Source organism: Moschus berezovskii, chromosome 22 (assembly GCF_049115385.1).
Source record: "Moschus berezovskii isolate FMDL1 chromosome 22, NW_MosBer_1.0, whole genome shotgun sequence".
In the NCBI taxonomy this organism is placed as follows: Eukaryota; Metazoa; Chordata; class Mammalia; order Artiodactyla; family Moschidae; genus Moschus; species Moschus berezovskii.
In genome coordinates this window covers 15911450-15983538 of record NC_142481.1, presented here as the reverse complement: position 1 = coordinate 15983538, position 72089 = coordinate 15911450, and the positions used below count along the sequence as shown (strand labels likewise).

Sequence of the window (72089 nt, the reverse complement as noted above, 5' to 3'; positions counted from 1 at the left end):
CCTCTGGGTGCTACTCTCAGAGGGAAAAAAAAAAAGAACCATGAGATACTGGCCCTTTCTGAGGGTATTCTCTAAATTAGAACTCCCACCCCATTAATCTACCCTTCATTTAATACAGAGGAACACTTTCTGTATTAGAAAGAAGGGCCAAGATCGCAGCCAACTTGGGCTATAATCTGTTTCTGAATTCAAAGCTGTCTGTTGGAGACAAGAGTGCTGCAGTGGAGTGTACAGTTTCCCAAGTCTCTGATGGACTCTTCTAGCACACTCTCTGGAAGTATTTCCACTCCTGGAATTTCATTACATTTTCCAGTGACCTGTCTTGAAGGTGCCATCAGTTCTAAAATTCTCATCTCAAGATGCTTTAGAAATAACTAATATTCTTGAATCAGGAGTTCAAATTTCTTTTATTTATTCTTTCCTGTCACTTTTCCTGACTTATTCTTTCCTGTCACTTTTCTGCATTCAAAACCCTGAAGGTTATAAGGTGAGAGGGCACCAGCAAGCAGTAGGGAAGTTACATCTTAAATCCCACAGCAAACTAAGGATAAATATGAAAAATGAAGCACCACAGCCAATGTGTGAAAAGAGGGGAAATGAATTACTGTGATCAAAAGAGAAAGACGTCATCTCAGAGGACCACATGGGATTTTTTTTTTTTTATATTTATTTATTTGGCTGTTCCAGGTCTTAGTTGCAGCAAGAAGGATCTTTAGTTGCAGCATGTGGGATCTAATTCCCAAATCAGGGATGGAACCCAGGCCCCCTGGATCTGAAGCAGGGCATCTTAGCTATTGGATCACCAGGGAGGTACCCACATGGGATTCTTGATCCATAGGCAGACTCAGCCCCAGAATGAATCCAGAAATACCAAGATGCAATTTTACCTCTGTATCCAGCTAAACTTCCATAAGGTCACAGGTCATGAAACATACAAATGACTTACAGAGTCACACACAATCACATTTCCACAGTCTCACAGCCAGTCACAATCACCAAGTTAACGCTACACTGTCTGACCGCCTAGTCTGAAAATCCAATCCTACACCGAACACACACATCATACAAGCACACTGCTGGGGACACACACAGCCCAAAATAACCTTTCACAACACTTTTACTCTTTTCATAGTCATTCAATCATATAGTCAGAAAAACACAACCAAGTACCAGTTCAAGGAAACAAGCAATCACAAACATCGTGTTACAGAAACACGATCATAACACCTCAAAGTCACAGGCAAACCCCAGTAACACACACACAACCTCAAAGTAATACAAGCACTTCCAAACAGCCTGACACAACAACACTGTCGCACACCGCAGTCTTGAACAAACGGTCCACACACAATTATACTATCACATAAGCATATTTCCATTCAGGGAAGAACGCGCTGAGGAACACGGTCAAAGCATAACTACCACATCCTCAGAGTCACAAACAACTCACACTCATACAAACGCTTACACACAAAACCAAAGTAGTACACGCCCATTCGCCGATACGGTAACCAATACCAGGTTGCCTGACACACACACACACACACACCCTGGAGCTTCCTCGGAGCGTTTCCACCCTGGCGTTCCGGACATACCTCGACAGAGGGTGCAGTTCAGGGCCCAGGATCTGGTGCCCGAAATCCCTGCCCGGTTTCGGGTTCGCCCGCCCTGCGGGAGCCAGGCCAAACTCCTCCAGGGACGCAGCCCTCTCCCCACGCGACGTCCCCAAATCGCGCGAAAAAACGGAAATGAAGCCGCGTTCGGGACGCGGTGGCTCTGGGAAATGTAGTCCAACTCCGGGCAGGCTGTGGCTGGCCCGCCAGGACGCTAGGAGACCTAGTTCACTAACTCCCGGCGGGCTTCGTGGACCCCACTGCTGCTAGAACCAGTTAGCTCCAACTGCCGCGCCCCGGGGATTTCTGGGAGAGCCCGCCTGCGGTCGTTGCGCAGGCGTGGACACGCTTGACTCTAGCCTTTGGGGCAAAGACTGTGGCCGCTGTTGAGCGGTCTCGCGGGTCTTGGGCGGTCAGGAGAAAGTGGGACAGGCAGATAGGGCAGGGGCAGGGAATCAGCTTGAGCGTCAGATTAACACGAGACCCTGTGTGTCCGTTTGGTGCAGGTGAATATGTGCGAGACGTTGCGAGATATTTTCGGGTGAACTAGGAGTCCCTCAGTGACCGGGTGTAGGATTGTGTTTCTGCCTGTGTGTGATTCTGTGTGCTCCGGGTGTCAGGTGATTCGTACTAGAAGCTGCATAGTAATAGCATTTTATAACTGTGTGGGATTGTCTGAGAGATTAAGGGACCTCTGCTTTTGTAGTTTGTTTTGTGTCCATAATTGAGAATGGTTGTGTTGACTGGTGATGATTTGTCTTATATAAATGTACTTTTATCATGCCTAAATCTGAACGTCTGTAGGAGTGTGACTAGCAATATGTGATTGTGAAAAAAACGATGGATGGTCAAATTATTTCTTCCTTGAACACCAATTTGATAATCTGGGAAAGGTCATCAGTTCATTTGGCAAATAATTTAGGCCTGATTTTTCTACTGGATCAAATACATGTAATTATGGGGAAGAATGCAAAATCAACTTAGTCGGCTATTGTTTTTTTTTAAGAAGCATATTTTCAAAGGCAACCTTAGGGTAACTGCTTTTTCCTCTGCCACACCGCTTCAAAGTAGGCATTCATTCTTTTCTACTATTAAGGGGACTTTGTTGGGTAAGGTTGAGAGGCCATCCAGTTAATAAAACAATAAAATAACTTTATACATAAGAAGAGTAAATTTCAGTGGAGTCCAGTATTAGTCGGATTTCCTGAATTCTAAGTCAAACCCTGTTCCCCTTTTCTATGAGCATGTGTATGTTAGCTGCTTAGACGTGTTCAACTCTTTGCAACCCCATAGACCGCAGCCCACCAGGCCCCTCCATCCATGGGATTCTCCAGGCAACAACACTGGAGTGGATCGCCATTTACTTCTCCAAAAGAAACTATAGAAAGAAAGAAAGTGAAGTTACTCAGTCGTGTCTGACTGCAACCCCATGGACTGTAGCCTACCAGGTTCCTCCATCCATGGCATTTTTCAGGCAAGGGTACTGGAGTGGGTTGCCATTTCCTTCTCCATTCTATGAGCATAACCTTGACCTAAAGAGAGAAAAGAACTTAATGTAGGTCTGTTGATTAGCCTGGGCTTGTCTTCACTTAAAAAAAAAAATTATAAACTTGTGAACATCCAGCCCCAAAGAGATGGAGCTGCCGTTTCATCACTCCTTGGGGGACGGAAGAGCAAGAACTAATAAAGCTTATCTGATTTGTAGGACCATTTACCAAATACTTTGATTTCTTCCCAATTTTGTGGAGTAGCAAGTTTGGCGACCAAGATTGTTGAATGAATGAACCTGTGTGCTTGATCTAATATAGCTATGTGAAATAGAGATGGTCAAATTGTTCTGACTTAGAGTGGGTCAGAATGTCAGAGTGGACCAAAATTTTGTCAAGAGGAAACGTAGTTTGTTTGTTTTTTTTAAGAGGTGACACATTCTGGTTTCAAATTGGACAGACATGCATAGGTCTCAAGCCACATCTTGATTGTCTGTTGTCTCATTTGGCTTTTGAATAGTTGTGATGATTGCTTGCAAGGGAAAAGAGGTTATTGTTTAAAAAACAGGAATTACTAACCTGAGATGAATAGATTCCATGTAGATGGGTTTCTTAAATATTAAACTTATGACATTTTGTATGTGTATAAATGTGATTTTTCTTTTCCAGAGAAAGTAGAGGCACCTTTATCAGATTCACAGAGGTACTTTGACCACCCCCCATAACTAAAGACCTTTAGAAATAAAGGTCACAGGAGCTGAGGAGGACCTTTTTTCAGCATACTATATGATATATTTAATGTAAAAAATAGTACATATTTTTGGAAGGATATGCCCCTCTGTCAATAGTAACCTTTGAGGTGAGAAGCGAGGACTTACGGTAAAGGGGAAGAGTGTCAAAGAGGACTATATGTATTAATGATAATCTCTCTTTTTTCCTTATAAGGAAAACATATTACTCATGTATGTAAATTTTAATCTTAAAATTCAAAAGAAAATGGAGATGTTGAAGATTTTGGAGCAAGAAATGAATCAAGGAACCTAAATTCTGTGAAAGAAGATAAAATCCAGAAAAACCATGGAGAAAACTGCAAAGGGAAAAGAATACACAGGCGATAATTTTTCATAAGCCCTAAGTGCCCTGTTTATTAGCTGGCAGTTTCAGATTTACATTATGGCCCAGACCCTCAAGGATTAGTTATTGCTTGAGCCCAGCAACTAGAGCCCTGTGGTAGTGGTTGCCCATGAGCATTACTGGTAAGTATATTCTTTTTCCTGGCATCAGGTCATTTTCTTTAAGACTCTTTACTGATACTGGCAATAGATTAGGTTTATACCAGTACATGAGTCAGGCATTTTTTCAGTGATCTCAGGTTCTCAAGTATTTTTATAATTATTTTTCACTGTTTTTATTTTTTAAAAATTTAAGCTATAGGAAAAGCAAAAGAATATTGTAATGATGTACACTCTATGTCCTTTACCTAGATTCACCAGTTTTTAACATTTTGCACCATTCTCTTAATCTGTCTATGCTTATTTACATATTTTTGTTTGTTTTTTGCTCTATTTATAAGTGCAATATTATGAGTATTCAACACCATGAATATACATAAGAAATTTCACATTGATTCACAATATCATCTAATATATAATCTGCTTTTACATTGTCCCAGTTGTTCCCCAATACCCTATATGTGCATTTAAAAAATTGATACATACACCAAATCAAAGTCACACATTGCAGTGGACTGGCTTTTATGTCTCACAGTTCTGGAGGCTGGGAAGTCCAAGATTAAGATACAGGCAAATTTTGTTCCTTCTGAGAGCCCTTCCTGGATTACAGATGGCCACCATCTTGCTGTTTTCTCACATGGTGAAAAAAGGGCCTATCTTTTTCATGTAGAGCAGTATTCCCTTCCGGAGAAGGCAATGGCAACCCACTCCAGTACTCTTGCCTGGAGAATCCCAGGGACGGTGGAGCCTGGTGGGCTGCCATCTATGGGGTCGCACAAAGTTGGACACTACTGAAGCAACTTAACAGCAGCAGCAGCATTCCCTTCACTTGTTTTGTGTTTCACAGTGACATTTTAAAGAATTGAGGCTAGAACATTGAGCCTAACATTATGAATTTCCTTGTTTTCTCATGATTAGATTACATTTAAATATATTTGACAAGAATACTAGAGGCAGTGCTGTATGCATCCTGTATGCATCAGTTCAGTTCAGTTGCTTAGTCGTGTCCTACTCTTTGCAACCCCATGGACTGCAGCACACCAGGCTTCCCTGTCCATCGCCAACTTCTGGAGTTTACTCAAACTCATGTTCATTGAGTTGGGGATGCCATCCAACCATCTCATCCTCTGTCATCCCCTTCTCTGGCCTTCAATCTTGCCCAGCATGAGGGTCTTTTCCAATGAGTCAGTTCTTTGCACCAGGTGGACAAAGTATTGAGAGTTTCAGCTTCAGCATCAGTCCTTCCAATGAATGTTCAGGACTGATTTCCTTTAGGATGGACTGGTTGGATCTTCTTGCAGTCCAAGGGTCTCTCAAGGGTCTTCTCCAACAGCACAGTTCAAAAGCATCAATTATTTGGCGGTCAGCTTTCTTTATAGTCCAACTCTCACGTCTATACATGACCACTGGAAAAACCATGTGTGTGTGTTAGTCACTCAGTCGTGTCCGACTCTCTGTGACCCCACGGACTGCAGCCCACCAGGCTCCTCTGTCCATGGAATTCTCCAGGCAAGAATACTAGAGTGGGTTGCCATTTCCTTCCCCAGGAAAAACCATAGCTTTGACTAAATGGACCTTTGTTGGCAAAGTAATGTCTCTGCTTTTTAATATGCTGTCTAGGTTGGTCATAGCTTTTCTTCCAAGAAACAAGCATCTTTTAATTTCATGGCTGCAGTCACCATCTGCAGTGATTTTGGAGCCCCAAACAATAAAGTCTGTCAGAGTTTCCACTGTTTCCCCATCTATTTGCCATGAAGTGATGGGACCGGATGCCATGATCTTAGTTTTCTGAATGTTGAGTTTTAAGCCAACTTTTTCACTCTCCTCTTTAACTTTCATCAAGAGGCTTTTTAGTTCCTCTTCACTTTCTGCCATAAGGGTGGTGTCATCTGCATATCTGAGGTTATTGATATTTCTCCTGGCAATCTTGATTCCAGCTTGTGCTTTATCCAGCCCGGCATTTTGCATGATGTACTCCTCATATAAGTTAAATAAGCAGGGTGACAATATAGAGCTTTGACATACTTCTTCCCTGATTTGGAACCAGTCTGTTGTTCCATGTCCTGTTCTAACTGTTGTTTCCTGACCTGCATACAGATTTCTCAAGAGGCAGGTCAGGTGGTCTGGTAGTCCCATCTCTTTCAGAATTTTCCAGTTTGTTGTGATCCACACAGTCAAAGGCTTTGGCATAGTCAATAAAGCAGAAGTAGATGTTTTTCTGGAACTCTTGCTTTTTTGATGATCCAATGGATGTTGGCAATTTGATATCTCTCTGGTTCCTCTGCCTTTTCTAAATCCAGCTTGAACATGTGGAAGTTCTCGATTTACGTACTGTTGAAGCCTGGCTTGGAAAATTTTGAGCATTACTTTACTAGCATGTGAGATGAGTGCAATTGTTTGGTAGACTCCAAGGCAAATTTGGCCTTGGAGTACAGAATGAAGCAGGGCACAGGCTAATAGAGTTCTCCCAAGAGAATGTACTGGTCATACCAAACACCCTCTTCCAACAACACAAGAGAATCCTCTACACATGGACATCACCAGATGGTCAACACCGAAATCAGACTGATTATATTCTTTGCAGCCAAAGATGGAGAGGTTTTATACAGTCAGCAAAAACAAGACCAGGAGCTGACTGTGGCACAGACCATGAACTCCTTATTGCTAAATTCAGACTTAAATTGAAGAAAGTAGGGAAAACCACTAGACCATTCAGATATAACCTAAATCAAATCCCTTACAATTATACAGTGGATGTGACAAATAGATTCAAGGGATTAGATCTGATAGAGTGCCTGAAGAACTAAGGACGGAGGTTCGTGACATTGTACAGGAGGCAGGGATCAAGACCATCCCCAAGAAAAAGAAATGCAAAAAGGCAAAATGGTTGTCTGAGGAGGCCTTAAAAAATATCTGAAAAGAAGAGAAGCGAAAAGCAAAGGAGAAAAGGAAAGATATACACACTTGAATGCAGACTTCCAAAGAATAGCAAGGAGAGATAAGTAAGCGTACCTCAGTGATCAGTGCAAAGAAATAGAGGAAAACAATAGAATGGGAAAGACTAGAGATCTCTTCAAGAAAATTAGAGATACCAAGGGAACATTTCATGCAAAGATGAGCACAATAAAGGACAACTGCTGAGCCCATGTGCAGCAGTTAATGAAGCCTGTGTACCCTAGAGCCTGTGCTCCACAAAAGAAGGCACTCCATGAGAAGCCTGTGCACCGCAGCTGGAGAGCAGCCCCTGCTCACCACAACTAGAGAAAAACCTGCACAGCAATGAAGACCCAGCACAATCAAAAATAAATAAAAATTATATGTATAAAAATGAATGAGTGTAACTGTGTTCCAGTAAAACTTTATTTACAGAAACAGGCAGTGGCAGGATTTAGCTGGGGGGAGGGGGGTGGTGGCTATAGTTTGCCAGCCTTTGTCCTAGGATGTATATTATGAATGTTGTATCACTGAACATGGGGTATTTGGAACATGCAAATATTATCACCTTTACTAGACAATGCAGTATTTTCCAAAGGAGACTTCTCAACTTTTATTCCTTAGTAACATTTGAAATTGTCAGAATTTTAAGTTTAGGTCAATCTGGTAGATGCATATGAGACGAAGTCTCATTTTGGTTTTACCTTGCATTTCTCTAATTAAGGTTAAGGTTTTATTTGGAAATATTTACTAGCCATTTGTCTAACATGAAATGCATATTAAAGTTACATGCTCATTTTTTTCTTAAATTGTCTTATAGAATTTTATTAAAAATATTCTGGATGATTATCTTGTGTTAGTCATATGTGTTGAAAGCTTGTCTTTTCATTCTCTAGGGCATCTTTCACTAAGTAGATCTCTAATGTCAGATTTATTAAAAAATTTTTTTAAGACTTGTTCTTTTTTTGTGTTTTAAGAAATCAATATCTTACACCAAGGTCTTAAATTTAGTCTCCTGCGTTATCTTCTTAAAGGTTTATAGTTTTGCCTTCCACATTTTTGGTTGTTATAAAATCTTTTGGAATCAATCTGTTTCTGCAAGATAAAAGAGTATAATTTATGTGTGTGTGTGTGTGTGTACATCAATTGTTCCAGACATGAAAAGGCCATCATTCCCCTTCTTATTGACAGTCATAAATTAGATTAACATATATGTATGGCACTGATGGGGAGGGTCTTTATTCAATCTGTTGATTAACTTATTATTTCCTGTAATATGTACATGATCTTGATTGTTGTTGTTCAGTCACTCTGTTGTGTCCAACTCTTTGTGACTTCACGGACTGCAGTACGCCAGTCTTCCATGTCCTTCAGCATCTCCTGGAGTTCGCTCAAACTCATGTCCATTGAGTCAGTGATGCCATCCAACCATCTCATCCTCTGTCGTCCCCTTCCCCTCCCACCTTCAATCTTTCCCAGCATCAGGGTCTTTTCTAATGAGTCAGTTCTTCCCATCAGGTGGCCAAAGTATTGGAGCTTCAGCTTCAGCATCAGTCCTTCTAATGAATATTCAGGACTGATTTCTTGATTAATATAGTTTTTGGTATATGATAACGCAAAGACCTATTTGGAACCTTGTTAATCTTCTCCAGTATATAGGTTTATTTTTTATTCTTATCTTTATTATTCCCTTGTTTGTACTTTCTTTTGGTTTATTGCCATTTCCCCCACACACATTTTAAGTTGGATAATTAGGCAATTAATTTTTATGCTTTTTAAAAAGTTTTAAGTATAGTTGATTTAAAATATTGTGTTGATTTCTGCTGTACAATAGTGATTCAGTTATATGTATCTTTTTTCTTTCTTGTTAGTTGCTCAATGGTGCCCAACTCTGTGTGACCCCATGAACTATAGCCTGCTAGGATCCTCTATCCATGGGATATCCCAGACTATACTGGAGTGGGTTGCCATTCCCTTCTCCAGGGAATACTCCTGACCCAGGGATCGAACACGGGTCTCCTGCATCACAGGCAGATTCTTTACCATGTGAGCCACCAGGGAAGCTCTAATTATATGTCTACATATATTCTTTCTCATATTCTTTTCCATTATGGCTTATTACTGGATATTGTTATTTTTTTGGCAGCACCATGCAGCTTGCCAGATCTTAGTTCCATGACCAGGACTCAAACCTGTGCCCCTGCAGCAGAAGCATGGAATCCTAACCACTGGAGAGCTGGATAATTCCCTTTTACAGGATATTGAATATAGTTCCCTTTGCTATACGGAAGGACCATTTTGTTTATCCACTCTATATATAATAGTTTGCATATGCTAATCCCAAACTCCCACTCCATCCTCCTATCCCGCTCCCCCTTGGTAACCACAAATCTGTTCTCTCTGAGTCTATTTGGTTTGTATATCATTTGTATCATATTTTAGATTCTACATACAAGAGATATCACACAGTATTTGTCTATCTCTTTCTGACCTACTTATTATAATTTTTGGGTCCATCAATGTTGCTACAAATGGCATTGTCATCTCTCTTTATGGCTGAGTTGTATTCCATTGGATACATGTACCACCTCTTCTTTATGTATTCATCTGTCAGTGAACACTTAGGTTGCTTCCATGTCTTGGTTATTGTAAACATTTCTGCTATTAACATTGGGGTGCATGTATCTTTTTGAATTAGAGCTTTCTTGGGATATATGCCCAGGAATAGGATTGCTGGATCATATGGTAGCTCTATTTTTAGTTCTTTTTAACAAACCACCATACTGTTCTCTCTACTGGCTGCACCAGTTTACATCCCACCAATAGTATCGGAGGGTTCCCTTTTCCCACAATTTCTCCATCTAGTGACAGATGTTAACTAGACTTATTTTGGTGATCATTTTGAAATATATGCAAGTATTGAATAAACATGTTATACACCTGAAACTAAAATAGCACTTATGTCAATTATATCTAAAAAGAAAATAAAGAGTTCCTGCTAAGTCACTTCAGTCATGCACGACCCTGTGCTACCCCATAGACGGCAGCCCACCAGGCTCCCCTGTCCACAGGATTCTCTAGGCAAGAATACTGGAGTGGATTGCCATAAATAAAGAGTTCCTATCTCAAGGAAAAAACCCTCAAATTTCATGATGAAAAAAATTTTGAAATCATTTAACAAAATCTATCAAAAAAAAGAAAAAATTTCTCAGATTTTTTGTATACCAGAATTGTTTTTAATTATGTGCATTTGTCTTAAGCCAAGTATTAAGCATTCAATCAAATGTGGTTTCAATGAACTTCTCCAAGAAACAGTATTATTTGAAATATTAATTTTTTTTTGTACTGGAAATAACATGTAAAATGTATTTCTTTATTTGGGTCACCCTCAAAGAAGCTTGGAAAACATATCATATTCCAAAACCACACATTAAGATAATGAAAATGACTTGAGGCTGTGTCAAGTCAATTTTCCATCATAAACATTTCTTGGAAAGATAATTCCTAAATCTAGGAAAGTTAAATCTTAGACATTCTGGAAAGTGGTATTCCTTTATATTCTTTTAATTGTATGTTAGATGTTATTTATATTTTACCTAGAATATTTATTATCATTTACAGCAAAAGTCTATTATTACCTGCTCCTGTTTGACTTTGAAACTAGGTCTATGCTACCAGACTCACAGAATGAACTTCAAAAATTTTATTAGGCTAGTGGTGTTGAAAAATTTCAAGTGTAGAACTAATTGTACTAAATTTCTCAAAACACACAAACTACTAAGGAAGAGGTCTACTGGCTAGGATTTGGTGCTTTCACTGCCATGGCCTAGATTCAATTGCCGGTTAGGAAACAGATCCTGCAGGGAAAAAAACAAAAACAAACAAACAAAAACATCCCAAACAAAGACAAAAACCCACAGGCTACTAAATCTCAACTAAAATGAAAGTTATCCCAAATAACCATTAAAGAAATTGAATTTGTATCGTAAAGCTCCCCCAAAAGAAATCCTTGGACCCAGGTGTCTCCACTGGAATTTTTTCAAAAACATCTGAAGAATGAACACAAATTTTACACAGCTTCTTCCAGAAAATATAAGGAACACTTCCCAACTCATTTTATGAGGCCATTATTACACTGATTCCCAAATGAAACAAAGACTAGGGGGAAAAACTCATAATTGTTGACACAAAAATCATCAACAAAATGTTAGCAAATCAAATACAGTAAGGAAGTTATACAACATGACTAAGTAGGATTTATTATAGGTATACAAGGCAGGTTTGGCATTTTAAAAAATCAATATAATCCACCATATTAACAGGCTGAAGAGGAAAAATACTATGATTAATTGCCTCAGAAAAAGTTCAATTGCTGCAGCAAAAGCATTTGATAATATCCAACATCCAATCATGATTAAAATAAACATAATACTTCTATTTAAAAAAGAGCACTTACACAAAACCTATAGCTAACATAATACTTAATGGTGAAAGATTGAATGTTTCCTCCTATGCTTGCAACACTTTTTACTCAACACAGTACTGGAAGTCAGTTCAGTTCAGTTCAGTCGCTCAGTCGTGTCCGACTCTCCGCGACCCCATGAATCACAGCACGCCAGGCCTCCCTATCCATCACCAACTCCCGGAGTTCACTCAAACTCATGTCTACAGAGTCGGTGATGCCACCTAGCCATCTCATTCTCGGTCGTCCCCTTCTTCTCCCGCCCCCAACCTTTCCCAGCATCAGAGTCTTTTCCAGTGAGTCAACTCGTTGCATGAGGTGGCCAAAGTATTGCAGTTTCAGCTTTAGCAATAGCCACCAAAATAAGGCAAGAAAAGAAAAAAGGCATATAGACTAGAAGAAAAAAAAATGTCCCTGCTTATAGCCAACATGATTTGTCTATGTAGAAAATTCCAAGGAATGTACTAAAAAAACAAGCTTTTAAGAACTAATTAATGAGTTCTGCAGCAAGATCAGAGGTTACAAGATCAATATACATATTATTTGTAATCCATATACAAATTTTATTGATATTATAATCTATGACTTTGCTGTAGAACTAATTATATTAATAATTTGTATATTGACTTGTATATATGTATATGTACACACAATTTGTATGTACTAGCGATGAATAGCTAAAAACAAAAGCACCATTTATAACTTTTCCAAGTGTATAAGTGTTTCATTTTCTTTGGAAAAGTTATAAATGGTATCAAGATTGCTGGGAGAAATATCAATAACCTCAGATATGCAGATGACACTACCCTTATGGCAGAAAGTGAAGAAGAACTCAAAAGCCTCTTGATGAAAGTGAAAGAGGAGAGTGAAAAGGTTGGCTTGAAGCTCAACATTCAGAAAACAAAGATCATGGCATCTGGTCCCATCACTTCATGGGAAATAGATGGAAAAACAGTGGAAACAGGGTCAGACTTTATTTTTTGAGCTCCAAAATCACTGCGGATGCTGATTGCAGCCATGAAATTAAAAGACGCTTGCTCCTTGGAAGGAAAGTTATGACCAACCTTGATAGTATATTAAAAAGCAGAGACATTACTTTGCCAACCAAGGTCCGTCTAGTCAAGGCTATGGTTTTTCCCCTGGTCATGTATGGATGTGAGAGTTGGACTGTGAAGAAAGCTGATCGCTGAAGAATCGATACTTTTGAACTGTGGTGTTGGAGAAGACTCTTGAGAGTCCCTTATACTGCAAGGAGATCCAACCAGTCCATTCTAAGGGAGATCAATCCTGGGTGTTCATTGGAAGGACTGATGCTAAAGCTGAAACTGCAATACTTTGGCCACCTCATGCGACGAGTTGACTCACTGGAAAAGACTCTGATGCTGGGAAAGGTTGGGGGCGGGAGGAGAAGGGGACGACGGAGAATGAGATGGCTGGATGGCATCACCGACTCTGTGGACATGAGTTTGAGTGAACTCCGGGAGATGGTGATGGACAGGGAGGCCTGGCGTGCTGTGATTCATGGGGTCGCGGAGTCGGACACGACTGAGTGACTGAACTGATACACTGATAAATCATGTATGAGATGTGTATGCCCAAAATTGCAAATCCTAATAAGAGATATCAATGACTATATTAGTTTTCAAGGGCTCTATAACAAATTATCACAAATTTAGTTTAAAACAACTAAACTTTATTTTCGCACAGTCTTAAAATCAAGGTATTGGCAGGGCCATGCTTTCTCTAAAGACCCTGGGGGATGATTCTTTCTTGTCCCTTCCATCTTCTGATAAATCCAAGGTCTTCCCTGGCTTATAGATGCATCATTCCGAACTTGCCTTTCATTCCACATGGCTTTCCCTATGTGTTTGTGGTCACACTTCCCTTTTATAAGGATACTGGTCATTAAAGTTGTGCCTACTCTAATACAATCGCAGCTTAATTTGATTGTATCTGCAAAGTCTCTATTTCCAAATAAGGTTGCATTCACTGGTACTGAGAGTTAAGATTTGAATATTTTGGGGAACACAAACCCACAATAAAGACCTAAAAATGGAGAGACACGTTCATGGATTGGAAGACTCAGATAGTAATGACATCAATTATCCCCAGATTGAAATTCTATTAAAACTCAGCAAGCTTTTTTTTTTTTGGTAGATATAGGTTAGTTTATTCTAGAAATTATATTAAAAGACTTAGAATAGTTAAATCAATTTTAAAAAGGTAAAGTGGGATGAGGACGAGTCACTCTTCCCAATATTGACATCCTATATAATGACAATAAACAAGACACGGTGGTATTGGCAGAGGGATTGGCACATAGATCAAGAGAAAGGAATAGACAATCCAGAAGTAGACATAAAGCAAATTTAAAGGCACAAAATCAATTCAATAAAGATAGCTTTTATATAACAAATAGTACTAGAACAACTGTGTAGTCCTAATGGTCCAGGAGCAAACGATGAGAATGAAGACAGAACATGAACTCTGGTGCAATGGGTCAGGGTACCAGCAGCCTCTATTAGACTGAGGTGCAGAGTCCACTCTGAGTCCAGCTTTTATTCCTAATGGCAGACTACAAGACTTTCTCAGATCTTATCTTTCTCAAGACACATGCTGTGTTAATCACGTACTCCTAAATATCATACTATCATATGATAGTATCAAATATTATACTATACTGACATAGTCCAGATCTCCTTGTGTTTACCCCAGCCTGTTCCCTTCTGGGCTAGTCTTAGGAACAATTAGCAAGTGCATAGGCAGCGTTCACGCCTGGCGCTGAGCTGGTGTTCCAAGGTCCATGCTTTCATGAACCCAGTCATACTTCCTGCTGGGTCTGGCCTTGAGGTTTATAACAAGGTGATTATTCTTAAAACATGAAAGATAATCATTAACACAGTTTCTAACACACTGTGTTTCCAGGTGCTGTTTATGTGAAATTTCTCAAGGCTGTGAAAGTACATTATTAGGAATTCCCACTACATCTCTCCCTTTTTGTTTTTGCAGGAGTAGATACACCATCCAAGCAACTTCTTTCCATCAATTCTCGGATGGTTTCTCTCATGCATCTGAGGACTAGATACAAAACAGTTAAAAATATACATCCTGATATTATAGTACCAAGCAATCCTCCTCCTAAAGTTTTAATCCACATCATGGTGTTAAGTTTATGTAAGCTTTCCTCAATTTCTTCAAATAAGTCAGTTTCTGGGAGTAATTATAAGTGAGCAATCTGCATATTAGAAATAGTAGCCTGTAATTGGGAAATATATAAGGATAGATTATTACGAACGGGTCCTCTCAAATGTTTAGATAATTGATACCAAGTATATGCACTTTGATTATACTTATGAGGTGTGACACAAAATGAAGAGATATTCCAATCACACTTAAGATGAATTTGTAATTTTAAATTTTGTACTTCATCCCCTAGTAGGAGAACTGCATTTTCTAAATCAATCAATCGTTCATTAATTTCTTGGTCTATGTGGGTTTGATTTCCCCAGGCAGAACTTGCATTTTGGTGTCACTGCTGTACAAATGTAGTCATTTGTATAGTGTCATGCAGTGCCATCCCAGCTACTGCGGTGGTCATGGCTATAGCAATAATTCCCACAATAGCTGCTATAAAAAGTCCAATAAACCTTTTAGAACATTGTAGTACTTTCTTTATAACCTTTAAAAGAGCGTGTGTTTCAGGGGAGTCTTCCCAAGGTCTGGTTTGATTTACTGGAAGCCATATTCCCAATCTCCTTCTTAATATAACAAATGAGTGATTAGACTGATAAAGTGAAGAATTCAAGCAAGTATATACTTTGCAATCCTGGCAAGAAAGTTCTTGTACACTTGCATTTATAGAAATTGTTTCTTTCAAGAGTACATAAGGATCTCTCAAGCAAACCTGAATATAAAATGTCCAGTTTGTACTGGTATTAAATGTCAATGAATAGTTTTATTGGAATAATGTCCATCCCAAATTTGGAATTTTTTAAGACTTAAAGCCAATTTCCAAATCTCTCCTTGCCCTCTTCCTTGATCCAATTGTGGGAAGGAAGGTGATGTGCCATTATCATGCCATATAATAGGATGATCTGAATCAGTGGTAGTATTAGTATGGTCAAAGACTCTATGCACCTGCCAACATAGCCTTTTGTGAGGATTGCAGAACTGATTTTGATGAGAGCAATTAGAGACTGCATACCCCTTAGGGGTATTAAAAAGCAGAGATATTACTTTGCCAACAAAGGTTTGTCTAGTCAAGGCTATGGTTTTTCCAGTAGTCATGTATGGATGTGAGAGTTGGACTATAAAGAAAGCTGAGTGCCGAGGAATTGATGCTTTTGAACTGTGGTGTTGGAGAAGACTCTTGAGAGTCCCTTGGTCTGCAAGGAGATCCAACCAGTCCATCCTAAATGAGATCAGTCCTGAGTTTCATTGGAAGGACTGATGTTGAAGCTGAAACGCCAATACTTTGGCCAGTTGATGTGAAGAACTGACTCATTGGAAAAGACCCTGATGCTGGGAAAGACTGAAGGCAGGAGGAGAGGGGACAACAGAGGATGAGATGGTTGGATGGCATCACTGACTTGATGGACACAAGTTTGGGTAAACTCTGGGAGTTTGTGATGGACAGGGAGGCCTGGCATGCTGCAGTCTATGGGGTCTCAAAGAGTTGGACACGACTGAGTGACTGAACTGACTGAGTCACTGACTCCTTAATGGACCAGTCCCATACAATTCCATAGGAACCCTTAATCAAAATTACTCCCTCAGTCCTGTGGCAATTATCCCACTTAATACAATCTTGTTTTTCAGTCCACAGCTTGTGATGCTTGCATAAAGGTCTGTCTGATTTGGTGTCATTATTGGGTTCTGAGTTGTTATAGGCAAAACTCAGACCAGAGATAAGATGTAACTGAACCTTAGTATGCTGCTGCTGCAGATAAGTCACGTCAGTCGTGTCCTACTCTGTGCGACCCCATAGACAGCAGCCCACCAGGCTCCTCTGTCCCTGGGATTCTCCAAGCAAGAACACTGGAGTGGGTTGCCATTGTCTTCTCCGGAACCTTAGTATAGTTGCTATTTAAAGAATTAGTGGACAGCCAGGCTTGCATAGATAATTTAAGACATCCTATAGCTGGTCCTACACAAATTGGCCAGGATTCATACCTATAAGTAACATTGACGGGAGTCCCTTCCTCTTGTTTGAAAAGAGGAAGGTGTGCATCTTCAGGTCCTGGTATCCAGGAAGAATCATTAATATAAATGGGGATCATAGAATCCCCCCAACCAATGGGTTTGAGTAATGGGGGGTTAGGTAGTTATGCCCAATAAGTATAATTTTTAGATTCAGCTGTTGCTAAGGGTATACTCACTGTGGTGGTGATAAGAGCAGACATGGCAACAGCCAGATTGTTAGGAGTGACAGCTTTCCCTTTATTTTCTAAGATCTCCTCTGATTTCTGTGTCAATCTTTTAATTTGTCCCCAAGTGGGAATCTTGTTCCAATTTGTCGATGGGAGGGGAATCATTACGTTTGTTTCAGACTCAGACCCTTGAAACTCATTCCTGGGGGGCTCTACGTCCTATGTGAAGCATCTCTTCTGTGGGAGTTCACACATGATATGGTTTCAGATGATGCAAGGGAATCCAAACAGGTGTTTCTGAATCACCTGGCGAAACACAAGTGAAACCCCTTCCCCAGGTTATCAGATTCCCCTATGCCATGAGTGCATTACTGGATCATACCACCAAACAAGTGTTTGGGGGCGAATTTCTTTTTGTTCTTTTGTAAAATGTTATTCTGCTGCAGTGAAATCATTATCTTGAAGCAAAAAATTTAGAGTGAATAATGCTTTATATAACTTTTGCTGTGGGGGAAGTGACATTCCATCTCCCCCTTTTTGTTTTTGTAACATTTCTTTAAGAGATATTATAGCTTATTCTACAATAGCTTGTCTTTGGGGATTATAGGGGATTCCTGTATGATATTTTATAGACCAAACCTTTAAAAAATTCCCCAAAGCAGAACTAGTGTAAGCCAGGCCATTGTTTGTTTTTATATTTTGTGGGAGACCCATAGTAGCAAAGTAGCTACACAAATGTGAAATAACATGTCTTGTAGATTCTCCAGAGCAAGCAGTTGCCCAGATATATTTCGAGTTAGTATCAACCATGACATGCACATAAGCAAGCTTTCCAGAGGATGGAATGTGAGTTACGTTCATTGCCAGATCTGATTTGGCTTCAGGCCACAGGGATTAACTCCCCTGGCTTCGGTTGGAGAGGTGCTTATCACAACAATCTGACACGTAGGACAAGTCTGCACAATGTTAAGCTTGAGCCAAAGTCATATGAAACTTGGTTTTTAAACATTTTGAATTACAATTTGTCAGGTCATAAAAGGCTGATGCCTCTGTAAAGGCTGGAAGTAAAAGGGCATTGGCTTGAGCATTTCTTTCTGTTAAAGGCCCTGGTAAATTAGTGCTAGCCCAAATATAAGTAATGTAGAATGGAAACTGTCAGTGTCTAATCACCTGTTGTAAATTTGTAAAAAGTGTATACAATGTGGATGGGATAGTATCCTTAATAGTTGCTGTTTCTATATGTTTAGTGACATGTACAGAATATTGAGAATCGGATATTAACTGCTAGGGGAATATTTTGTAATGCATGTGTAAAAGCCAGAATTTTTGCTTGTTGTGCAGAATATTCAGGTGTTTCAATAACTAGCATAAATGCGCCTGTATATCCTGCTTTTCCTCGGCTAGTGCCATCTGTAAAAATGAGAGGAGTGGATGGTGGAACAGGGTTGACACTAGTAATTCTAGGCAAAATCCATCATTTGTTTTAAAAACCGTAAGATAGGCAAATCAGGATAGTGGTTGTCAATTTGTCCAACATAGTCAGCTAAAGCTAGTTGCCAAGATAATGAATTTTGAAGAGAATGTTTTAATTCTTTGGAGGGTTCAGTTCAGTTCAGTTCAGTCGCTCAGTCGTGTCCGACTCTTTGCGACCCCATGAATCACAGCACGCCAGGCCTCCCTGTCCATCACCAACTCCTGGAGTTCACTCAAACTCATGTCCACAGAGTCGGTGATGCCATCCAGCCATCTCATTCTCTGTCGTCCCCTTCTCCTCCCACCCCCAACCTTTCCCAGCATCAGTCTTTTCCAGTGAGTCAACTCGTTGCATGAGGTGGCCAAAGTATTGCAATTTCAGCTTCAGCATCAGTCCTTCCAATGAACACCCAGGACTGATCTCCTTTAGAATGGACTGGTTGGATCTCCTTGCAGTCCAAGGGACTCTCAAGAGTCTTCTCCAGCACCACAGTTCAAAAGCATCAATTCTTCGGCGATCAGCTTTCTTCACAGTCCAACTCTCACATCCATACATGACCACGGGAAAAACCATAGCCTTGACTAGACGGACCTTTGTTGGCAAAGTAATGTCTCTGCTTTTTAATGTACTATCTAGGTTGGTCATAATTTTCCTTCCAAGGAGTAAGTGTCTTTTAATTTCATGGCTGCGATCAGCATCTTCAGTGATTTTGGAGCCCAAAAAAATAAAGTCTGACACTGTTTCCACGGTTTTTCCATCTTATTCCCATGAAGTGATGGGACCAGATGCCATGATCTTTGTTTTCTGAATGTTGAGCTTCAAGCCAACCTTTTTACTCTCCTCTTTCACTTTCATCAAGAGGCTTTTGAGTTCCTCTTCACTTTCTGCCATAAGGGTGGTGTCATCTGCATATCTGAGGTTATTGATATTTCTCCCAGCAATCTTGATTCCAGCTTGTGCTTCTTCCTTAGTGCAAATAAGGCAGGGATCATGTCCAGTAAGGTGCTGAACACACTCTCTTCCTTTTAGAATTATAGTGGCTATCATATCTAAATAAGGGGTAACAGATTTTGTTTGTGAATTAGCTAAGAATATCCCTTCAAGTATTAAAGGAGTTTGCATAATCAACCCAGTAGGGGGATGAGGGGTAAGACAAACAACTGGAAAGACTCTAAAGTGTCTATTCTGTCTATTTGGCAGTTTTGTACAGCTTGTTCTATAACTGTTAGTTCTTTCTCAGTCTCAGGAGTTAGCTGTCAGGAGCTATTAAGCTCTGGATTTCCTCTTAATAGCGAGAATAAATGGGATAAAGAATAAGTTGGAATCCCTAAGTTAGGTCAAATCCAGTTAATATCTCCTAGTAATTTCTGTAAGTCATTTAGAGGTTTAATTGAGTCTCTGCATACTTGCACCTTTTGTGGTTTGATTGTAGTACAGGTGACTATATTTCTTAAGTATTGAAAAGGTTCACTGTATTGTAATTTATCAGGAGCTATATACAAGCCAGCACATTCCAAGCATTCCTTTAGCTTTAAAAACAATTCCTTCAGGTTATCAATTTCAGGTAAGGCACATAGTATATCATCCATATAATGAATGATATATGCATGAGGGAATTGCTGTGGCACTGGGTATAAAGCCTTGGCTACAAAATTTTGATAAATAGTGGGACTGTTAAGCATACTTTGAGGGAAATCTTTTATGTGGCTCTTTTAAATTAATGGAACAGAAAAGGCAAATCTAGATTGATCATCAGGGTATAAAGGAACAGTGAAAAAACAATCTGTGAGGTCAATAACAAATGCCAATTTTTTGGAATCGTACTAGGATTAGGTAGGCCAGGCTGTAAAGCACCCATTGGAACAATGACAGTATTAGCATAACAGTTCTCAGATCTCCATTTACTAGATTTCTTTTGTATAATGAACACTGGAGAATTCCAAAGGATAAAGAATAATATGTCCCTTGTTAAGTTGTTCATTAACTAATTCATGTAAAGTCTCCAATTTTTCTTGTTTTAGGGGCCACTGGAGAAGGCAATGGCACGCCACTCCAGTACTCTTGCCTGGAAAATCCCATGGATGGAGGAGCCTGGTGGGCTGCAGTCCGTGGGGTCGCTAAGGGTTAGACATGACTGAGCGACTTCACTTTCACTTTTCACTTTCACACATTGGAGAAGGAAATGGCAACCCACTCCAGTGTTCTTGCCTGGAGAATCCCAGGGAAGGGGTAGCCTGGTGGGCTTCCGTCTATGGGGTCACACAGAGTCGGACACGACTGAAGTGACTTAGCAGCAGCAGCAGCAGCAGCTCTATCCACACAGGTTGATCAGTTTTCCAACTAAGAGATATGGGTGTAGGTGGAGGAAGATTAATATGAGCAGTGGCCACTAGTGAAAAGGGGGCAGCTTAAAATCTTGAGCAGCCAAAGGGTAAATTCTTCCCTGTTGTTTTGCCCAGTCCCAACCCTGGTATATCGGAGAAGGCAATGGCAACCCACTCCAGTGTTCTTGCCTGGAGAATCCCAGGGACGGGGGAGCCTGGTGGGCTCTCATCTCTTGGGTCACACGGAGTCAGACACAACTGAAGCGACTTAGCAGCAGCAATCCTGGTATATAACCTTGACTGAACATAATCTGGCGACTGACCTCGCTATATTGATTTGGAGGAATATGTATCTCAGCATGCCATTGTTCCAAGAAATCACAACCCCATAGATTGATAGGCATATCAGCAATATAAGGTTAGAGAGTAGCTGGTTGTTTATCAGGCCCTGAATAAGACAATACCATAGTGCTTTTAGTCCTTGTGCCTGTCTCAGACCTACAATAGATACTGGAGCAGGTCTAGTTGGCCATGCTTTAGGCCAGTGTTGAGAGCGGATGATAGAAACGTATGCTCCAGTATCTATTAAACCTTGAAAGCTTTTGTCACTTATATTGACTTGACAAGTGGGCCTGGATTCAAAAATCTTTTCAGTGAGAAAAATAACAGCCTAGCCTGTGCTTCCAAATCCCCCAGAGCCCCGCTTTTTGTTTGAATGTCCTATACCCACATAAGGTAGAATTAAAAGCTGAGCAATTCTATCCCCTTTAGAAACCTTCCAGGGAAGAGTGATAGAGACGATAACCTTCAATTCTCCTTCATAATCATTGTCTATAAGTCCAGTATGAATTTGAACTCCCTGGGAAGTCAGTCCCGATCTTCCTAACAATAATCCAACTGTCCCCTGTGGAAGTGGTCCAAATATTCCTGTTGAAATAATAGTTGGTTTCTCTCCAGGAGTAACAATAAAATCCTGACTACTACTTGTATCAAGGGCTGTGTTTCCTTGGGTTGCTGGGGATAATTCTATGACATGGTATGGTAATTCTGACTTGTTGCTGGCAGGAGTAGTTGGGAGACATTTGTGGAGTCTGAACAGAATAGGCTCCCTTTTATGTCAGAGCTGGGGCATTTCCTGAAAGTGGGAAGCCATCCTTATGAAATTTAGAATGCCATTGATTTGCCCAATGATTTCCTTTTTTACATTCTGGGCAGAGGCCAGGGACATTCCCCTTTTGTGAATTACCTTTTTGAAAGTTCCCTTTTTGAACTTACATTCAACTCTTGTATGTCCAGGTTTCCCACAATTAAAACAAGTGCTGGGGGAATTTAGAAAGTCATAATCCAGTGATAGCCTGAGCTAATAAATCAGCTTTAAAGGATTCGGTTCCCCCTCCCTGGTACAGATTAACATAATCATTCAAACTAGCAATTCCTTTAAAAGGGTTCATTACTCTCTTGCAATCAGTGTTAGCATTATCATAAGCCAACAATTGCAATATGACATCTGCCACCTCGGCATTTGTAACTTGCCATTGGATTGCCTCTTGTAATCAGGAAATAAATTCAGCATAGGGCTCCTTAGTCCCCTGGAGAATTTTTTGAAAAGAAACAGAAGTCTGGCTTTTTTATTCTATTTTTTTCCCAGGCTCTCAAGCAACACCTTCACAATTGTTCTATGAGTTGATCATTCATAAGTATTTGATCTTGCATTCTCCCCTGTGGGCCTATCCCCATAAGTTGTTCCAACGAAATAGGGATACCATGAGTCTGATTATGTGTAACCAGAGTCTCAGCATGATCCTGCCACCAAGTTCTAAATTGAAGAAATTCCCCTGCGGCTAACACTATTTTTGCTAATGTCGACCAATCTGCTGGAATGAGGCGATTGCCCTCTGCCACACCCTGAACTATTCCCACCATGAATGGAGAATTTACACCATAATTTTGCACTGCTTGTTTTAATTCCTTTAGGATTTTAAAAGGAAAAAGTTCATGAATAACCTCATAGACTCCATTAGGGTATTAGGATCAACACCAGGAGCTCCGTGAATAGTCACGGGAAAGGCAATATTCAGTTCAGTTCAGTTCAGTTCAGTCACTCAGTCGTGTCCGACTCTCCATGACCCCATGAATCACAGCACGCCAGGCCTCCCTGTCCATCACCAACTCCCGGAGTTCATTCAAACTCATGTCCACAGAGTCGGTGATGCCATCCAGCCATCTAATTCTCGGTCATCCCCTTCTCCTCCCGCCCCCAACCCTTCCCAGCATCAGTCTTTTCCAGTGAGTCAACTCATCGCATGAGGTGGCCAAAGTATTGCAGTTTCAGCTAAGCCTTCAAATCTCCTTCCCGTTGTGCTGGCAAAATTCCTTTCTGTATGGATGAAAGATGAGGAGTGGGCATAGACTCTGGACTGAAGATGTTCCCTGCAAAAGCAGGTGGGTGGTGGAGGACAAGGGGAAGGAGGCGGAGGAAAAAAATCCCTCATCATCCTCCTCGGGAGCCGAGGGAGCAAGGTTTTGCAGATGACTTGGCATTTCCCTCAGGCTCCACATATTCTGGACTTTAAGGTTTTTCAAGAGTCATCATCACCTTCATCAAAAGAATCAGAAGTCTGCAAAGGTTCCATTAATTAACACCCACATACTCCAAATAGAAACAGGGAGCGGAGTTCCTTTTGCATGTTCTTTAACTTGGCTCCAACCTTTTCCCAGACTTTCAAATCTAAGGTCCCTATTGATGGGAACCAGCAGCAACATTTATCCACTGCTTGCAACAATTCTAATAATCACCCTTCACTAATAGAAGCTCCTTCCGCTTTCAAGAGCTGTCTTAATAAATAAATATACGGGTGACAGTGTTCTGCACTCTCAACATTTCCCATTTTAACCCTGATTAAATGCCTGAAGGACTTACCAGTGGGGATTTGCAGAGGCCTCTCAACCATCCCAGGTTCTGCATCACTGTAATTTGTTTCTCTGGAAGCAGTCTTTCACTCCAGCCCCATGTTGGGTGCCAATTGTTGCCCTAATGGTCCCGGAGTGAGTGATGAGAATGAAGACAGAACACGAAATCTGGTGCAAGGGGTCAGGGGACCTGCAGCGTCTATTGCACTGAGGTGCAGAGTCCACTCTGAGTCCAGTTTTATTCCTAATTGCAGACTAAAAGACTTTCTCAGATCTTATCTTTCTCAAGACACACACTGTGTTAATCACATACTCCTAAATGTCATGGACTACAGTGACATAGTCCAGATCTTGTTTTTACCCCAGGCCATGATGCTAAAGCTGAAACTCCAATACTTTGGCCACCTCATGCAACGAGTTGACTCACTGGAAAAGACTCTGATGCTGGGAAGGATTGGGGGCGGGAGGAGAAGGGGACGACAGAGAATGAGATGGCTGGATGGCATCACCGACTTGATGGACATGAGTTTGAGTGAACTCCGGGAGTTGGTGATGGACAGGAAGGCCTGGTATGCTGTGATTCATGGGGTCGCAAAGAGTCGGACATGACTGAGTGACTGAACTGAACTAAACTGAACTGAATTCCCTTCTGGGCTAGTCTTGGGAACAATTGGCAAGTGCTTAGGCAGCAATCATGCCTGATGCCAACAAAGTGTTCCAAGGTCCATGTTTTCATGATCCCGGTCATACTCCCTTCTGGGTCTGACCTTGGATTTGTAACAAGGCAATTATTCTTAAGAAAACCAGGAAAGATAATCATTAACACAGTTTCTTAATATATGCTGTGTTTCCAGGTGCTTTTTCTGTGATTTCTCAAGGTTGTGATTTCTCAAATTTCTCAAGGCTGTGAAAGTACATTATTAGGAATTCCCACTACACAACTGGACACCCATAAGCCAAAACAAACAAGAACATGAAGCTAAAGTTTATAATATATGCAAATATTAACTCAAAATGGATCACTTAACTACAAAACATAAACCATGAAAACTTTAGGAAAACATAAAAGAAGATCTCTGAGATCTGGAGCTAGACAAGGAGTCCTTAGATTTGACACAAAAACCAAGATCCCTAAAAGTAAAAAGTAATAAGCCAGACCTTAGAAAAATTAAAAACTTTTGCTCTTCAAACGACCTTGCTAAAAGGATGAAAAGATAAGGTATACACTGGGAAAATTTTTGCAAACTACATATCCAACAAAGGACTAGTATCATCTAGAATAAATAAAGCATGCTCACAATCCCAACAGTTTTTTTAAAAACTATTCAACTAAAAAATGAAGGAGCAAAAGACAAAGTCATATCACCACAATGAGTAGAGATGGCAAAAAAGCACATCATCATGAGCCACCAGAGAAATGGAAATTACAGCCACAAAGAGATTATCACTACACACCTATCAGAATGACTAAGATAAAAAGTGGTGAAAAAGTCAAATGCTGGTAGAGCTACAGAGAAAAACTGGGTCACTCATGTTCCTGGTGGAAATATAAAATGGAAAAGCCACTTTGGAAAATGATTTGTCCATTTCTTGTAAGAGAAGCATTCATTTAAAACTACTCTCTTAAATGTTTATACCAGAGAAAAGGAAATTTATGTTCATGCAAAAACTTATATAAAAATGTTCAAAAGCAGTTTTATTTTTAAAAGCAAAATATTTTTCTCCCTTTAGGGTTCCCTTTTAGTAAGAATTTTGATTCAGAACAAAGTATAATTGCACATTAATTATACTAGACTGTTTTGTTCCAAAATGATTTATCTGACACTTAGTAAAAGTGATGAAAGATTTACCTTGTGTACTGTATTTGTCTCTGGTGGCCCTGATGGTAAAGAATCTGCCTGCAATGCGGGAGATCTGGGTTTGATCCCTGGGGTTGGGAAGATCCCCCAGAGAAGGGAATGGCAACCCACTCCAGTATTCACACCTGGAGAATTCCATGGACAGAGGAGCCTGAAAAGCTATCGTCCATGGGGTTGGTTGCAAAGAGTCAGACACGACTGAATAACACTTCACTCTCACTGTATTTGTAAAGTCTCTTTCTCTTTTGAATTCTGTAATATGATTAAAACACAAAATAAAAGTAATCTTTACAATAAAAGGTAACATTTACTAAGCATTAACTATGTAGTACACAATTCTATAGGCTTTATATGTATTTACTCCTTTAAACTGCAGAAAACCATGATGAAATCTGATATATCAATGTATTATTAAGGAGGAAACTAAAACAAACAGGGGTTAAGTAACTTTCCCAAAGAAACACCCAGACAGTAAATGGTAGTGCTCAAATGATGCTGAACAAGAGAACCCTGCCTTTTAGGGTTGAGCTCTCATATGAATCACTGTCTAGCAAAGATTGAAATATGATGGAAAGTAATGCTGCACTTATATTAATCTAGCCTTTTTAAACTATGAATTCTCTGAAGGTGAGTTAATCATGAGTTTAAATAAAAAAGGATACTCATATTCATAATTTGAATTTTCTGATATTCCAAAGTCAAATGTTATGGATAAACATGGAAAGGATTTACTAAGTTAATTTTTCACTCTTTCTCCATTATGAGGTTTCTGATGTTGAGTAAGGTGTGAATGCCATCTAAAGTCCTTACAATATGCATTACATTTATAAGGCTTCCCACCAGAATGAATTCTCTGATGTTAAGTTGTGATCACAATTAAAGGCCTTCCCACATTAGTTACATTTGTATGTTTCTCACCAGTATGAACTCTCTGATAGTAAGTTAGCTGTGAGCTATAAACAAAAGTCTTACCACATTTCTTACATTCATATGGTTCCCAGTATGAAAATCTGATGTAGCTTAAGTTGAGGCACAAAATAAAGATCTTCCCACACTGCTTACATTCCTAGGGATTCTCACCTGTATGAATTTTCTGATGTCGAGACAGTTGTGAGCCATAAGCAAAGGCCTTTCCACATTCTTTACATACATACAGCTTTTCACCAGTATGAATTCTCTGATGCTGAGTAAGATATGAGCTACGAATAAAGGCTTTCCCACATTCCTTACATTCAAAGGGTTTTTCACCAGTGTGAGTTCTTTGATATTCAGGTGTGAACCACAAATAAATGATTTCCCACATTCTTCACATTCATACGGTTTCTCACCAGTATGAGTCCTCTGATGTTGAATAAGCTGAGCCACAGTTAAAGAATTTTCCACACTGCTTACATTCATGTGGTTTTTTACCTGTATGGATCCTTTAATATTCAGTAAGTTGTGAGCCAAGGATAAAGAACATCTTACAATCTTTACCTTTATAAGGCTTTTCACCAGTATGAAATCTATAATGTGGAGAAAGCTGTGAACCATAACAAAAGACTTTTCCACATTCATTACATACATAGGGTTTCTCACCAGTATGAATTCTCTGATGTCTGATAAGTTGAAAGCCATGAATAAAGGACTTTCCACATTCATCACATACGTAGGGTTTCTCACCAGTGTGACGTCTCTGATGTTGAGAAAGATGTGAACTCTGTGTAAAGGCCATTCTACATTCTTTACATACATACGGCTTTTCACCAGTATGAATTCTCTGATGGTGAGTAAGCTGTGAACCACGAATAAAGGACTTTCCACATTCCTTACACTCATAGGGTTTCTTACCAGTGTGAATTCTCTCATGTTGAGTAAGTTCTGAGTCACAAATAAAAGTCTTTCCACCTTCTTTACATTCAAAGGGTTTTTCACCAATGTGAGTTTTTTGATGTCGAGTAAAGAGGGAGTGACGATTAAAGGCTTTTCCACATTCCTTTCTCACCAGTATGAACTGTCTGATGCTAAGTAAGTTGCGAGCCACAAAAGAAGGCCTTCCCACATTCATTACATTCATAGGGTCTTTCACCAGTGAGATTTCTTTGATGATAAATAAGCTGCGAGGCACAAATAAAGGTTTTTCCACACTCTTTACATTCATAAAGTTTCTCTCCAGTATGAATTCTTTGATGATAAGTAAGTTGCGAAGCACAAATGAAGGCTTTTCCACATTCCTTAATTTCATAGTTTCTTAGAAACATGAACTCTCTGATGGTAAGTTGTGAGTCCTTAATAAAAGGACATTCCACATTCTTTACATTCATAGAATTTTTCATCAGAATGATTTTTCTGATGTTCAGTCTGTTGAAAGCCAAGGATAAAATACTTTCTGCACGCTTTACATTCATAGAATTTTTCAGATGAATGAATTCTCTGTTGTAATGTAAGTGATGCAGTCTGACTAAAGTTAGGCATTTCTTCATAGATTGCTAGTTGTCTAGAAACCTCTTTATTTCCTAGTTGGCTTTCAAATTGGTCTCCACATTCCCTATCATTTTGAAAACTTTTACACTCATACTTATGGCTTGTAAGTTGTTCTATTATTTCCCACTGAGGTGCTTCTAGTTCATAAATTTCTCTTTTTGATGGTAGCTTCTTGATTTCACACTTGGATTCCCAGTCTATAAGATAACAAGTAAACAAATGTTATTTTCAGATTCCTGGAAAAATGAAATTTTTATGGTTATAAATAGCAGACTCAAACTGAGTATCATAAAATGTCAATGGAACCAATGGAATAGACAAGAAAAATCCAGAAATAGACACAATTATAAGTGTAAATTTAGCCTACAATAAAGGTAGCAGCTAAAATCAGTTGGGAAAAGATGGACTCTTTCTTAATAAATGAAAGCAATAAACATAAGGATAAACATAGGCGACACTGATCTGAGAAAGATCCCCAGGGTTCTCCTTGTGCATGCTCAATCATTTCTGACTATTTACAGCCCCATAGACTGTAGCCCACCAAGCTCCTCTGTCCACAGAATTTTTCAGGCAAGAACACTGGAGTGGGCTGCCATATCCTACTCCAAGGAATCTTCCCAACCCAGGCACTGAACCCTGTGTCTCTTGCATCTCCTGCACTGGCAGGCAGATTCCTGACCACGGTGCTACCTGGGAAGCCCAGGGTTCTTACTTGCTGCAAAGAATTAAACTTTCCTTCTCCCTTAAAACAAAAACGACAAAAAAAAAGCCCACAACACAGCATAAGGATAAACATTAAAAAAAAAAAGTTGAAACTGCATCAGTACCTTAGACATTATGTAGGTATATTCCAAATAGAACAGATATCCTTACAAAAATGAAAACATACAAACAACTAGAATAAAACTTAGGAGACTTTTCTATAACTGAGGAATGGGGAAATTTTTCCAAACCATAACTTGATAAAAAAAAAAAAGACAACATTAGAGTTAAAAAAGAAAGGTTAGCATGTCAAAAACACATTAAGGAAAGTAAAATGACAAGCTGGGAAAAAATAGATAAGTAAAGATATCTATACTTATGTTAAATCTATCTCAAAATTGTACTATCTGGACTTCTTTGGCAGTCCAGTGATTATGACTGTGCTTTTGCTGCAGGGGGCACAGGTTCAAACCCTGGTCAGGGGACCAAGATCCTGCATGCTGCATAGCATGGCCAAAAAAACAAAAAAATAATTTAAAAAAAATTTTTTAATTGCACTAACAAAAGAACTCTGATGCATAAAGTCTTTATTGAAGCATAATTTGTTACAGAAAAAGAGTAAAATAGCCCAATTGTCCATCACTAGGTGGCTGGTTGAAATAATTCATGGTATAGCCACATCATGGAATACTAAGAAGCAGTTAAAAAGGAATATTTCTTCATATTAATATGGAGCGCCAATTCAAATACACTGTTAGTTGTAAAAGAAATGTCAACAAAAGTATGTATAGTTATGTGCTTTGTGTTTTTTTAGCTATGGTCTTTTTATCTTAGGAAGGAGAGAAAGTGGAAGAAGTATAAATGTAAACTACACATTTGCTTATTTTAAAAAGGGGGGAGGAGTAAACCCCATAGTTACAGGATGGGAAATGTCAAGAAGCCAGGGAAAGAAGTCAGATTTCTTTGAATATAATCTGTTTTGGACATTTGACTTTGGTAGTGCATAATTATATTGCATAATTATAAAAAAAAATTAAATTACAAGAAAGCATAGCTTAAAAATTGAAAACAGCAACAAAAAATAAAACCCATATTTACAATTGGTAGCATAACCATCACTTTTCAGTTTCACACATTGGAGAAGGAAATGGCAACCCACTCCAGTGTTCTTGCCTAGAGAATCCCAGGGACAGGGGAGCCTGGCGGGCTGCCGTCTATGGGGTCGCACAGAGTCAGACATGACTGAAGTGACTTAGAAGCAGCACCAGCAGCATAACCATACAAGGAAATTACTTCACAAAGCTTTCAAACATAGCAATTTGACTGTGAGATATACCCTATGAAGGGAATAGAAAACGGGCAAAACAATTATCTCAAATTGTTTTGGATAATCATATTATTACTGTAGATCTTATTTAGAGGATTATGTAATGTAGATCTTATTTTAGAGGATTCCTGTATAATGTGGGATAGAGTAGGTAATCATGTGATATTCTAATCCCACTATTCTTAGTGTCCATGATAACTGGGACTCTTGGCATGAAAAGAAAATAGATGTAGCTGTAAGATTTTAAAAAGGGTTAAATAAAAAGCCTATAATTTAGATTAGAATTGAATTGGTATGAACTCATGCTATAGTTTATCTTTTGTTTTTAAATTAAGACTTTATTTCTTAGAGTAGTTTTAGGCTTACAGAAAAACCGAACAAAACCCAGAGAGTTCCCACATACCCCCTTTCTTTGCCCCTCCAGGTTCCCTTATTACTAATAACTTAATATTTTGTATTGGTTAAACTGATGAATCTATATTGATATATTACTTTATTTCTGTTCTCCCTAACTCACCTTAGCCACACTTGTTTATCTGTTGATCCTCAAAAGCATCAAACTCATTCCTACCTCTGACTTCCTCTACTATTGCTAGTCTCTCTGCCTTAAACTAGTTTTCTTGGGAATTCCATGGCAGTCCAGAGGTTAGGACTCTGCACTTTCACTGCCAGGGGCCTGTTTTCAGATCTTGGGGAACCAAGATCCCACAAGTCTCAAGGTATGGCCAGAAAACAAACAAAACCCAGAAAACTAAACAAAATAAAAGACTGTTGTTATCCTAGAATTTGCATGGCTTACTTTACTCATATCTCCCCTCAAATGTGAGCACCTCAGAGAGTCATCCTTAACCACTCTCTATAAAAGAACAACCACCCCATTACTTTATGATTTTCTCTGCTTTTTGTTTCGCTTCATAAAAATCTGCATTCTTCGTATGTTTTTATTTGCTCCTATTATATTTCTTCTGCTATATCAATGGGGATAGAGAATTATTTTGTTTATTGTTAAATTCTCAATATTTAGAACACAGAGGGCATTTAAAAATATTTACTGGATAGACTCTTATACAGGTGTCACTGGATCAGAAATATAAAATAGTAAAATGATTACCATTGGAAAAGGAAGGCAATCTCCTGTTTGAAAATACAGAAGAAAATGAAAGAAAATCAGGAAAGTGGTAAATGGAGCAAAACTGGGAAGGGGGCATGTGGTAACTCTCGGGCTTTGTTCAGTTTTTCTGTGAGCCTAAAATTACCTTAGGGTATTCCTTAGGTAAACAGTTTGGTCCTCCAGGGCTCAGGACTTTTACCCCACAGGCCTAGGAGAAAAAGGCATTAGTTGGGTCTTTGAGGACTTCCAACCTAATAACTCGAAGATGTGGCCAATTAAGCAACTGGCCCAAAAAGTTAAAATTAAGCAATTTTAACAATGGCCTCCCTTTGCCTGATCATCAGCTACTCACCTGGGCTCAGATCTCTTGTCATATCCTGTACAACTTTCCAAGGCTCTTTCCCTTGCTCCTTAATAAGCAGAGCCCGCCTGACTTAGAAATGGAAACTCCTGTTTATAAGTGGAAATGGATATGGTTACACTCTGCTTAAAATGGAGCACGTTGTTCAGCAAGTAACAAGGTCAATTATAGAAAGATTAAGATGAAGGATCTATGAAGAATACAGGAGATACAGGTGCCCAGTGGAGCTGTCCATTTCTAAGTCTATAAAGCACAAAAAATTTATTTGGGACTAGAGGTCTGAAACTCAGCTAGGCACTCGGAAACTTCTCTAAATTTCACAAAGACAGGTTGAATTATTAGGAGCAGACAAGCTTACCCAATGAGACCAGGTTGTTGTAGTTCTCCAGGATCACATCTCTGTACAGATCCTTCTGTTCCAAGTCCAGGCATCCCCATTCCTTTTGTGAGAAGTCTGTGGCCACATCCTTGAACAACACTAACCTCTGAGATGACAAACCCAATGTTAATGGTAAAACAAAAAAATGTTTTCTAGAAGTAATAAGAGAAGGAAAGTATTACATAAAGTGGCCAAAAAAAGTTTGCAATAGGGTTAAGTAGAACTAACACCCAAAAAAGATGTCCTTTTCATTACAGGGAACTGGAATGCAAAAGTAGGAAGTCAAGAAACACCTGGAGTAACAGGCAAATTTGGCCTTGGAGCACGGAATGAAGCAGGGCAAAGGCTAATAGAGTCTTGCCAAGAGTATGCACTGGTCATAGCAAACACCCTCTTCCAACAACATAAGAGAAGACTCTACACATGGACATCACCAGATGGTCAACACCGAAATCAGATTGATTATATTCTTTGCAGCCAAAGATGGAGAAGCTGTATACAGTTAGCAAAAACAAGACCAGGAGCTGACTGTGGCTCAGATCATGAACTCCTTATTGCCAAATTCAGACTTAAATTGAAGAAAGTAGGGAAAACCACTAGACCATTCAGATGTGACCTAAATCAAATCCCTTATGATTATACAGTGGAAGTGAGAAATAGATTTAAGGGACTAGATCTGACAGATAGAGTGCCTGATGAACTATGGACGGAGGTTCATGACATTGTACAGGAGACAGGGACCAAGACCATCCCCATGGAAAAGAAATGCAAAAAAGTAAAATGGCTGTCTGAGGAGGCCTTACAAATAGCTGTGAATAGAAGAGAAGCGAAAAGCAAAGGAGAAAAGGAAAGATATAAGCATCTGAATGCAGAGTTCCAAAGAATAGCAAGGAGAGATTAGAAAGCCTTCCTCAGTGATCAAAGCAAAGAAATAGAGGAAAACAACAGAATAGGAAAAACAAGAGATCTCTTCAAGAAAATGAGAGATTCCAAGGGAACATTTCATGCAAAGATGGGCTCGATAAAGGACAGAAATGGTATGGACCTAACAGAAGCAGAAGATATTAAGAAGAGGTGGCAAGAATACACAGAAGAACTGTACAAAAAAGATCTTCACGACCAAGATAATCACGATAACGTGATCACTGACCTAGAGCCAGACATCTTGGAATGTGAAGTCAAGTGGGCCTTAGAAAGCATCACTACGAACAAAGCTAGCAGAGGTGATGGAATTCCAGTAGAGCTATTTCAAATCTTGAAAGATGATGCTGTGAAAGTGCTGCACTCAATAGGCCAGCAAATTTGGAAAACTCAGCAGTGGCCACAGGACTGGAAAAGATCAGTCTTCATTCCAATCCCAAAGAAAGGCAATGCCAAAGAATGCTCAAACTACCGCACAATTGCACTCATCTCACATGCTAGTAAATTCATGCTCAAAATTCTCCAAGCCAGGCTTCAGCAATATGTGAACTGTGAACTCCCAGATGTTCAAGCAGGTTTTAGAAAAGGCAGAGGCACCAGAGATCAAATTGCCAACATCTGCTGAATCATGGAGAAAGCAAGAGAGTTCCAGAAAACCATCTATTTCTGCTTCATTGACTATGCCAAAGCCTTTGACTGTGTCGATCACAATAAACCGTGGAACATTCTGAAAGAGATGGGAATACCAGACCACCTGACCTGCCTCTTGAGAAACCTGTATGCAGGTCAGGAAGCAACAGTCAGAACTGTACATGGAACAACGGACTGGTTCCAAATAGGAAAAGGAGTACGTCAAGGTTGTATATTGTCACCTTGCTTATTTAACTTATATGCAGAGTACATCATGAGGAACGCTGGGCTGGAAGAAGCACAAGCTGGAATCAAGACTGCCGGGAGAAATATCAATAACCTCAGTTATGCAGATGACACCACCCTTATGGCAGAAAGTGAAGAGGAACTCAAAAGCCTCTTGATGAAAGTGAAAGAGGAGAGTGAAAAGACTTGAAGCTCAACGTTCAGAAAACAAAGATCATGGCATCTGGTCCCATCACTTCATGGGAAATAGATGGGGAAACAGTGGAAACAGTGTCAGACTTTATTTTTTTGGGCTCCAAAATACTGCGGATGCTGATTGCAGCCATGAAATTAAAAGACACTTACTCCTTGGAAGGAAAGTGATGACCAACCTAGATAGTATATTAAAAAGCAGAGACATTACTTTGCCAACAAAGGTCCATCTAGTCAAGGCTATGGTTTTTCCAGTGGTCACGTATGGATGCGAGAGTTGGACTGTGAAGAAAGCTGATCACCGAAGAACTGATGCTTTTGAACTGTGGTGCTGGAGAAGACTCTTGAGAGTTCCTTGGACTGCAAGGAGATCCAACCAGTCCATTCTACAGGAGATCAATCCTGGGTGTTCATTGGAAGGACTGATGCTAAAGCTGAAACTCCAATACTTTGGCTACCTCACGCGACGAGTTGACTCACTGGAAAAGACTGATGCTGGGAAGGATTGGGGTTGGGAGGAGAAGGGGATGACAGAGAATGAGATGGCTGGATAGCATCACCGACTCGATGGACATGAGTTTGAGTGAACTCCAGGAGTTGGTGATGGACAGGGAGGCCTGGCGTGCTGTGATTCATGGGATTGCAAAGAGTCGGACATGACTGAGCGACTGATCTGAACTGAACTGAATGGAAAGGAAATTATGTGATAAATGTATAGCACCTACATAGTTTCTAAACATTTCTATTACTCTGTTATAGCTTCTCATGAACAGTTACAGGAATGAACAAAAGTCAGGTGAGTAGAGTTCTCTGATTAAATGAAATACTCTGTGCAAGCCCATGCATGAGTGCTCAGTCGCTTCAGTCATATCCAACTCACTACAACCCTATGTACTGTAGCCCACTGGGCTCCTCTGTCCATGGGATTCTCCAGGCAAGAGTACTGGAGTGGGTTGCCATGCTCTCCTCCAGGGGGTTTTCCCAACCCAGGGCTCGAACCTGCATCTCTTATGTCTCCTGCATTTGTTAGGCGGGTTCTTTACCACAAGCACTACCTGAAAAGCCTGTGTAAGCACATAACAAATGCAAATTCTCAAATAAGTTGCAAGTTCCTTCCTCCCCTCTTCCCTTTAAAGAACTGAAAATAAGTAAAAGAAAGGATGGAAGTGAAGGAAGAAGGAGAGGATGGAAGAAATAAGGAAGGAGGAGAAAAGAAAACAAACCTGATGGGCCCATTCCAAATATCTTTAAAAATATTTATCCTAGAAAATAAGATTTCTATATAATTTAAGGGTTTATTTCCAACTTAAGTCTCAGAATAAGTTAGCAATAATTTTCTCCCTTATCCTGGCAAATCCTTTCATAGACATCATTTTTATAAGGTATCAGTTCAGTTCAGTCACTCAGTTATGTCCGACTCTTTGCGACCCCATGAATCACAGCACGCCAGGCCTCCCTGTCCATCACCAACTCCCAGGGTTCACTCAAACTCATGTCCATCGAGTCGGTGATGCCATCCAGCCATCTCATTTTCTGTCATCCCCTTCTCCTCCCAACCCCAATCCTTCCCAGCATCAGAGTCTTTTATATATCATATTATGATTGTAACCATTTTCTGTCCTTTTTTTGGCTACACTGGACTTTTGTTGCTGCACTCAGGCTTTCTCTAGTTGTGGAGAATGGGAGCTACTCTTCCTTGTGGTGTGTGGGGTTCTCATTGTGGTGGCTTCTCTTGTTGTGGAGTACAGGCTCTAGTCAGGTGGGCTTCAGTAGTTCCCAAACATGGGCTCAGTAGTTGCGGCTCACGGGTTCCAGAGATTAGGCTTAGAAGCTGTGATGCATGGGCTTAATTGCCCCGTGGTATGTGGGATCTTCCCAGACCAGGGCTTGAAACTGTATTCCCTGTATTGCAAGGTGGCTTCCCAACCACTGGACTACAATGGAAGCCCTGTAATCATTTTCTTTTCCTTCCTTTCCCTCCTCTCACCCCATGCAATGTACAGCTAATGGGATCTTAGTGCCCTACCAGAGACTGAACCCCAGCCCTCGGCAGTGAAAGTGCAGAGTTCTAACCACTGGACCACCAGGGAATTCCCTACAATCATTTTCTTATTTTTTGGTATTTAGTTTGTATTCCTTCTCTAATGTCAGCTCCGTTTCTAAAATTCTCAACTACCTAATTCTCTGGCTCTGTTACCACTCATCATTGCTCACTGTACACATAGCTTATTCTGAGCAACAGAAAGCCAATGAAAGATGACCTAAACTCACATAGACATGGTCCTTGACTTACACATGTTATTCAGATTCAAAATGGACCTTGTCACTGGTATTCACCTCTGAGATATTCACCAACATGATACTCTTTGTTCTCAGTCCTGCATTTGATCATATTTCAATCTTAAAAGCCTTATAGACCAAAGATCTCACCACATTCTGAGATAAACAGTAATTTCTACTCTAATCATCCAGAAAAGAGAGTCAATGACAAAGACTGAATTTTGCATATGTAGTCCCATCTCATCAAACCACAATGACAGGAGAGGTTCTACTCTTTCCTTAATATGTTTCCTGATTTGCAGAATGGATCCCAAATATGGCTACAGAAGAGAGGGCCAGGGCTTAGTAAGGCAGAAAATCTGGAGGTAAGAATATTGAGCATTCACATCCTAGAAAACAAGACTATTTGATGAAGGGAAGAAAAAACATCAACTCACATGGGGCATGGCTTAGAAAGGCAAATTATTAGTCCTCCTCTGGCTTCTTCTTATGGAAAAGTGCAGAGTCCTGAGAAGAGAGAGTCAAGGAAGTAAAAGGAACCATGAGAACAGGCTTGCTTCTAAATGACTAAGTTAAATATTTCCTTCCCTTTTCATGGCACCTGGTCCCTTCCATGCCCCAATACACATACTGAGATTTGCAGAAATCTAAAAAATCAAATGCCTTCCTCAATACCAAAAAACACAGATATAGAATTAATTTATGCTAAAGCAGTACCCCGGAGAAGGCAATGGCAAGCTACTCCAGTACTCTTGCCTAGAAAATCCCATGGATGGAGGAGCCTGGTAGGCTGCAGTCCGTGGGGTCGCTAAGGGTCGGACATGACTGAGCGACTTCACTTTCACTTTTCACTTTCACACATTGGAGAAGGAAATGGCAACCCATTCTAGTGTTCTTGCCTGGAGAATCCCAGGGACAGGGCAGCCTGGTGGGCTTCCATCTGTGGGGTCACACAGAGTCAGACATGACTGAAGTGACTTAGCAGCAGCAGCAGCAGCAGCAAAGCAGTACCCAATTCCTATGATGTTGTTAGGGTTCTCTGACCTGTCCTGAGTGGCTCACCTTTTCAGACTAGGGGGCTCTGATCCAAAATGTACTCAAGTCATGACTGCTTCAAGGATACTGATGGGGCCCTCAGGCCTAGAAGTGGACTATGTCCATATAGGCCAAATCCCTGAACAAACACTTCATACAACTAAGATCAGTGTTTTTTCCCCAGGTCCAACACACTACATACCACAGAGTGACTCCCTGACTTGTTCTCATGTTCCAGGTGCAAGAAGTTATTTTGAGTCCAAAGTTTCATCCAGGCCACATGAAGTCACACTAGACTCATCCAGTAACCAAGGAAGCAGCCTTTTGTTTTTAATTTTATTTCTTTAATTCATTTTTAACTGGAGGATAATTGCTTTACAATGTTGTGTTGGTTTCTGCCATATAACAATGTGAGTCAACCATAAGTATACATATATCCCCTCCATCTTGATCTTTATTTTTAATTGTATTTATTTATTTTGGTCATGCGGCTTGTAGGATCTTAGGTCCCCAACTAGGGACTGAAACCCAGGCCCTAGGGTGTGGAAGCAGGGAACATCCTTTAACAGAAAACTGCCTGGGGACTTTCCTAGTGATGCAGTGGTTAAGACTTTGTGCTTCCACCATAGGAGGAACAGATTCAATCCCTGGTGGGGGAGCCAAGATCAGGCACGCCACATGACTTGGCCAAAGAAAAAAAACAAACTGGATATTTGTCTTTTTATTGTTGAGTTGTAATAATTCCTCACACACTCTAAAAAATCCAATTCCTTCTTGAACATGTAATTTTCAAACTTTGGATCCTACTTTGTAGGCTATACACCTGGGGCTTCCCAGGTGGCACTAATGGTAAAGAACCTGCCTGCCAATGCAGGAGACATAAGAGACGTGGGTTGGATCCCTGGGTCAGGAAGATCCCCTGCAGAAGGGAATAGCAACCCACTCTAGTATTCTTGCCTGGAGAGTCCCATGAACAGAGCAGCCTGGCAGGGTTGCAAAGAGTCGAATACGACTGTAGTGACCTAGTGTACATGCATTGTGGGCTATATTTTCTCTTTGTTTCCTTTGAAACTGGTAAGTTTTTAATTTTGAGGAAGTCCAATTTATGTATTTTTTTCCCTTTGGCTGCTTATACTCTTTCATTTAGGTTGATGGTACATTTTGAATAAATTTTTGTGTGTGGCATGAGGTACGATGAGCCTGTGATAAATATTTCACAAGTGCTATCTTGACTCAACACTGATGTTATGGCTAAAAACTTTCAATTCATCTTCACAGGAAGTTGGTTAAACTTCCCCCTTATATACTTCTTATATACTTATATAAGTATAAGTATACTTATATACTTCTCTTATCAAGGTCTAACACAATATAGCTTTGCTGGGCTACCCACAGATACCTCAGTAGCCTTGCCACTGTACTCTTAACTACATCCACCTTCTTCCACAAGCACAGGTATGACATTATATGGATGACCTCCTCCTCCATAAATGGAGATTCATTTAACATGCTCATTAAGGATGTAAAAATACTCACAAAAGAGCTTACCAAAAAAGTCATAGACCATTGCCTCATGCGTAATGTAAAGCCCTGACATTGTGGTGAAATTCCTGAAAAGTATTGGTAAAACTGGACAGCTCTATCCCAGACACTGTCCATAAACTGCTGTGAAATCTCTCAGGGCCCATAAAGTCAAGTCTTATTCGGGTCTGGAAGCAAGGTATCTCCTTACTGACAAATTTTAATCTCACTGATGCTGTTACTTACAAACCATCCCCCGTGAAAAGGAACTCATCCAACAAAAGGCTCCACAATCTCTTCAAATTAAAATCAGCAGTCACTTCTTGTTAGTAGCCTCAGAGACTGCCTCTTTGTAGAGGCCGCAGCAACCTCTCAGGCGTCTGGACCAACTATGATGTCCACCTACAGGCTAATGATGCAAGAAACTGCCCCCTTTGGCCCTATGCTGTACATCATTAGAGTGACAACTGCTGGCTAGATGCTAAGATCTCTTGGAAATAAAGGCTTTCAAAGACCCTAAACCTGGGAATCTCTGAACCCAGATGCCCATTATGCCTTGGATCATGGAAGCGGCACTCTCACAAGCTCAGCACAAGTACTGAGGCCTCCTTGATACATCCTATAGGTGTAGCCAAATTCTAGCCCTCTAGAATATTCCATCTACAGGAGGGACTGGTCTTCCCTATCCTTAGTCCCTTGCTGGATGTGATGGTGCTAGAGGAAGTCACCCCTCCCCCAGAGTCCTTAACTAGGAATCCGCCTGGGATTAACCGAGTAGACAACAATGGGAGCTCACAGACTTTCTGGACAGCACCGCCACCATCACAAGTGATGGAGGTCAGTGGAACGTTGCTGTTTTCCATCCCTTAGCTAGGATGTTCCCCATAAAGGACAGGACCCAAGGGGCAGAACAAGTGGCCAAACTTTAGGAAGTCATCTTTGCACAAATGTCCTGACCAACAAATGGTTCTATCTGCATATTTTTACAAACTCTTGGGCCACTGCTTAAGAGTTTTCCCTTTAAGTGTAAAGAAATCTGGGAATCTCTTGTCTTATAGATACTGAAACATAAATCAAAGTCACACATCTCTGCATGTACAATGCCCTTCTAGGACAATCCTGATTCCCTTCAGAGTTCCAGACATTACTAAGGCAAGTGACCAAGGCACACATTTCACTTCTCATAATACACAATGCTAGGCCCCTGGGAAAGACATTCAATGGAACTTTCATTTACCAATAGGTCCCAGGCAGTTGGTTTAAAAGACAGACATAATGGTCTCTTTAAACAGCTCCCTTTTAAATGGCAGTGTGTAAAAGGACCCCCTACATGTGTCTCTTTCTTACCCCAAGCCTTAATCTCTCCTAATTTAAGGCCCATTGGCTGACTCACAATTCAAAGAAATTTTAGGAAACTTCCTTATCACTATTTTCTATATTTAGAGGGGAATATGTCTCACCCTCCACACACATGAAGACATCACATATGAGCTCTTTTAATAATAATGTCTCCCTTTATCTTTATGGATTTTTCAATACTGCTGTCATTTCATCAGGGCTGGAAGTCAGATAGAGGGCACATACTCTCTTCAGACTCGTTAACTGTCCCATGGGAGAAGCATCTGCCCACCTAGGATGTGATCCATTTGAGCCTAACTTTCCCTCCCCAGGAAACCTTCCCTCCCCAGGAAACCTTCGCTCCCCAGGAAACCTTCCCCAATATTTGGATTATAAAGGGTTGAAAATTAATCTGAGCTCTCTTTCTGATCCGTTCCAGGAAATTCAAATTAGTGCTCCTAGGTTAAGCCTCCTAATCTACAGGAAATACAGAAAAACATGTTAATGATACAGTGGGAAACTATATGGAACAAATTACCCAGTTTCTTCAACAAATACATTGCAAGTAGAGAGAGACAAAGAAGTAGAATAAGAAACCATGGTCTCTAAAGCAGACTTTATTAGGAGAGTTATAAATGAATCACAAAACATGGGTCTTATCTGAACCCAGATTCAAAGAAAACTCAAAATTTTTAAAAGCTATTTGCAAAAAAAGAAAGTTATTTGCACTGTTCAGTTCAGTCGCTCAGTCATGTCCGACTCTTAGGGACCCCATAGACTACAGCATGACAGGCCTCCCTGTCCATCACCAACTCCCAGAGTCCACCCAAACCCATGTCCATTGAGTCGGTGATGCCATCCAACCATCTCATCTTCTCTCATCCCCTTCTCCTCCTGCCCTTAATTTTTCCTAGCATCAGGGTCTTTGCAAATGAGTCAGCTCTTCACAACAGGTGGCCAAAGTATTGGAGCTTCAGCTTCAATATCAGTCCTTCTAATGAATATTCAGGACTGATCTCCTTTAGGATGGACTGGTTGGATCTCCTCACAGTCCAAGGGACTCTCAAGAGTCTTATCCAACACCACAGTTCAAAAGCATCCATTCTTTGGCACTCAGCTTTCTTTATAGACTAACTCTCACATCCATACATGACTACTAGAAAAACCACAGCCTTGACTAGACAGACCTTTGTTGGCAAAGTAATGTCTCTGCTTTTTTATATGCTGTCTAAGTTGGTCATAACTTTCCTTCCAAGAAGGAAGCATCTTTTAATTTTATGGCTGCAGTCACCATCTGCAGTGATTTTGGAGCCCCCCAAAATAAAGTCTGCCACTGTATCCACTGTTTCCCCATCTATTTCCCATGAAGTGATGGGACCAGATGCCATGATCTTAGTTTTCTGAATGTTGAGCTTTAAGCCAACTTTTTCACTCTCCTTTCACTTTCATCAAGAGGCTCTTTAGTTCTTCTTCACTTTCTGCCATAAGGGTGGTGCCATCTGCATATCTGAGGTTGTTGCTATTTCTCCTGGCAATCTTGATTCCACTTGTGCTTCATCCAGCCTAGCATTTTGCATGATGTACTCTGCATATAAGTTAAATAAGCAGGGTGACAATATACAACCTTGACATACTCCTTTTCCTATTTGGAACCAGTCTGTTGTTCCATGTCCAGTTCTAACTGTTGCTTCCTGACCTGCATATAGATTTCTCATGGGACAGGTCAGGTGGTCTGGTATTCCTATCTCTTTCAGAATTTTCCACAGTTTATTGTGATCCACACAGTCAAAGACTTTGGCATAGTCAATAAAGCAGAAACAGATGTTTTTCTGGAACTCTCTTGCTTTTTCAATGATCCAGCGGATGTTGGCACTTTGATCTCTGGTTCCTCTGCCTTTTCTAAAACCAGCTTGAATATCTGGAAGTTCACGGTTCATGTATTGTTGAAGCCTAGCTTGGAGAATTTTGAGCATTACTTTACTAGCATGTGAGATGAGTGCAACAACGCAATAGTTTGAACATTCTTTGGCATTTCCTTTCTTTGGGATTGGAATGAAAACTGACCTTTTCCAGTCCTGCGGCCACTGCTGAGTTTTTCAAATTTGCTGGCATATTGAGTGCAGCACATTCATGTTTGTCCTGAGAGGAAGTCTAAACACTAACTGGACATCTAATTATTAAAGAAGTACTGTTTACTTTAAGGGAAAATAATGGTATTGTGATTAAGTTTTTTAAAAGACTCATCATTCACATATACACTGAAATGTTTATGCCTGAAATCATACATATTGGAAAAATGAAGGCATTTGCTTCAAAATAACACTGGGGTGGGCAGCCTGTGTGCATGCTAAGTTGCTTTAGTTGGGTCCGACTCTTTGTGACCTATGGACTGTAGCCTGCCAGGCTCCCCATCCAAGGGATTCTTCAGGCCAGAATACTGGAGTGGGTCCCTCCTCCAGGGATTTTCCCGACCCAGAGATCGAACCCTTGTCTCTGACATCTCCTGCACTGGCAGGCAGGTTGTTTACCATGAGAACCACCTGGGAAGCCCCTAAGGTGGGCAGAGGTATAGATTAAACAAGACTGGCTATGAGTCAATCATTACTGGAGATGAGCAAAGGATGGTATATAGAGGTTCATTAATATTTTGTCTATTTTTGTATAGTTTGAATTTTTCAAAGTAAAAAGTTAAAGAAAATGCTGATCATGGATCAGTGAATTGATTTTACCACACACACACAAATAAGGTTACAACCCCACGGTTTGAAAAGCTCTACAGTAGCACATTAATAACTTTCTTAAGTTTTCTAACAACTAGCAAAGTACCTTGAATAAAACATAAAATCAGAAAAAATTAATTAGTAAAGTAATAACACAGCCTCTCTGAGGGAAAAGATAGCAAGAACTTCTAAAATTTAAAGTTCACACATAAGTAGGCCCAGAAAGTGGTGTTCATCCTACTAACAAACTTATCAAATGAGCATTTACACAAGGATATTTATCCCATCACTGTTTACAATAGCAAAAGACTGACAAACACTTGAAAGTTAATAAGGGTCAGTTTTTTAAATTATAGAAGTATGAAATACAGTTCAGCTATAAAAAAAAGAGTAACCCTTCATATACTAATGTATGTAGAGGATCCCCCTGGAATTACTCAAGAAACTGGTCACACTGTTTGCCTTTGAAGTGGGAAAACTACTTGACAAAGGGCAGAGCTGGGAGGAGAGATTTCGCTGAACACTCTTTTGAATGTTTTAAATACTTATAGTATCATCTCTTGGAGAAGGCAATGGCACCCCACTCCAGTACTCTTGCCTGGAAAATCCCATGGACTGAGGAGCCTGGTAGGCTGCAGTCCATGGGGTTGCAGAAGAGTCGGACACGACTGAGCAACTTCACTTTCACTTTTCATTTTCATGCATTGGAGAAGGAAATGGCAACCCACTCCAGTGTTCTTGCCTGGAGAGTCCCAGGGATGGGGAAGCCTGGTGGGCTGCCATCTATGGGGTTGCACAGAGTCGGACATGACTGAAGTGATTTAGCAGCAGCAGTATCATCTTTTAACAAACTTGAGAAGAAAATACTAAACGAAAGGCTTCAAGTTTCACTCTGTGGGATTTATTGTATTTCTTCAAAATTCTTAGAAAAGGACTTAGCATACAGGTGGTATTAAAATATTTGGCACGTGAATATGGGTACCTCAGGTTAAAAGGAGAAATATGGAGTGGAACAGCTTCTCTGGGTCCATTCCTCTAGCCTTCCCCCAACCCTGATTGCTCTTTGGAATAGCGAGGCCCAAGAACCAGACCACTGAAAAGACCCTTGCTATGGATTTTCAAGATATAGAAAGATAAATCCTGAAACTCCAGAAAGCAACACAGATACAAAAAAGACAAAAACAACTTTCCTTGGATAAAATGCTTGATTGTCCAACAGCTGCTCTTCCCTTGGTCTCTGGTCACCTGTGTAAGAGAAGTTGGTAAGAATTAAAGAATCTTCAGACACCAAGTCTTTCTTTCAGCCCAGACTGACTTGTTGGAAACAACATCTTCTACTCCCCTTGCCCAACCCCCATGCTCCTGTTTTGCTCAAAGTTTTAATTTCCATTTCAGGATCAAAAGATTTGTTAAAGAAAGAAACCACTCAAATGATTTCAATATTTAATAGAGAATTATCTAACTTATTTTCAATATACAATCCTTAAAAGAAAAAAAACTGAAACAGTTAAAACTGAAACAGCATATACATCATCTATTTGGAGTCCACTTGCATACAGAACCACCCACTCCAGGGTTCTTGCCTGGAGAATCCCAGGGACGGTGGAGCCTGGTAGGCTGCAGTCTATGGGGTCGCACAGAGTCGGACACGACTGATGCGACTTAGCAGCAGCAGCAGCAGCATCCAAAACCAAACAGCACGGGGAAATCCCCTGTAACAGCACTCAGGAGTCACAGCTTCGAAACAGTCCCGGGCGGTGCGTTCAACCCACGGGTGAGAATTCAAAATTGCAGTTCCTGCTTATAATTTCTACGGAAAACTGATACCATCATCAGTCTGCTAGCAAGTTGCAGCTCTGAAACTCAATTAATCTTTTTTACAATGCTGTTTATTTATCTAGCGAGTCAAAGGATTTCGTTAACCCGGGGTGTGGTTGGTCAGATCTCCTGCAAGGGCTCAAAAATCCCAAGACCCGCTCCCTATCTTATCTATAGTGCCCCTCGGCTTCTTTGGACCAATGGGTGCACTGTGGAACAGGCATGTAGTAAGGGCAGTGTGCAGGCTTGTTTCTGAAGTCTGAACAAGGCTGCTTCCATTTAATTTCCCTAACAGCACCCCATTACTGAATTGAAAAAGACACTCAGCAGAAGGTTGGTGAGTGACTTGAGCAATGACGTCCTCCCTTTCCTGGAACAAGAGTGGAAGTGGAGAATCCCCACAGGTTCACCCGGTGGATTACTGAGGGGCGAGATTGGAATCTTACTACCTCCGTTTCTGTTTCTGGCTCAAAAATTCTTATTCTGCGATCAGGTCTCTGACTTGAAGACAAGTTTCTTTACCTGGTCATTCGCGCAACGTCACACAATCGCACTGATGGCTGAAGACACAATTATCACTCTCGCAAGTGTTCACACAAAATCATGCAATCTCATAGGCACATCACGTTACACACACACACACACACACACAGGCGCCCTAACGCCGGTTAGACACGGCCGGTCTCTGCACCGCAGCTCAGACTGCTCCTCACCTTCAGCTTCCCCGGCGTCCTGCAGGCTCCCAGCGGACGAGGTAGTTTCAAACTCCGCCCTCCCCACGCTGCAGGGCCGCTCAACAGCGCTGAAAACTCGGTAGGAAGTGACGTAACACCGTCAGGGTTCTGGAAAATGTAGTCCAACACCTAGAGACCCGCGAAAGCCTGCAATCCAGAGCCCTCTTCGAGCCCTCCTCGGTACCGTAATCCTGCAAGGGTATCAGGCACGACCTGTGGGTCCTCCGCTGACTCCCGGGGGTGGGGGAGGTGGGGGAGAATCACTCCGCTCGGCCGCAGTTCAGACTGTGAAGAGGACCCTCCACGGGCATTCTGGAGGGAAGCTTATTTCCGCCATGGGGACTTCTGGGACTTGTATTTAAGAGCCCCAGCTCCAGGAGTTGGTGATGGACAGGGAAGCCTGGCGTCCATGGGGTCGCAAAGAATCGGACTCGACTGAGAGACTGAGCCCTAGAACTAAGAGCCCCAGAGGGCAGAGTGGCATCGTCCTGTTCTCAGTCCCAGCTTGGGTGGGGCTGCGGTGGGTGCCGCCAGAGTACTAGAATCCGAAAGTCCTGGCAGGTGGAGGGGAAGATAGCGCAGATTCTGAGGCAACTGAAGGAGAGGAATCCCCAGGCACTAAGCGCAGCCTGGCCTGTTGTAGGAGGGCGTGAGAAGAGGGACCCTTCACTGCTGGTGTGAGTGCATTTGCTTCAGTTTGTGACTTTGGGTGGAGGGGGTTGGTGGTTGTGTAACTGTTCTTGAGACAGTTGTTTTTTTTTTTTAAATTGGAGGATAATTGCTTTATAATATTGTGTTGGTTTCTTCCATACATCAGCACAAATCAGCCATAAGTATATATATGTCCCCTTCCTCTTAACTCTCCCTACCCCATCCCCTCCCCATCCCACCTGTTTGGGTTGTCACAGAGCACCAGGTTGAGCTCCCTGCCATCCTAAGCAAATTTTCACTGGTTATCTAATTTTACATATGGGTAATGTGTATGTTTCAATGCTACTCTCTCAATTCGTCCCACCTTCTCCTTCCCCTGCCTGAGAAAGTTTTTATGATTTTTTTAAAAGTATTTAAATACTCTTGGAACATAACATGCAAAAAATGTGCCCAAATCATTAGAGTAGAGCTGGGTGAATTTTCTTGCATTTCTTTTCCTTTTTGGATGGTTTTGTTCACTGCCTCCTGTAGTGTTATGAACCTCTGTCCATAGTTCTTCAGGCACTCTAACTACCAGATCTAGTCCCTTGAATCTATTTGTCACCTCCAGTATATAATTATAAGGGATTTGATTTAGGTCAGAGCTGAATGGCCTAGTGATTTTCCCCACTTACTTCAGTTTAAGACTGAATTTTGCTATAAGAAACTGATGATCTGAGCCACAGTCAGCTCCAGGTCTTGTTTTTGCTTAAATCAAATCCCTTACAATTATACAGTGGAAGTGACAAATAGATTCAAGGGATTAGATCTGATAGAGTGCATAAAGAACTAGGATGAAAGTTCATGATACTGTACAGGAGGCAGTGATCAAGACCATCCCCAATAAAAAGAAATGCAAAAAGGCAAAATGGTTGTCTGACAAGGTCTTAAAAATAGTTGAGAAAAGAAGAGAAGCTAAAGGCAAAGGAGAAAAGGAAAGATATACCCACTTGAATGCAGAGTTCCAAAGACCAGCAAGGAGAGATAAGAAAGCCTTCCTCAGAGATCAATGCAAAGAAATAGAGGAAGACAACAGAATGGGAAAGACTAGAGATCTCTTCAAGAAAATTAGAGATACCAAGGGAATATTTCATGCAAAGATGAGCACAGTAAAGGACAGAAATGCTATGGACCTAACAGAAAGAGAAGATATTAAGAAGACATGGCAAGTATACATGGAACGATGATACAAAAAAGATCTTCATGACCCAGATAACTACAGTGCTCTAGGTGATCACTCACCTAGAGCCAAACATCCTGGAATGCAAAGTCAAGTGGGCATTAGGAAGCATCACTATGAACAAAGCTAGTGGAGGTGATGGAATTCCAGTTGAGCTATTTCAAATCCTAAAAGATGATTCTGTGAAAGTGCTGCACTCAATATGCCAGCAAATCTGGGAAACTCAGCAGTGGCCTCAGGACTGGAAAAGATCAGTTTTCATTCCAATCCCAAAGAAAAGCAGTGCCAAATATTCAAACATTTGGCAGGAGAATGTTCAAACTACTGCACAATCGTACTCATCTCACATGATAGCAAAGCAATGCTCAAAATTCTCCAAGCCAGTCTTCAACAGTAAGTGAACTGTGAACTTCCAGATGTTTACGTGGTTTTAGAAAGGGCAGAGTAACCAGAGATCAAATTGCCAACATTGGCTGGACCATTGAAAAAGTAAGAGAGTTCCAGAAAAACATCTACTTCTTTATTGACAATGCCAAAGCCTTTGCCTGTGTGGCTCACAACAAACTGTGAACAATTCTGAAAGAGACGGGAATGCCAGACCACCTAACCTGCCTCTTGAGAAATCTGTATGCAGGTCAAGAAGCAACAGTTAGAACTGGACACGGAACAACAGACTGGTTCCAAATCAGGAAAGGAGTACGTCAAGGCTGTATATTGTCACCCTGCTTATTTAACTTATATGCAGAGTACATCATGCAGAATGCTGGGCTGGAAGAAGCACAAGCTGGAATCAAGATTGCAGGAGAAACAGCAACAACCTTAGATATGCAGATGATACCATCCTTATGGCAGAAGGTGAAGAGGAACTAAAGAGCCTCTTGATGAAAGTGAAAGAGGAGAGTGAAAAAGTTGGCTTAAAGCTCAACATTCAGAAAACTAAGATCATGGCATCTGGTCCCATCACTTCATGGCAAATAGATAAGGAAACAGTGGCAGACTTTATTTTGGGGGGCTCCAAAATCACTGCAGATGGTGATTGCAGCCATGAAATTAAAAGACACTTACTTCTTGGAAGGAAAGTTATGACCAACCTAGATAGCATATAAAAAAGCAGAGACATTACTTTGCCAACAAAGGTCCATCTAGTCAAGGCTGTGGTTTTTCCAGTAGTCATGTATGGATGTGAGAGTTGGAGTATAAAGAAAGTTGTGTACCAAAGAATCGATCCTTTTGAACTGTGGTGTTGGAGAAGACTCTTGAGGGTCCCTTGGACAGGAAGGAGATCCAACCAGTCCATCCTAAAGGAAATCAGTCCTGAATATTCATTGGAAGGACTGATGTTGAAGCTGAAACTGCAATACTTTGGCTACCTGATGTGAAGAGCTGACTCATTTGCAAAGACCCTGATGCTGGGAAAGATTGAAGGCAGGCGGAGAAGGGGACAACAGAGGATGAGATGGTTGGATGTCACCACTGACTCAATGGACATGAGTTTGAGTAAACTCTGGGAGTTGGTGATGGACAGGGAGGCCTGGTATGCTGCAGTCCATGGTGTTGCAAAGAGTCAGACATGACTGAGCGACTGAACTGAACTGATATGATATAGCCTCTCCATCTTCAGTTGCAAAGAATGCAATCAATCTGATTTTGGTATTGACCATTTGGTGAAGTGAATGTGTAGGGTTATCTCTTGTATTGTTGGAAAAGGGTGTTTGCACTGGTTTGTATGACTAGTGCGTTCTCTTGGCAAAACTGTTAGCCTTTGCCCTGCTTCATTTTTTACTCCAAGGCCAAACTTGCCTGTTACTCCAGGTATCTTTGGACACCCTACTTGGACAAGCCCCCAAGATGAAAGGTTGTTGCTGAGCTGTAAAAGACAGTGGGATTCTTGGCCTCCGGAGGAGAGGAATTCAATCCGGGGCTAGTCATGAGGCTTGATGGCTCAGAGCTTTTGAGTGACAAAGTTTTATTAAAGTATAAAAGAGATAGAGAAAGCTTTTGATGTAGACATCAGAAAGGGGCAGAAAGAGTGCCCCCTGTTAGTCTTTGGCAGAAAGTTACATAGCCACTGCTGCTGCTGCTAAGTCACTTCAGTTGTGTCCAACTGTGTGACCCCATAGATGGAAGCCCACCAGGCTCCCCCGTCCCTGGGATTCTCCAGGCAAGAACACTGGAGTGGGTTGCCATTTCCTTCTCCAATGCGTGAAAGTGAAAAGTGAAAGTGAAGTCGCTCAGTCGTGTCCGACCCTTAGCGACCCCATGGACTGCAGCCTATCAGGCTCCTCCATCCATGGGATTTTCCAGGCAAGAGTACTGGAGTGGCTTGCCATTGCCTTCCCGTATATAGCCACTAGCAGGCCGCTAATTAGAGAAAGGAAATGTCTCAAAACTCAGAGAGTGGCACCAGGTCCCTCACCCACGACATACATTTTGAGATAACATTGGCACAAGGTGAGTCATCCAGGGCCATAAAATGATTGACATGAATCTTGAAGAAAGGCAGGTTTCCAAGCAAATACATAGTCTCATCAACATAGCTTAAGAGAACATTTCCATGAGTAAAACATACTGGTTTGTCAAGTACGTTCTGAGACTTAGGCGAATGGACTTGAAGAAAAATAGAGTCTAGAGTAAATACATAGTTCATTGACAAAGCTTAAGAAAAACATTTCCATAAGAAAAACACATTTGGTTAGGTCAAGGTTTGAGAAAAGTTAAGTTCAGGTGGAACCAGGTGTCATCATGGCAACAGAGAATTTTAAAAGAAACCTCCTTTTAAATTTGTATAGAGAAGGGAAAAAATCTGTAGTTTGTTTCCTCCTGCTGCTTAAGAGAGAGATTAAAAATGTCTGACACTTGCAGCCTATTTCCTCCGGTTGGAGACCCCTACCCTTCTTGTCTGTTACTCTCTCATGGTGTTAGGGAGTGTTCTCATTTCATTCTTTTATATGTAGCTGTGCAGTTTTCCCAGCACCACTTATAGAAGAGACTGTCTGATGCTGGGAAGGATTGAGGGCAAAAGGAGAAGGGGGTGTCAGAGGATGAGACGGTTAGATAGCATCTCTGACTCAATGGACATGAATTTGAGCAAACTCTAGGAGATAGTGGAGAACAGAGGAGCCTGGAGTGCCACAGTCCACGGGGTCTCAAAGAGTTACACACAACTTAATGACTGAACAACAACTTTCCTCCACTATATATTCTTGCCTTCATTCTCATAGACTAGGTGGCCACAGATGTGCAGGTTTATCTCTGGGCTTACTATCCAGTTCCATTGATCTATATTTCTGTTTTTGTGCCGGTAGCATACTGTTTGATCATCGTAACTTTGTAGTATAGTCTGAAACCAAGGAGCCTGATTCCTCCAGCTCTGTTATTCTTAAGACTGCTTTCACTATCTGGGATCTTTTGTGTTTCCATGTAAAATGTTAAATTTTTTTTAATTCTGTGAAGAATGCCCTTGGTAATTTGTTGGGGACTGCATTGAATCTGTAGATTGCTTTGGATAGCAGAGTCATTTTCATAACAGTCATTCTTTCAATCCAAGAACATGGCATATCTCTCCATCTATTGTTGTCATCTTTGAGTTCTTTTGTCAATATCTTAGTTTTCTGAGTATAGGTCCTTTGCCTCCTTAGGTAGGTTTCCTCCTACATTATTTTATTCTTTTTGATGTGATGGTAAATGGGACTGTTCCCTTAATCTCTCTGATCTTTTGTTGTTAGTGTATAGGAATGCATCTCTTGCTTTTTCAATTGAAATCAGTCCCTCTGACTTTTCATTTTGCTTAACTTTCTCTGCCTCTTAAATTTAGATGAAAGTTACCTATTGCAGTCTTGAAGGGATGTTCTTATGTGAGAATATTCCTAGAGATTCTGCAGGTATCTAATGCCTTTGTTTGGAGAGCTGGATTTGTCATGGACACAAGTAATATCTTTCTTTAGGGTGTACTGACAGCTATCACTTTGGTAGGAGGCGGGGTTGGAGATGGAGGGGCTAGAGCTGGAGCAGGGAGTGAGGTGTCCTCTGCTCAAGAACTGTCACTGCCCTACTCAGGGCAGAATTTGATCCCAGGTTGTTGGAGCAGAAGTCCTGAGGATCAGACCCAAGCTAGTTCTGTTTTATGAACCACACCCCTCACTTCAGGCTAGGGGCCCTGGAGCAAGGGGGCCCTGCATAAGTGCTCAGCCCATGTCAGGTCTAAGCTGTCTCCAATGTGCTGCCCTTGCACACACCAGCAATTGCTTCCCTTGCTCTGTTTAGATAAAGCCCTGAGTGCTGGCAAAGTTCACCTTAGTTTTTACAATGCAAAGTTGTTTTGTTTTTTTTTCCCTTCCCTATTTCTTCAACAGAGTGCTGGAATCTCTCCTCAGGAAATCTGAAAAATGTGAAATTTACAAAGTGTCTCTCACCTGTGGGTGTCTGCTGAAGTCAGCACTCTCCAGGTTTACCTTAAGTGCAGCCAAGGACTGGGGCCAGTTTATAGACTCCTGCTGATTCAGCAGCCCATATACCAAGAACTATCTGCCTATTACATGATATACACAGGTGGAAGAGACTCCTTTCAAGTCCACTGGGCTACAGTGCTGGATCCCACAACAACCTCAGAGGCAATTTGTTTGTGGATATATGCCAAGTTTACTTGTGGGCATCCTATGCCACTATGAGGCTAATGTTATTTTTCAGTGTTCAGATTTTTATGAAAGAGCTATCCTATTTTTTAAAGTTTTATGATTTATTTTTGCCTTCTTAAATTTACATTCTTTATTCTTCATTAAGAGGAATTATTCTTGTTCAATAAAGGATACATGTTGATCAAACTTTTCCTATGTTCACTTACATAAATGTCTTTTCCTCATAATGTCTTTGATGTTGAGTGTGGTGCTGGAGAAGACTCTTGAGAGTCCCTTGGACTGCAAGGAGATCCAACCAGTCCATTCTACAGGAGATTAATCCTGGGTGTTCATTGGAAGGACTGATGCTGAAGCTGAAACTCCAATACTTTGGCCACCTCATGCGACGAGTTGACTCACTGGAAAAGACTCTAATGCTGGGAAGGATTGGGAGCGGGAGGAGAAGGGGACAACAGAGAATGAGATGGCTGGATGGCATCACCGACTCGATGGACATGAGTTTGGGTGAACTCCGGGAGTTGGTGATGGACAGGGAGGCCAGGCGTGCTGTGATTCATGGGGTCGCAAAGAGTCGGACACGACTGAGCGACTGAACTGAACTGAACGTAGAGATCACAGTTAAAACTTTTTCCATAAATAATAAAGACTGAGAAGATAACAATGATGATGGCTAAATTAACCAAGTATTTATTACGTTATAGGCACAACTGTAGAATCCCCATAATTTGCTTCAGAACCACACTAATTATCCCCACAGTACCATAAACACATCATATATGCACATAAAAGGATCTGGAAGAATAAGCAAGTTAGTTAATGCTGGGGAAGTAACTAAGTTCAGGGATGTTAGCCAAAGGGAAGTAAGATTTTACGGATGATGTATAAATCATGTAAGCAGAACAGATTCACACATTATCTTTAAAATGAATAACAAATAAAGCAGACACATTCAAAAGGGGCCAACAAAGTAACTCTTTATGATGAAAAAATTTTTCTGTATTTGACAAAAATAAGGGTTTGATAAAAACAGGTAAATACTTTAATGCCAGTGGAATTGTAACAATATATTTACAGAGAAAGAATAATTAAAAGCTGGTTATAGCATGATCACACTTCTTTCAAAAGCAATGCCAGATATAATCTTAAAGGATTTGCTCCAAAAATTTGACAGTGATTATCTATGATTGGTAAGATTACAGATAACTATATCTATTTTTAACTCATATTTACATTTTTATGTAGGAAAATTGTTTTGCAAAAAGAACAGTATAAAGTTTATAAAAGAAAAATAAAACCTTCCAAAACAAAAAGTACATATCCATAAGACATTAAAGGATATGTAAAAGTAACCATAACTTAACACAAACAGGGTGAAAAACAGATACAAACACAGATATGCAAATTTGAAAACAAATACTGAAGTGATATTTAAGCTTTATATGTATAAAAATATACTATCAAACAACGATAAAAAATATAAAAATAGATATGGTTATTGAATAAATGATATTAGTATGAGAAATGGGGGAGAGAGAAAAAGGGTAAATTTAGACCCTCAATAATAATTTAAAATAATTTTGAAATGGATCAGTAATTCTGTATAATACCCAAAAAAATAAGAACATTAAAAAGAAAGTAGCAAGGTTAGCCCCTGAATAAATTTCAATGTTTAAAATAAAGGCAATATACAATAAAAGATTTTTCAATTTTTAATATTCACAAGTGTGAATTTTCTGAAAATAGTGAAGGAATGAATTTAGATAAAAATCTTCAAATATTTTATTCAGATTGGTTTAAAAATTTTTTTTTCTGTATGAATTTTCTCAGACTAACTGGTAAAGTATAAGTAAGGTATACGTACTTTAATTACATTTGTGGGGTTCTCACTAGTATGGATTTTCTTATTGTATGCTTCCTTAACTATATAATTCCAACTTTATGGAGTTTCCAATTCACAGAGCTTCTCACCAGCATGATTTTTCTTATGTTGCTGAATTTCTGAACCCCTCCCCAAAGCTTTCCCACATGCTTTACATTCATAAAGCTTCTCAGCAGTATGCATTCTCTGATGCTGAGTAAGGGTTGAGCCAGTACCAAAAGTCTTCCCACATTCCTTACATTCATAGGGTTTCTGACCAGTGTGTATTCTCTGGTGCCGATTAAGAGCTGAGCCACTACTAAAGGACTTTCTACATTCTCTACATTCATAGGGTTTTTCACCAGTGTGAATTAGCTGGTGTTGGATAAGTTTTGAGCCACTACCGAAAGCCTTCCCACATTCCTTACATTCATAAGGTTTCTCACCAGTATGAATTCTCTGATGTTGCGTGAGGTCTGAGCCACTACTAAAGGCTTTCCCACATTCCTTACACTCATAGGGTTTCTCACCAGTGTGCATTCTTTGATGCTGAATAAGTTTTGAACCACTTCTAAAGGCTTTCTCACATTCCTTACACTCATAAGGTTTCTCACCAGTGTGAATTCTCTGATGTTGCGTGAGATCTGAGCCACTATTGAATGCCTTCCCACATTCCTTACACACATAAGGTTTCTCACCTGTGTGGATTCTGTGATGTCGGGTAAGGGCTGATCCAAAACTAAATGCTTTCCCACATTCTTTACATATGTATGGTTTCTCACCGGTATGAATTCTCTGATGCCGAGTAAGGGCTGAGCCACTACTAAAGGCCATTCCACATCCTTTACATTCATAAGGTTTCTCACCAGTGTGAACTCTTCGATGCTGAGTTAGGTTGGAACCACTGCCAAAGGCTTTTCCACAATCCTTACATTCATAAGGTTTCTCACCTGTGTGGATTCTGTGATGCCGAGTAAGGGCTGACTCGAAACTAAAGGATTTCCCACATACCTTACACTCATAAGGCTTTTCACCACTGTGAATTATCTGGTGTCGAATAAGGCCTGATCCAAAACTAAAGGCTTTCCCACATTCCTTACATTCATATGGTTTCTCACCAGTGTGAATTCGCTGATGGTGAGTAAGGTTTGAGCCACTCCCAAAGGCCTTCCCACATTCATTACATTCATAAGGTTTTTCACCAGTATGAATTCTTTGATGGTAAGCAAGATTTGCACCACTACCAAAGGCCTTGCCACATTCTTTACATTCATAAGGTTTCTCACCTGTATGAATTCGCTGATGTCGAATAAGGACTGATACAAAACTAAAATCCTTCCCACATTCCTTACATTCAAGGAGTTTCTCATCAGTATGAATTCTCTGATGCTGGGTATTGAAAGTGGGCATGTCTTCAGGAGTAAATATCATTTGACTGAAATGTCCTTCCTGAGATTCCTGTTTTCTCTCAAACTGGCTTTTACATTCCCAATCACCTCTGAAACGTGAGTACTCAATGCTGTTTTGTATAAGTCTTTCCATTATCTCCCACCACGATGATTCTATTCCATAAATATCCTTTTTCAGAAATAATTCTTGGTTTCAACTTTGATTCACAGTCTGAAAGAAAATATAAAAACATTCACTTTTTTTGTGTGTGTTCTGGGAGAATTAAGCTTTTATAATAGATATGAAAAGACTTAAACTCATTTTCATAAAAAGTAAGTGGCTTATACAGTTCTCATTTATGATTGGACACTTTGACAAACAGATAAGGAAACAAAATGAGAAGAAACACTAGAAGGTGAAAGACTTATTTAGGAAAACAGATTAAGTCAATCATTCCTAAATAGTGATTTAGAGAAAAACACCCTAAAGAAGTAGGGAGCTCAATAATTATAAATATGTCCAGGCCCCATCCCAATTTTATTAGAGGATAAAACTAGTGTCATATACATTTAAAAATAAGCATAACTGTCATTTAACTCATTTCTTAGGGTTGTTTAGAGCTTTAAGTAACTATACTAGGAAGGAAAATTCTAGGATAGGTGGTCATAAATTGCATCCCTGAAGGAGATAGAAGAGAAAGTTACTCTAGATATAGCAGCATCTTGATGAATGATTAATGAACTGAATAAGTCTGGAATTAGCAATAAAGAGAGAAGATTCTTTTGTGGTTAGAATACAGTTTGTTTATGCCATTTGATAAAAACCATGTTTACTTAGGAAGTCTATGAGGTTAATCTTGGGAGAACAAAAAAGGGGACTTGCAGAGGCCACAGCAGAGTAATTGAGAGTTTAGTTCTAAAGTCACAGAAAAGGAATGATAACATAAGAGGTAATGGGACACTTGTGTAAAAGTACAAGAAGGATGCAGATAGATGAGTTCTCTGAACATTAATGGTTGAAATGATTCTGAAATCACGTATAATGTATTTACACAGTTGTATAAAATAATGCCACCATGTTTGGTAGCTATTATTTTGGAAGACCTAAAAGTGACCTGGAAAAGGATTCAGAGACATCAATTAAGACCTTGAACAAATAAATAACTCAAGTCCCCAGAGGTAAAAATATTTCAGCTCTAGTCTTTTTCTGCATTACTCAAACAACAAGCTTGTTTAGACTAGGTCTAAATATATCTTGGGGCTTCTCAGGTGGCACCAGTGGTAAACAACCAGGCTGCCAATGCAGGAGATATAAGAGACATGGGTTCAATTCCTAGGTTGGGAAGATCCCCTGGAGGAGGGCATGGCAACCTACTCCAGCATTCTTGCCGGGAAAAATCCCATGTACAGAGGAGCCTGGTGGGCTACAGTCCATAGGGCTGCAAAGGGTCAGACACAACTGAAGTGACTTAGCATACATGCATGCAGCCCTCACTGGGGAGTTAGAGCTTCAACATATGAGTTAGGGAAGAGGGGACACAATTGAGCACATAATATTCACTAAAGCAAGGGTCATAGGAGCAGAGTGATACTGCTCTAACTGGAACCATGTTCATATAATCAAATCAATAATAATGGATTAAAATTAATTTAAAAAATCAAACAGATTACAAACAGGAACAAATGAACCTAAAAGTATTTCAAATGAATAACACAGCCACACTGAAGGAGGGGATTAAGAAATGAATTCAAATAAATTTGAACACATTATTTTAACTATGTACCGTTATTCTGAAGACGAAGAGAACTATAAACAAATACTGAGCTCCACTTAGTAGGTGTGATAGTTACTATAGTATAGGTTAGGAAATCTAAAACTATTTTTGTTATATTATAGAATTGAACAAATTAGTAAATATAATGAAGATAATGAGAGTCAGGTTTTTAACTACTGGAGAAGGGAGATACAAATCTGGAACAGGATTAAGACCAGACTGAATACTGTAGTCCTATCACCTAGATCTTGGTTTCTAAATATTCTTTACAGCAAGAAACCAGGCTGTTTAGAGAAATTATTTACTTCAGGCTGGAGCTAGGAGAGTAATTAGAAATAAGCCTGTAACATCTTGGGCCAGAAAGAGAGGAAATGCTCAAAGAATCATGGGGAAAATCAAAAGTACACAGAAGCCAGCCTGAATAGAATCCCATTGACCAAATCTGGGACATTTGAGTATCAAAATATATAACATCATATAACACACTGAGTAAATGAAAATCTACAAATACATAGTGATATAACAAATGAACAAATAAGTGAGTGATAAGAGAATGCTCTCCTTCACAGTCGAATACCAACTAATTAATATAAACAAAATCATGGAGATTTAAAAATTCTACCATCTTGAAAACATCATAGTAATAAAGGATCTAGACAATAATGGATAAAGGATCCTACACATCAGTGGATGCTAAAAGTTGTGGGTAAAAGTTTGGTGATGAGGTATTTACATAGTTTCAACATATCTCTCTGCTATTAAATATAAATTAATTAGCTGTTAATTACAAAGAGACAATTACTACCTTTACAGTGAAGACACATAGTAGATACTACTGTAACTAGTCATCAAAGTTAATATGGGACAAGTCAATATCACATATTCCCTTCTATGATGTCCTGAGAAGGATACAATCACTTTTGTGGTATTCTTGCCACAAAATTCATAACCTGAATGTTATTATGAGAAGCCATAAGACAAATCCTAACTAAGTGACATTTTACAAAATAAATGGCCTATCCTCTTCAAAAATGTCAACATCATGAAATACAGACATCTTTAATCTTCCAGGCTAAAGACTAGAGAGAAACATGATAAATTCAATGTGTGATCCTGGACAGTGAATCAGGGAGAAAGGGTGAGGGATGAGGGTAGGATGAACTGCTACAAAGAATATTATTGGGACTAGCAAAAAAAAAATTTGTATATTGACTATAATGCACTGTTGCTAAAATCTCTTATTTTAGTGACTATATTGTGGTTATGTAAGAGAATACTCTTGTCCCTAAGAAATAACACAGTGAAGTGTTTAAGGGTAAAGGGGCAAATTCTACAACTTATTCTTAAATAGTTCAGATAAAATGTGTGTATTGTGTATTTGTGAGTGTGCATGATATGGTTTTTCCCGTGGTCATGTATGGATGTGAGAGTTGGACTGTGAAGAAAGCTGACTGCTGAAGAATTGATGCTTTTGAACTGTGGTGCTGGAGAAGACTCTTGAGAGTCCCTTGGACTGCAAGGAGATCCAACCAGTCCATTCTAAAGGAGATCAATCCTGGGTGTTCATTGGAAGGACTGATGCTAAAGCTGAAACTCCAATATTTTGGCCACCTCATGAGATGAGTTGACTCACTGGAAAAGACTCTGATGCTGGGAGGGATTGGGGGCGGGAGGAGACGGGGACAACAGAGAATGAGATGGCTGGATGGCATTACTGACTCGATGGACATGAGTTTGAGTGAACTCCGGGAGTTGGTGATGGACAGGGAGGCCTGGCGTGCTGTGATTCATGGGGTCACAAAAAGTCGGACATGACTGAGCAACTGAACTGAACTGAACTGAACTGATGCATGCATATATAGAGACAGAGAACAACTGCAAATGCACACAGGAATGATCATACAAATGGAATAAAATGTAAACTACTGGTGATTCTGAGCAAAGAGTACCCAAGAATACTTTGTATTATTCTTATAACTTTTCTGCAAGTTGAATAAAAATTTAAATTAATCAAAACTTAAAAGTTACCCCAAACAAAGTAAGACACAGTCCTAAGTAATTCTCATGTTAAATGTGAGCCTAAATAGAAATATAAAATAACCTACAAATAAAGTGAAAAGAAGAGTAATACATATAAAAAACCTGGACACAGGAAAACTATCCCCCTCAAAAGAAAATTTAATAACATTAAACTCCTTTTTAAAAACTGATTTGAATTCAACACTGCAAGAAACTCAAAAAAAAAAAAAGCAGGAAAAAATTAATGAAGATAAAAACAATATAAAAATGTTAAAATAAATAAGATTCAGAAAACTCAAACCTTGCTTTTGAAAAGAATATGAAGAATGCTGATTAAACATATATGTATGCCATTTCCTTTAGGTATTGTCCCAAAACACCATTAAAATGACCAAACAATGATAGTTTCATAATGTTAACTGCTGGCAAGAGTACAGGTATGACAGATATTACTGATTGCCTCCTTCAACATCATCCCTCTCCTACTTTGCTACAAGAATTTTTTTCTATCAGCTCCAGAAAATGAATCATGTTTTGTCTAAGCTAGAATCAATTGGATAGCTTTAAAAAAATATTCTAAAACTTGAACCCCACTCCAGACCAATTAAATCTTAATGTTTGTCTAGTCATCTTGTATGAGCTTAAGTCATTGTCAACTGTGGCAGCACACTAGAATTATCTGATGATCTTTTATTTAAAATTTTTTTAAAATTTATTTTTTGGCTGCACTGGGTCTTTGTTGCTGTGTGCCAGCTTTCCAGCACTGAGCAAGGGCTACTCTCTAGTTGCAGTGCATAGGCTTCTTATTGCAGTGGCTTCCCTTGTTGTGCAGCAGAGGCTCTAGTCAAGTGGGCTTCAATAGTTGCAGCACAACAGCTCAGTAGCTGCAGCTTGTGGGTCCTAGAGTGCAGGCTCGGTAGTTGTGGGCACAGGCTTAGTTGCTCCACTGCATACAGGATCTTCCCAGACCAGGGATCGAACCTGTCTCCTGCACTGGAAGGTAGATTCTTAACCACTGGACCACCATGGAAGTCCCTGGTGATCTTCATTTTTTTATTGGATAATTGGAGGATAATTGCTTTATAGTGTGTGGGTTTGCTAGTTTCTGCTGTGGTGGTGGTTTAGTCTCCAAGTCATGTCTGACTCTTGCAACCCCATGGACCATAGCCCGCCAGGCTCCTCTGTCCATGGGATTTCCCAGGCAAGAATACTGGAGTGAGTTGCTATTTCCTTCTCCACCTGGTGATCTTTTAAAATTGATGATTTCCAAGCTCTATTCCAAACCAGTGAAATCAGAATTGCTAGAGGTCCACCCAGACAGGAGTAACAAAAGTTAGAATAACCAGCTTAAATTAAATGAAATAATTAACCCTTTATTCTATTTGTTGCAATTGTGTCTTTCCGCCTTATGAAGCCAAAAGTAACCTAAATGGCAGTGGAAAAACAGGGCTGACGAAGAGAGTTGGGTATACTATGAAGTGAATAAGCCACTGTGAAGTTTAACTTGGAAATGTTTCAGTTCAGTTCAGTCGCTCAGTCATGTCCGACTCTTTGCGACCCCATGAATCACAGCACACCAGGCCTCCCATCACCAACTCCCGGAGTTCACTCAAACTCATGTCCATCGAGTCGGTGATGCCATCCAGCCATCTCATTCTCTGTTGTCCCCGTCTCCTCCCGCCCCCAATCCCTCCCAGCATCAGAGTCTTTTCCAGTGAGTCAACTCGTCGCATGAGGTGGCCAAAGTATTGGAGTTTCAGCTTTAGCATCAGTCCTTCCAATGAACACCCAGGATTGATCTCCTTTAGAATGGACTGGTTGGATCTCCTTTACTGAAGTCTAAAGTATGTGTTCCCTGGGCTAAAGTATGGGCTTCCCTGGTGGTTTAATCGGTAAAGTATCTGCCTGCAATGTGGGAGACCTGGGTTCAATCCCTGGGTTGGGAAGATCCCCTGGAGGAGGGCATGGCAACCCACTCCAGTATTCTTGCCTGGAGAATCCCATGGACAGAGGAACCTGGAGGGCTGCAGTCCACGGGGTTGCAAAGAGTTGGACACAACTGAGCACACAGAGCACACACAAAGTATGTGCACTTTTTATCTCCATAATTTCACTATTAGTATATACCTTAGAGAAGACATGTACATAGATGTCCACTGGAGCAATGTTTGCACAGTGATTTAACTATATAAAATCTAAATCTCTAAAAACCATAAAATCATTAAACATACCACAGTATTATAAAATATGACCTTACATGAAGTAATTAAAATGAGCTCCATACTTAAATGAACAATTCTCCACAAAGAATAAAAAAGTAAGCTTCAGAACAGTAACAATAACTGTTGTTTAGTCGCTAAGTTTTGTCTGACTCTTTGCAACCCCATGGACTGTAGCAATCCAGGCTCCTCTGTCCTCCACTATCTCCTGGAGTTTGCTCAGATTCATGTCCATTGAGTTGATGATGCTATCTAGCCATCTCATCCTCTGCTGCCCCCTTTTCCTGTTGCCTTCACTCTTTCCCAACATCAGGGTCTTTACCAATGAGTCAGCTCTTCACATCAGGTGGCCAGAGTATTGGAGTTTCCGCTTCAGCATCAGTCCTTCCAATGAATATTCAGGGTTGATGTCCTTAAGGATTGACTGGTTTGATCTACATGCAGTCCAATCCAAGGAACTCTCATGAGTCTTCTTTAGCACCACAGTTCAAAAGCATCAGTTCTTTGGCACTCAGCCTACTTTATGGTCCAGCTCTCATATCCATACATGACTACCGGAAAAACCATAGCTTTGACTTTATGGACCTTTGTTGTCAAAGTGATGTCTCTTTTTAATATGCTGTCTAGGTTTGTCTAGGTTTCCTAACTACTAAATGACACTAAGTGCAAGGTTAGACCCTTTTTAAGGGTTTTACATGAACCAACTCAATCCTTGAACCAATCTTATAGTGCAGTTACTTTCCACATTTTGCAGGATGTACTTATAATTGTTTTTATACCGAAATATTTTTCAGTGAAAAATAGTACCACATACACATTTACATGTGTATGCATTTGAGGGGGGGACATACCTCGAGGCATGAGGGATCTTAGTTCCTCAACCAGGGATCAATCTAGATGCCCTGCAGTGGTTAGGAAGTTTAGAGTTCTAATGACTGGACCACAAAGGAATTACCCATGTATATGCATTTTAATAGGATAAATAATTAATTGATAACAGCGGCTACCTTTTGGGTAGATACCTCAGTTAAGTCTCTCAGTCGTGTCTGACTCTTTGTGACCCCATGGACTGCAGCACACCAGGTCTCCCTGTCCATCACCAACTCCTAGAGTTTACTCAAACTCATGTCCACCGAGTCAGTGATGCCATCCAACCATCTCATCCTCTGTTGTCCCCTTCTCCGCCCACCTTCAATCTTTCCCAGCATCAGGGTCTTTTCCAATGAGTCATTTCTTCGCATCAAGTGGCCAAAGTATTGGGAGTTTCAGCTTCAGCATCAGTCCTTCCAGTGAATATTCAGGACTGATTTCCTTTAAGATTGACTGGTTGGATCTCCTTGCAATCCAAGGGACTCTCAAGAGTCTTCTCTAACACCACAGTTCAAAAGCATCGATTCTTCAGCGCTCAGCTTTCTTTATAGTCCAACTCTCACATCCATACATGACTACTGGAAAAACCATAGCTTTGACTAGATGGACTTTTGTTGGCTAATGTCTCTGCTTTTTAATACGTTGTATAGGTTGGTCATAGCTTTTCTTCCAAGGAGCAAGCGTCTTTTAATTTCATGGCTACAGTCACCATTTGCAGTGATAAGATAAGCCTGGGTAGGTTCCTAGGATTGGGGATTGTAGCTACATGGATATGAACCCCTTCATAACACAAAAATTTTTATAACAAAATTATTAGTTATATGTATAATTATAATTTAACTAAAAATAAAATTTAAAAAGGAAAACACTAGCATTCAGCCTAAGAGCTGCTCATTGTTTATAATGGCAATAATTTGTAAGCAAATCATGTTTCGAAAAGGGAGCTGGGTAAAATGGTAACATGATGAAGTCATTACAACTCATGGTAAAGATAAATGTATAACAACATGGACAGTTGTTCACATTGTATTTTGGCATGATAAAGATGGGTTAAAAGTCAGTAACCAGAATATGATCACATTTAGAAAAGAATTCTAAGTGTTGACAGCAGTTGTCTTTAATTGACAGGATTACAGATAACTTCTTTTACTTGTTTGTGCTTCTCTGTAGTTTTCAAATTTGTTGTAATAAATATTTTTTTGTAATGAAAGGGATAATGAATACAGCTATCTTCAGAATAGTGATATATTTGAGCTGGTATTCAAAGATTTCAAAAAAAAGAAATGATCAAAACATGGCACAAGTAAAGCACACAGACATAAATGTAAAAAATTCAAATAGATAGGGACTTCCCTGGTGGTCCAGTGGTTCAGATTCCACCTTGTAGTGCAGGGGACTTGGATTCACTCCCTGATCGGGGAACTAAGATCTCACATGCTGTGTAGCAATTAAGTCCACATGCCGCAACTACCAAGTGCTCTGGAGCCCATACGCCACAACTAAAGAGCCCATGTGCTACAACTGCTGAACTACTGAGCCCACACACCACAACTGGACACCACAAGCTGTAACTGGAGAGTCTGTGTGCTGCAAGGAAAGATCCTGCATGATGCAATGAAGACCCTGCATGCTGCAACTGAGACCCAACGTAGCCAGATAAATACATTAAAAAAAAATCAAATTGATAATACAAACTATTTAAATAGTTTAACAACAAGTAGGCAATGCACAACGTAATGTACCACTATTATGCTAAAGGAGGACAGAGAAAGAAAAATACTGTATGAGCTCACTTATGTGTAGAATTTAAACAAATCAAACCCAAATTCATAGATATAGAGAACACACTGTTGGTTGCCAGAGACAGGGTTGGGGGTGAGTGGAATGGGTAAAGGAAGTCAAAAGGTACAAACTTCCAGTTATGAAATAAGTCTTGGTGATACAATGTATAGCATGGCATATAGTTAATAATACTGTATTGCATATTTGAAAATTGCTAAGAGAGAAAGTCTTAAAAGTCATAAGAAAACACAACTTTTACACTATGTATACTGATGGATATTAGACTCACTGTGGTGATCACTTTATAATACAGTTGACCTTTGAATAGCATGGATCTGAACTGACTAGTTCCACTTATATGTGGTGTTTTTTTCAGTAGTAAATACTACAATGCTACAGGATCAGAGTCCCTTGGACTGCAAGGAGAGCCAACCAGTCCATCCTAAAGGAAATCAGTCCTGAATATTAATTGGAAGGACTGATGCTGAAGCTGAAACTCCAATATTTTGGCCATCTGATGCGAAGAATTGACTCATTGGAAAAGACCTTGATGCTGGGAAAGATTGAAGGCAGTAGGAGAAGGAGATGACAGAGGATGAGATGGTTGGATGGCATCACTGACTCGATGGACATGAGTTTGAGTAAATTCCAGGAGTTGGTGATGGACAGGGAGGCCTCACATGCTGCAGTCCATGGTGTTGCAAAGAGTCAGACACGACTGAGCAACTGAACTGAACTGAACAGAATCTGTGGTGGATTAAATCTAAGAATGCAGATACAAAGGAACCATGGATATGGAGGACCAACTATAAGTTATATGAAGATTTTTTTAATGCAGAGTCAGCACTCCTAACCCCCACATTAAGGGTCAACTGTATATAAAAATATTGAATCATTGCATTGTACACATGAAACAAATATGTTATATGTTGATTAAACCTCAACAATAATAATTAAAAAAAAAGATTCTTCAAGACCTACCCAAAGACTTTTGGGCAACCACTTTATACCTTAATTGATTTAGAGATCCGAAGAATGGGAAATAAAGGAAAGGGAAGCTAATATTTACTGAATTTCTGATGTGTACCAAGTGTACCACTGGCATCACTGACTCAATGGACATGAGTTTGAGTAAACTGGGAGATGGTGAAGACAGGGAAGCCTGGCGTGCTGCAGTCCATGGGGTTGCAAAAAGTCAGATATAACTTAGCAACTGAATGACAACCAAGTGTTTTACACATCTTTCATTCTCAACATTGAGAATGAGAACCTCTCATTCCCAGGTTAAACAGCTCACAGGTGGTGTAGCTGAGATCAGAGACCACATTTGACACTAGAGCCCATAATTTTTACACCATCTTACAGAGACTAGTGTAAGTTAAAAAAAAAGCCTGAGGGATGGTTTGTTTCTTTTTTTCTGATGGAGTCTATATTTAAACTAAAGTGATATTGAGAATACATGGCAAAGAGGCTAAGGCAGAAATTAAATGATGGAGGATAGTTGTGGAGAGGGGGGAGGTTTTGAGGAGATTGGGAAAGCGAAGTGGAAAGGGTATTTGAAAAAGAAATACAATATAGGGAGAACAGTAAAAGGAACCATGCACAACAGACTGACTGGACCCGAATGTTATTAAAATAAAAACATTAAACAATACATATCTGATTCTAAGTCTATATCTCCTTTTTATATCCCTCACTTCAAAAATGCATTTGAGGAGGCTAAGAATAAAAGAAAAAAATCATACACAAAGGTCATATATCATAGGTACTCAATATAAAAACTCAGGCTAAGCTGTGTTATAATTGATCACGTGCATCAGATCAATTCTGCATCAGTAAATGCAGAAGGGAAATACAATATACAATGGATTAAATTCTTCCTATTTGCCAAGTACTATTTTAGGAGATAAGCAAGACCTTGCTGAAAAACATGTGGAAGACGTAATATCAATTCAGAGGTTAATGTTATTATTAGAAGATTTCTCAAATTTATACTCACATGATTAGAGATACAATGCAACCCAATCAAATCCCAAAAGATGTTTGAGTGGAGCCAAACTATTTCAAAAATTTATATGGATATGAAAAGAACACAAACAGCCATAAGGAACAAGAAGGTAAGAGGATTTGCTCCAAATATTATTCCAAAGTCACAGTGAATACTTAACAGCTATCTTAATAGCATAGTATTGTTGTGGGGGGAGATAGAGCAATAGAACAAAATATAAAGTCCAGAAACAAGACGTAGCCATAATGTGTGCTAAGTCGCTTCAGTCATGTTCTACTCTTTGAGACTTTATGGACTGTAGCCCACCAGGCTCCCTTTTCCGTGGGATTCTCCAGGCAAAGAGTATTGGAGTGAGTTCCCATACCCTCTTTGAGAGGATCTTCCCAACCCAAGGATAGAACCCACATCTCTTATGTCTCCTGCATTGGCAGGCAGGTTCTTTACCACTAGCACCACTTCTGTAACTGTAATGGCACTGCAGTTCAGTGTAAAAAAGACAAACTTTTCAATAAATGATACTGGAGCAACTGGATATCCACATGGGGGATAAAATGAAATTGAATTCCTACCCTACACTAATCAATTCCAGGTAGTATAAAAACAGAAATGTTAGGGCAAAAACCTAGGGAGCTTTTAGAAGCAAACACAAGAAAATCTTCATTACCTCAAGGTAGCAGAAAATTTCTTTAAAAAGCACTAACTACCGAAAAAGATTTAATCACATTGAAATCCAAAACCTCTTGGTTTTCCTTAGTGAAAAACCAAGCCAGAGCAGAAGATAATTTTTGTCACATATGAAACTGCCAGTAAATTAAAATACGCATGCATGCATGTGCGCCCAGTGACTTCAGTCCTGTCCAGCTTTTTTGCAGCCCCATAGACTGCAGCCTGTCAGGTTCCTCTGTCCATGGGATTATCCCTGAAAAAATACTGGAGTGGGCTGCCATTTCCTCCTTCAGGGGATCTTCCCAACTCAGAGATCGAACCCACATCTCCTGCATCTCCTGCACTGGAAGGTGAATTCTTTACCACTGAGCCACAAGGGAAGCCCAGAGTAAAATAACTACAGATGATACATAATATATGTGTTATGTATATAGATCACACACACACACATATTCAATTGTTATAAATCAGTCAGAGAAAAACAACCCAATTAAAAATTGGCAAAACATCTGAACAAATATTTCGCAAAAGGGGATATCTCTTGTAGCTCATACAATAAAGAATCTGCCTGCAGTGCAGGAGACCTGTGTTAGATCCCTGGGTCAGTAAGATCCTTTATAGAAGGGAATGGTATCCCACTCCAGTATTCTTGCCTGGAGAATCTCATGGACAGAAGAGCCTGGTGGGCTACAGTCCATGGGCTTGCAAAGAGTTGGACATGACTGAATGACTAAGCACACAGGTGGGCAAGAATTGATGTTCAATTTCACTGATAATACAGGCATATCAATGAAATGTGATAACACTAGATATTTAATTGGCAAAAGTTTTAAAGTGTAACAATGCCAAGAGCTGGCATGACTATAAACAAAAGGAATCTTTGTAACTGCTGATACAAGTAAAAAACTTGCACAATATCTTCAGAGACTAGTTTGGCATTGTCCAGTAAAACTGAAGATGTACAAACCCTAGCCCTCCACAACTGAATTACAATTTTATTACATATTAAAGAAATACAAGCACACATGTACCAAAATATCTGCACAAAATATTCACAGTCACATTGCTTATAACACTCAAAAACTGTAAGCAAATCAATTGTCCATGAAGAATAGAACAGATTAGTAAATCAATACTATTATACAGTGAGACAGTATGTATAGAGCAATGGAAAAAATGGACTATAGTTATGGGAAATATGAATGAAGCTCACAAATATTTTTAATGAAAAAAGACATAAAAGAATGTCTGTTCATACAAAGATAGAAAATGGACAAAAACTAACTTATGTGATTTTGGAATTCATATCAAAGTTCTAAGTGAAAGATAAAGAAATGATCATAGTGGTTATCACCAGAAGAGCATAATTGTTTATGACTGTGGAGGGGTCCATCAGAGGCTGCTTTACAGATGGCTGTATTCTTTTTCTTGATTCCTTACATGGGTCTTTATAATTATTTGCACAAATGGGTGTTAAATGCCATTTCTATATATAATTTGAAAGAATGAAGACATAGACATTCAAATAAATATGCACCTCTAAAAATGCTTCAAATATTAAATTATGTGGGAAGATACTGAGAGGGTAACAGGCAGGAAGGCTAGGGGCCCCCAAGTGGAGGATACAGACTGCAAGTGTCAGATTTTTTTTTCCCTTTTTTATACAAAATTAAAAGGAGGTTTCTTTTAAAATTCTGTGTTGCCATGATGACACTTGGTTCCACCTGAACTTAACTTTTCTCAAACCTTGACCTAACCAATGTGTTTTTATTATGGAAATGTTTTTCTTAAGCAATGTTTAATGAACTATGTATTTACATTAGACTCTTTCTTCAAGTCATTTCCACCTAAGACTCAGAACCTATAATGGCTCAACAAACCAGTATGTTTTACTCATGGAAATGTTCTCTTAAGCTATGTTAATGAGACTATGTATTTGCTTGGAAACCTGCCTTTTTTCAAGATTCATGTCAAATGTTTGACATCTTGGGGGCTTGTCCAGGATTCTTCAGGACAAATGCTTGGAGCTCTAGTTCTTTGTTCTCCTAGCAAACATGTTTTCTGCTGTACTTTACTAACTCTATGGTATGCTTGTGTGTGTGACTGATTGAAAGAAACACACATGTGTGAACCAAGAGCTGTGTCCTAATCTGCAGTTCCATAGTGACGTCACACAGTTTATGGCAGAAACCCTGTTGGGGGATTATACCAACCTGCTAATGTCAAGCGGAGAAGGCAATGGCAAGCCACTCCAGTACTCTTGCCTAGAAAATCCCATGGATGGAGCAGCCTGGTAGGCTGCAGTCCGTGGGGTCGCTAAGGGTCGGACACGACTGAGCGACTTTGCTTTCACTTTTCACTTTCACACATTGGAGAAGGAAATGGCAACCCACTCCAGTGTTCTTGCTTGGAGAATCCCAGGGACGGGGGAGCCTGGTGGGCTTCCATCTATGGGGTCACACAGAGTCGGACATGACTGAAGTGACTTAGCAGTAGCAGTAGCAGCAGCTAATGTCAAGAGGCACCCAACGTCTCCTCCGGGGGAGCAACCAGAGATGGATGAAGTGTGCGGACCAAACTCTCCTTTCTCAGTCAAACTTTCCAGTCTCTTTGACCATTTCATAACTTCCTGAGAATTAGAACTACTAACCTAATCTGTTGGATCATAGACTTTCAAGAGATTTGTGATCTACACTGTTACTGTGTACTGTTCCATAGGTCCCAAACTTGAAGAGCCACGAAGATGAAAGGTTGTTGCTATGAGCTGTGAATGATGCCAGGATTCTTGACCTCTGGAGGAGAGGAATTCGATCCGGGGCCAGTGACAAGGCTTGATCGCTCAGAGCTTTTGTGTAATAAAGTTTTATTAAAGTATAAAACAGAGAAAGCTTTTGACATAGACATCAGAAGGGGGCAGAGAGAGTGCCCCCTTTTATACCTAATTAGAGAAAGCTAATTAGAGAAAGGAAATGTCTCAAAACTCTGAGAGTGGCACCAGGCCATAGCATTGGCACAGGGTGAGTCATCCCAGGCCATAAAATGATTGACATGAATCTTGAAAAAAGGCAGGTTTCCAAGCAAATACATAGTCTCATTAACATAGCTTAAGAGAACATTTCCATGAGTAAAACATATTGGTTTGTTGAGCCACTATCGGTTCTGAGTCTTAGGTGGAACCAACTTGAAAAAAGACAGAGTCTAAGGTAAATACATAGTTCATTAACAAACATAGCTTAAGAAAAACATTTCCATAATAAAAACACATTGGTTAGGTCAAGGTTTGAGAAAAGTTAAGTTCAGGTGGAAACAGGTGTCATGGCAACACAGAATTTTAAAAGAAACCTCCTTTTAATTTTGTATAGAGAAGGAAAAAAAAGGTCTGACATTTGCAGTCTATTTCCTCCACTTGGGAGACCCTAGCCTTTCTGCCTGTTATCCTCTAAATACTTAAATATGATTTTATGTTAAAATGTATACTACAAATGGTAAATACTGAATAAATTCAATTTTAAAAACCACATTTTATATGTGTACATAAAACATACTGGGGAGAAATAATCAAAAAGGTAGCATTGGTTTTAACTGGAAATTTAATTTTCTTCATTGAGGATAGCTGTATGTTTGTAATTAAAGATAATTTCACTTTTATAATAAAAAAAAGGTTTTTTAAGACAGCTTAAAGAAAAATTAAATCATTGGACAAATTAGGAAGAGAAAGTCATGTGTGTGGATTGGGGTTTAGAGCAAATCACACTTCTCAAAGGAAAAAAATTCCATGGATCAGGTCACCTGACAGACAAGAAATTTTCAAGAGAAGGAAAGCAAGGCATATCTTGACAAAGAAAAGAGGATTTTGGGAAACAAGGGGAAATGATAAGCTACCTTGCAGGTGCCTTGTGGATGGTCAACAGGCATTCTTTACTCCACTCTGAAAGACTGTGCAAGTAGAGCAGAGCTGGGGAGGGAGAAAGGAGTCAGGAAAAATCAGGTTCTTCTGGGAGTCTAAGTCAATCTACCGCCTACAGATATTAGCCCAGAAAAGGCTTGTGCGTCCTGCTCAATACCAGCATGACAGAAACGCAGGGTCATTTGCAGTTCTGGGCAGACTCTGCCCCTGGACTCCAACTCCTGGGAACAGAGCGCTGGAGACACAGACAAAGGCGGCCCACACCTACAGTGCTATATGGATAAATAATCATACAAACTCACTCATACCACAGGGCACTCAGGCACCCTAGAGGGCCACTCAATCATATACACTCTGGGGACAGTCAGTCACGATCGCAGTCAAAGGCACCCCCAGGTACTCACATCCCCATTGACACCCATCATGGGGACACAGTGACAACAAATTCAGACGCACCCTACCCACCAACAATCAAAGACACACCCCCAAGGGGTAGAAATCTCACAGTTAAGCCACCCCACGCCCACCGCTCAGCAAATGTTCATAAACACACACACACACACAAAGTGGATACACAGCTTTGCAACCGCAGTCAAAGAATTTCATACTCACAATCAGTGCCACACCCGGTCACCAAGTTAAACCCCATCAGACATGCACCATTATAACTGCAAATCAAACCCGCCTCCCCGCCTTCACAGTTTGGTACAGGGTCACACACAGAGACACAATCACAATCAGACACACACTCCTTACAATCTCCCCTTCCCAGCTGGCTGGCTCCCGTAGAGGCCGGAGGTTCCAGACACGCCCAGCTCCAACCCATCTCACCTACGATTCCTCAGGTCTATCTGGTCAGCACCGCTCCACTGTACTTGAAACAAACAGAGCCCAGCAGCTCCCACAGCACCCAGAAGCTGTTTGCCCCTACCCGCCAGAAAACCCCGCCCACTCTTCAGGAGAAGGTCTGCTTCTCGCGGGAGGGAGCACCAGACCTAGAGGCCTCTGGGAGATGTAGTCCAGAGAGAGCGAGAGCGAGTGCGAGAGGCTGCTAAAAGTTATCTCCAATTCATCCTGGGTCCCCCGTGGCGGGGAACCTGGATCTGGCAGCGCCTGAGGCTTCCGCGAGTCTCAGCTGACAAGGATTCCATGAGAAAACTTTAGTCAAGCTGACTCCATTGATTCCAATACCCTGCCCACTGGCTGTAAACCCCGAGCGACTGTTATATACCAAGTTGAGGTAAATCTCTCTTCCCTATTGAAATAGTCTTTAATAACGTTTTCCTTATGTGTTTAACTTGTTTGGTGCAACTTTTCTTTGACACTGCCCAGTCTCAAGTTTCTGTTGCGGCTCTCGCAGGTTTTGGCGCTCACCCGGCAACATAGTGAGCCCCACGGCGTCCCGGGAAATGTAGTCCAGGACTTCGCCGACGGCGGGACGGACTCGGCCAAGATAAACTGCGTTCCCTAGGCTCTGAGGCGGGGCCTGGCCTCAGCTAAATACACAGGAGGCTGCTCAGGGTTACGCTTTGATCTGGGAGCGCTCAGATACCCTTGAGGCAAGCTGCTGAGGAAAGTGTTGGGGAGCCAGAAGAGAGAACCCGAATGTGGAACATGAGTGTCTGGGACCAAAGCCTCGGGAGTTTAAAGA

The 72089-nt window shown here is 40.3% G+C and overlaps 2 protein-coding genes and 1 pseudogene across 4 annotated transcripts in view; all 3 read right to left on the bottom strand.

Moving 5' to 3' along the window:
* The window catches only part of LOC129546066 (uncharacterized), a 23029-nt gene extending 21135 nt beyond the window's left edge, over positions 1 to 1894 (bottom strand). For both annotated transcript variants that reach the window (XM_055410778.2, XM_055410777.2), the window contains exons 1-2: positions 1596 to 1894; positions 1 to 10 (exon numbers count right to left, since the gene is read on the bottom strand). The exon at positions 1 to 10 is cut by the window's left edge and continues 41 nt beyond it. The gene's annotated coding sequence lies outside the window, so the exon portion shown is untranslated. The remainder of the gene's footprint in view (positions 11 to 1595) is intronic.
* Positions 1895 to 23235: 21341 nt separating this feature from the next.
* On the bottom strand, positions 23236 to 45527 carry LOC129547321 (uncharacterized; annotated as a pseudogene). The gene is made up of 7 exons (XR_016035972.1): positions 45422 to 45527; positions 36714 to 44135; positions 31983 to 32113; positions 31620 to 31714; positions 27667 to 28324; positions 26727 to 27596; positions 23236 to 26577 (listed from the first exon to the last, which is right to left on the bottom strand). The product of XR_016035972.1 is annotated as an uncharacterized LOC129547321 (transcript).
* A 6856-nt stretch (positions 45528 to 52383) lies between these two features.
* On the bottom strand, positions 52384 to 71382 carry LOC129546094 (uncharacterized). Its single transcript, XM_055410878.2, has 3 exons — positions 71270 to 71382; positions 70414 to 70486; positions 52384 to 55424 (listed from the first exon to the last, which is right to left on the bottom strand). The coding sequence occupies exon 3, from the start codon at positions 55344 to 55346 to the stop codon at positions 53883 to 53885; it is 1464 nt and encodes a 487-aa protein (XP_055266853.2). The 5' UTR covers positions 55347 to 55424; positions 70414 to 70486; positions 71270 to 71382; the 3' UTR covers positions 52384 to 53882.
* Between the last annotated feature and the right edge of the window lie 707 nt (positions 71383 to 72089).

Coding starts and splice junctions, on each gene's coding strand:
- LOC129546094 (XM_055410878.2), bottom strand. CDS start 55,346: ATGGAAAGACTTATACAAAACAGCATTGAGTACTCACGTTTCAGAGGT.